This window comes from Pseudorasbora parva, chromosome 9 (assembly GCF_024679245.1).
Source record: "Pseudorasbora parva isolate DD20220531a chromosome 9, ASM2467924v1, whole genome shotgun sequence".
Taxonomy (NCBI): domain Eukaryota; kingdom Metazoa; phylum Chordata; class Actinopteri; order Cypriniformes; family Gobionidae; genus Pseudorasbora; species Pseudorasbora parva.
Window position 1 is genome coordinate 37,164,045 of NC_090180.1, and position 72,089 is coordinate 37,236,133.

A 72,089-nucleotide genomic window follows, 5' to 3' on the forward strand; every position below is an offset into this window, starting at 1 on the left:
AAATCATCATTGTGAAAAACATTTTACAGAAATAGAAGTATTTACACAGTGGTGTGTTTCTTGCCAATAAACAAAGGTTCTTTATTGGGATTGGCACATCCACAGAACCTTTCCACAGCAATGAAAAAAGTACTTTATTAAAACTGAAAGAGGCTACCATCAGTGAAACGCCATCGCGTGCAGGTATAGAAAGCTGATGCCAGTGTTCTCTTTTTACCATAATGCATGCTGCAAAAAGTTAGCCTGGCTCCGCCTTCCTACATACTTCCGCTCAATTTTCATTTTCCTTTAGTACTCCGTCTGGGACTGCGGTGTATTCTTAGATTTTCTCCCAAAAAATTTTACTGATCCAATCAGCGAACAGAGGGAGTGGCTGAGAAAGATGATGTTGATTTTGTGCGCTAGTTTGAGTTGTAGCTCAGTAATGGCGGCAGAGAAAAATGCGAACAAAACAATTCATTCTGTTGAGACAACACTTCCAAATATATAGAAGTTAAAGCCGGAGCAAGAACAATTTTTGCTGGGGTTTGTTGGTGGCCATGATATTGTGGCCCTCCTCCCCAACAGGGGGAATTCGGGAAAAGTTTGATTTTCCAGCTCGCTCCGTTAGTGGTGAAGGAGTTGGCTGAAGCCCTATTCAGACGGTAATTGTTCCTCGTGGGGTCAGAAGGTATTGCCATCATTTAAGTTACAGGGGCTAGTCAGTTATTTTATTGCCGTCCGTCTCCCACCACCCGCGTAAAAATCCCCGGCCGAGTTACCTACTGCTTTTGACAAACACCACGGTCGTGTGGTGATGTAATAGCTATCCGAATCCACATCTCTGTGTTTTCAAGAATATATCACTTCAAAATTCACGCTTTATAATCATTTTTGACCACTGCAGGGCACCGTACGGTTGCGCTTTGCTGTTATTTGGATGCATTTCTAGACTTGTATTTCTTTAAAATGCTGGCAAGAATTTACAAGAACAATATATTTCATCACCGCTCAAACAAATTAAAATAAAAGCAAAATATAAACATTTGAATTGGTCCGTTATTTATAGCAGCATTTATTATCATACCAAGCATATGACATTTTATTTACAGCATACAATCATGTTACGGACCACGTGAGCAGTGTGTTCCCGATCACAAAACTCTCCCGTCCACCGTGGCGGAATAAATCACAATCCGAATGCACGAGTTTTAGGATTTATCATTGAGATAACCTGCACATTTATGTTGTCAGATTTCCATGTGTGAAACAGGCGAAGGGCGCATGACATACGTCACGACCAAACGTTAGCGGTTGGTTATGGCAGATCCAATTTTAAACTTCAACAGAGTACCTCCTTCGCGGAAGTAAACGCTTGTAAATGGAGAGTGGCCAGACTTTATGTACAAATGAAATGTACAAGAGTCTGGTAAGACCAGGCTAGAAAAGAGTAGACATACTGTGCAATTTTCTGCAACAAACTTACTTTTACAATAACTGTTCTGTTAATAACCCTCTGTCGATCCGACTGTCCATGGGTGGAGATGCAAATGTGGAATGTAAGTTTGCATGAAAGCCTTGGAACGGTCAAAAATGTTAATGTTATGTATCATCCTGCTGACACTTGCTGACATAAATAAACATTAATGTATTTGTTCAAGAAGCATTTGTCCATTGGGGTCCAGTTCTCACTATTAATTAACTATTATATGAATTACTCCTTATTAATATTTAATAAGGTAATTCTTAAATTTAGGTATTAGATAGGATTAAGACAATTAAAATATTATGTTTATCTGCTTAACCCCAGGGCATCCAAGATGTAGGTGTTTTTGTTTCTTCAGTAGAACACAAATGAAGATTTTTAACTCCAACCATGAATGAGGTCAATGTACACAATATGGCGAAGAGATACACGATCACTTCCGCTGCTTGTATCTCATTGAGATACGTGTACATTGACCTCATTCACTGGAAGTGATCACACGTGGATGGACATTGATCGCATTCAAGGTAAAAAAAGAAAAAAGATATAATACTGTTCAGTTTCTCTGATGTCTTAAGACATCAATGTGTCATCACGAGCCGCAGGGTTTAATACAGATTTGTATTTGTATGTTGTTTTTTACTCTTATCTCTTGCCATTGACATTTACATTATATGACTGACAGACTGCAACGGCTGGAGTTAAAAGTCTTTATTTGTGTTCTACTGAAGAAGCAAAGACACCTACACCTTGGATGCTAATTCTTTTTGGGGTGAACTGTCCCTTTAAGGGATGTAGAATCGTTTCCACTAAAATATTAAGCAGCACAACTTTTTTCAACGTAGATAATAAGAAGAAATGTTTCTAAAGCACCAAATTAGCATTTAAGAATGATTTCTGAAGGATCATGTGACACTGAAGACTGGAATAAATTTCCATCACAGGAATAAATTACATAGGTTCTTTTAAATTGTAATAATAGTTTACAAATATATGTAACTGTATTTTTAATCCAATAAATGTTTCCTATGTAAGCATAATATATTTCTTTAAAATATATATTATCGACCCAAAACTTTTGAATGCTAATTCAGACAACTATTTGATGAAGACAGATGTTAGGTGTGGACAAGCTGTAGGTTACATAAGTATACAATTTATTTATAATTATTATTTGATGAATTATTTCATGTTTCAAAATCATTTTACTGTTCTTTTTATGCAAAGCTTGGGCTGTTCCATTGTGGCAACATGCCCTACTTCGTTTCCTGGTTAGTAACATGTTCAATAGCAGTGAAGTTTTAAGATATGTGCTTATACAGAAGTTGACTACCCTGAGAAACATTCACTGGAGAAAAACAAGTGACAATTAGCCTCAAACTCTCCTACAGTAAATATTTGGGCCCTGTAAATCAATCGAATTAACTGTTTAATTAAGGTGAATCCTGTGCCTATCACAGCTGAAAATATGCTTTATTTCACTTTATTTGCCACTGTATGTCACATCCACTCTAATGCGGGGGAGACTACCATTGAGTATTCATAGAACAAGGGCTTTACCCTTCAGTTTGAGGTAAGAAACAAATGCATCTCCCTCATCTTTCAGCTCATGAATATACCGTTCCTCTGCGGCCTTCTTGGCAAACAAACGGAGAGTGATTGCTCAGACAAGCAACCTTTGTTACACACCTTCCTTTACAAGCTCAAGAGCCGTCGCCTTATTTTGTTCCACCGCACAAACTCGTTGTGAGATGTCAAAAGATCTCATTTGCATTAACACAAGGACATGAGCTAAGGTGTAGCAATTAACCTCTCACTGAACGACATGGACGCGGGGGCTGAGACATTGCTGGACTGGCCACACAGAAAGGGTCTCACACACAACACAGAGTAATGCGAGATGCTCAATAAGCCATGAAGCCCCTAATAGTTCCGTCTAATTAATGTAGAAGAGCTCTTGTTCTGGCACTTTTATGTCGGTAATAGTCCCTCTTTGCATGTTGGTATCTCTGCAAAGGTTAGGCAAAAATGGGCAGTGAATTATGTTCAGTCCTTAGAGAGATAGCTCACCACTCGAAATAAAAATGCTGTCATAATTTGCTCACCCTTATATCGTTCCAAACAAGTATGCATTTTTGTTCGACACAAAAGAAGATATTGAAGGATGTTTCAGATTTGTTTTTGCTCGCGCAATTAAAGTTAATGCAGTCCAAAACAACACTGAACTCAATTGACATTCATTGTATGGAAAAAAACACAACAAAAGTTTAAACATTCCTCAAAATATCTTCTTTTGTGTTCCGCAGAAGAAAGTCATCTAGTTTTGGAACAATAACAGGGTAATGAGCGAATTGTAATTTTTTTTAACAAAGGAGGTCTGGGACCCAGTTGCAAAAGCTGTATCTGTCCGTCTCTGAAATCATTATTTTCCTTGTGATCAAATGCCAGTCTCAGAGCCCTGAGTGTCCCCTGGTGACCAACATAATGCATTACAAAAAAATTTGCAAGGACTCGACCTTCTTATTTTTTTCAGGCAGCCCACCCAGCTATGTTCAGATTGTGCCTTCTTTTTTACACCCTTAAAAATAAAGGTGCCAGGAAGAACCAAAAATGACGTTTTACAGTGTTGCCATAAAGAACCATTTTTGGTTCCCCAATGAAATGTTTTGTGAAAAGTTCTTTAAAGAACCATTTTTGCAAACCATTTTATAGTCTAACGAACCTTTCATTAAGCTCTGCAGTGATAGACAAATATTGAAAAATTGAATGTATCTAATCTAATACATAAATAGAGACAAAACCTATAAACTGTACATGACATTTATATAGCGAGACGAATAAGATTATGAACATTAATAATAAGAAATGTTTCTTCAGCACTAAATCAGCATTTTAGAATGATGTCTAACGGATCATGTGACACTGAAGACTGGAGTATTCAGTGATGCTGAAAATACATACAGCCATTACATTGAATAAATTACCTTTTAAAGGTGTCATGAACTGTCTTTTAAAAAAAAAAAATTAAAGGTCAACTAATGACGTTCCTGTGGTTTTTACATCCAAAAACATCATAACTAATAAGTAATAGGCTATTTTCTACACTGCTTTTGAAGTTCTCTTCAAAACCGCTGGGTTTTGATGGGCGTGCCACAGGAGACTTGGAAGTAAACGCCCACGGCTAGGATTGGATAATATTTGCATATTTAATGAGCTTCAGCTCCTGTCCAACACAGTCTCACCCCTACTCGTCAAATGTTGCCGAACGGTCAAGGGACCCTGACGTCAGCTGTTGACGCACAGGGTACCCCTAAATCGCCATTTTTCGACGTACTGGGTAATCCACTGATTTCAATGAGAAACCTAGGACGTCATAAACAGACGTGTTGGGCATGTGCATGTTATCGTCATGATGGAATTTATTGGGTTATAATTTTTCCATTATGACATGTTGGAGTGTGATTCTCAATTTAATCAGCCAGCACAATTGTATTTACATTTATTTACGCTATGATACACGTTTGAAACAGTAGTCAAACCCCACCCCGCCCTAAACCTACCCATTTGCGTATTATATGATATAAAACACAGTCTGTAACAGACAACAGGCACACTTTATTGAAAAAGTCCAACTATTCCGAGGCCAAACGATTGAATTGTGCGAAGAAAAGACCCAAAAGCAATCACCGTCTCTATCCGCGGCGCGCGGCGCGCGGCCCGCGCCCGTGCGTCACACTGAAGACGCCACAGGTAGACCCCTCGGCGTCACGCGATGGACGAACTGGGAACCCAATTGCTTTCAGTGGGAAACCTTTGGCGTCAACATTAGACGGCAATTCTATCGGTATGAAATCGCGCTGAAGAAGTCTCATTCAGAACACATCGCGATGTTTGGCATCAGATCACGTGTGCCACATGTTGGTGAGTAGTCATACATATTATGTCCTAATATTTGATATAAAGTATTTTCTGCTTGTCGTTATCGATCATGTTCAGTCACTGCATTGTATCTGTCATCATCTCCACTGAGGCTTTGCATTTCTTTCCTTTCTAAATAAACACACCTTGATAATAGGGTAATTTAACACTGTCACGTGACGTGCTATAGACCTTTAAACAGTTGTTAATATTTAATAATAATTACTAGTGTAGTTCCAACGTGGCATTTGTAGTAGAAGCACAATAAAAATAAAATAAAACAACACTTGCCATGCGTTTACCACAGTATTGGTAGTTTTAATGTGATATTTGTTGTAAATAAACAGTAGCCACAACAATTACCATGCTTTAAATGCATTTTAATGTAAAATCCAAATATTGTTATTTAAATAGTATACTTTATAATGCTATATATTATATATTATGACTTTTTTCTCTCTTTCTTTTTTTTTTTTTTTTTTTACCTGAAAAGACCAAAAGAGCCTCTCGGACTCAGTCAACCCATTCTTGTTTGTGGAGAAGTAACGGAGAAAACCGAAAGCTGCAACAGCAAATATTTGTAATGGTATGTATGAGTTGGTTTGAACCCTTTATCAAACATTTTATTTAGCATTTGTTGTTACTTATTCTTACAAATCCTATAGCTCAATCAGTAAGAACATATTCCCAAAGTCTTAATAATTCACAAGATTTAACAAGTTGTCAAATTCGTATGATTCTCGTACATATAGCTCTGAAAAAAATTAAGAGACCACTTAACATGGATTTCTAAATGTTAAGTGGTCTCTTGATTTTTTTTTCTTTTCCAGAGCTGTATTTGTATATGATGAGTTCAGATGCAAAAGCCTCAAAAAGCCACTTCGGTCACATGACATCAGATATTCGATTATTTTTTCTTAATCAGATCAGTTGCAATGTTTATAACGTCCCGTTTGCATGTAAATAATTTATGTGATCACAAAATCAAGTGAGTTATCTACATTTTCAAACAAATTCATATGATATAGCTTGCTATTATATACTTTTAATAATGGGAATGCACACATATCTGTGAACTTACTAAATAAATGTATTTAACATTTAATTATGCAACGTTTTTTACAGAAATAAATCCTACAGTTATGTATAAACTGACAACATCATCATCATGTCCTGTCCTGGGCACATTGGACAACATGTGTCCTCCAACATATTCGATCTGTGGCCACGTTTTCACATCTTCTCATGGAACACCGGCATTGAGGTCTTCGTGAAACATCTGTCTCATATCTTCCTTGGTTTTCCCTGTCTCGTGCGTCCTCCTGGTGGTGTCCACTTCATAAGTGTTTTTGGGTGTTGTTGTTTGGGCATACATGGGACATGTCCAGTGAAGTGCACCCTTTGCTCTGTCACAGTGTCTCAAAGTCTTCACGTGGAGTCTTATGATCTCTTTGATATATGCAGAACCAATATTCATAAACTGTTCTTGATGTCTGCCTATGCCTTTATCATCAGGAGTTTTAGTGAAGGACATATCTATTGCCATCCACTAGTTCTAGTCATGCATTGACTTCATGATGCCATAGTCCAATGTATATTTCTGCATTTGTTGTTTGTTTGAACAAATGAAGATAGTGAGAGTTAATACCTTTTGAAATCAATAATTATTCATTAAAACTTTTATTACAATGGTCACTAAAGTACATGTCCACCATAACTACCTCTATCATTATTTCACTATCATTATATCACTACCTTGTTAATGTAACTGTAACATGAATGTACTTTATAGAAGTATTTTCTTACTGAAAATGGTTAACATTTACAATAATCATCAACTATTTTAATTGGCATTTAATTTAGTTACAATAAAAGTGAACAATAATCGCAAATATATAGTATTAAAGTTTAGAATGTAAAATGTTCTTTTTTTGCCTATATATATATATATATATATATATATATATATATATATATATATATATATATATATATATATATATGGGCACTACATTTGTATTTAAACTGTTTGACATTAAATATTGGAATATGCTTACAAAATTGTGTGCATTCATTGTGCTTTTGTTATATTTGTTTTAATTCCAAGAGTTCAGATTGTAAAGGATGGCTTAAAGAAGTTTATGCTTGTAGACCATTGCATAGAAAAAGGTTTCTCTTTCAAATATATTTATTATGCATCAGTTTAACCACACAAAGAAGACTTTCGTTTTAAAATGTGAGTTTTATTATTTAATTAGAATAAATAAATATTTAGCAGCCTAAATATTAAATATTTAAGGAATCTACCCCTTCAGTTGAACCGGATGAGATGTGATATAATTTACCATAAATGGACAAGGAAGTGTGACGCCTCTGTTCAGCTGGGTTGTCATTGGCTGTGACTTTATCGCAGAACGCGCTGTGATTGGACTATCTGTTTTAACCATATAAAACGGCGTTTCATTTTACAAAGTATGTTTTGGTGTTATTATTACGTCAGTTATACGTTAAGCTAACTATAAAGTGTCGCTATGTTGTGAGAAATGACTCCTTTACTGAGAACCCAACCCTAACCCTAAGCATTTCAGCACACTTCTATGAACTACAGCGCCATGTTTCCCATTGCATTGATACAATGACAGATATATGGGTAATGTAGTTTAAAAGGTTTCATAATGAAACAATAAATGTTAAGTAAATTACATATTTAATGGACAACTGGATATTAAAATATGTTCATTGTGTAAACCTTTATGACATATATGAGGGCCAAGCTGAAATTGTATATTTTACTGTGAGCACTTTTAAATAAACCTTTATGGCAGCTTTCCATATATGTCTGAAAACTGTGGCCAACATTATTTAGTAAACATTACATATGCAGTTGTCCTGCCAATTTTCTCTGTGATACGCTAACCAGACTTTGAGTTAAAGCCATTTGAAATATGCTTTTTTTTTGCTCTTCCAGGGGCCACTACTGGGTCCCTGGAGGTGTAAGGGCAGTACAACATACACAGATCTATTCTCCTCATCACGTACAACAAACTTTGAGTCACGTTTAAATATCAGAGTATTTTGTCTTTTCTATTCTAACGTCATGCTTGTGTACAGGTTTTGATATTGTAAGACCATCTGATGAAATACAGAAATATTTGAAAGAAATGTTTTAAAATAATAATTATTAAGTTTTCTTTTCTTTTATGGATAAACACTAATAAATATAATGGATGAACCTGCAACAACTTGCCATTATCCACTTTCCAGAGTAAACAAAAACTATTTATATTATTTACACTTCATTATTACTATTAAATATAGGACCATGCACCATTAAGTAAAATAACAAGAGACATTGTCACAATTTCATCTACACCCTCTTCACGTACCTGGCATCGAAAATGTGCATGCTTTAATTTGTATTGTAGTAGTAGATGTACCAGAATGATCAACATGGATCATCTTCAGTTAAGCTTGAAGTGTTTGTAATCCTTCCCTTTATTTCACTGAAAACTGACATACTTGTCACAGCATGCAAGTATATACAACTTTTTGGAGCATTGTACCAAATATAATATAACCAGATAAAAAATGTTTACTTCTCAAGTAAAATATTCTTGGTAATTAATAAGATAACCTAAATAAACTGGTTGAATGTGTATTTACTGTACCAAACACCATACACAATACTCACCATACTTTATCACTCAACACTTTATTGGAGGATACAGTATACAGTTAATAAAGTAGAATAAAGTCAAATAAGATTCAAGATAAATAAAAATGGGTTTTAAAAAACACATTAACATCATATTAATCCATTCACAGCTGCTGAAGCCACACAAATGAGTGCCACATAATCCCATCCAGTCAACTATGATACAGAAAACAGATTTGATATAGTGTTGGAAAATAATGATTCATTATTACAACTAGACTGGTTTCTGTCTTTTCCCTCTATCATGTTCCTGTTCTTCTTCTTCTAAACAGTTCGCCCACTTGTACCCTACAGTATAATCAATGTACAGATGATGTGATCACTGATGTTGTGTAGCCTTATTTCAACCAGAGGAAGAAGTCGTATAATCCGGCGTTCTCCAGTCCTGGTCTAAAAGTAAAACAACAAACACAATTCAGATTAAGTTTAATGTACAGTCAGCTTAACCTATGTTCTTCAGTAAACTCTCCACCTCAAAATGGGCAGAAATGCCAATTCCTGATTTAAATTTACAAAGCAGCAGTCAGTACATAAAATAATATACACATTGAAGCATTATGTATAATATTTAAGCCCATAATATTAGCCAAGTACTGAACAAAAACTAATTTACCCATATCAACAGCAACCTTTTAAACAGTAGATCTTTTAAAAGATCTTTTAGAAAGGCATGGTCTCTTCTGAGCCTTTGTCAGTGATGCTAGATTTCTTTAGTTACTTGTTTCAAGAGCATCACTTGTGATAGCCTTTACAATATAAAATTGTTCAAATACTGCAATACAACTTTCATTGACAGAATTAAGAAATAGGTACCCAGGCACCAGACTTACCATGCTTATGAAGCACCCATGGCCATGTATAGTTCTCAGAGAGCAGAGTTTTTGCCTCTTGTATTCCTCCTTGGCAGCACATCTTTTTCCTGTAGAATTTGTGCCTTCTCTTGCTATCCATCTTAAAACACAAATGCAATGTGTTTAGTCTGTGGAGTATAAGGCCTTGTTTCAAGCCAAAGAACTAACCAGATATTACACATAATTCAAAGAACATTTACTATTTGATTCCTAATATGTCCCAACTCATTATCTTCTAAAGCTACCCAGAACCATCCATGGTCTACAAAACAATGGAGAAATACATGGAGTTTATAACAACTAAATGCTTTTTCCCACACTTGTCTGCTTTTATCTAAGACAAACAGACAGTGCAGTTTTTAAGAACTGAAGGCCAAAAGTGTAATAATAATTGTATCAAAAAGGGAAAACAAATATTTACCATTTTAAATAAATCCAAGATACAGAACCTCATTTGCTTATTTTAGGAGTTATTAAAAGATTTAGACATGAATAATGGTACGTATTTTATCAGAGTAGAAAGAATGATCACTGTTGAAATGAATAGTCCTTTGAGAGATCAACATCAAATTTTGTACTACATATTACAGCATTGCTTCAATACAAGACATACCAATGGACTTGCGCACTTTTCTGTCTTCTTCGGGCACAAGATGTCCATCTTCCTTCCTCAACCTAAACAAATGACTTATTTTCTTAGCTTGCTTCGATATAAGGTCTGGTCTTTCTTCTCTTCTGTAAAACAAGAAAGTCTCACTTACTCTGTGCAAATACTATTGTTTTTAAAACATATAAATTAAGACAGTTACAATAAAGTTAATTTACCATAAGATTAAGGTGAGCATTTGATGATTATATATACTAAAAACTGTATATACTTTAGTATACTGATACTGATAATATTCAACTTTACCTGTGAAGGGCTGATTACGGCAAGATTCGCTGAGAATCACTAGAAGCTCTTGTGAGGGTTGACTCTTAAAAGAGCTGTTGAGTTTGATATTGTAGAGATCTTTTAAACAAAAATAAATAAATAAAAGTAATCTGCAAGTAATCCTGCAAGACAGAAAGAAAGAGGAAATTGTATTACATTGCATGCAAGTTGTGAGTTCATACATAACTGTTTCTTGCTGTAAAAAAACGTTGCATAATTAAATGTTAAATACATTTATTTAGTAAGTTCACAGATATGTGTGCATTCCCATTATTAAAAGTATATAATAGCAAGCTATATCATATGAATTTGTTTGAAAATGTAGATAACTCACTTGATTTTGTGATCACATAAATTATTTACATGCAAACGGGACGTTATAAACATTGCAACTGATCTGATTAAGAAAAAATAATCGAATATCTGATGTCATGTGACCGAAGTGGCTTTTTGAGGCTTTTGCATCTGAACTCATCATATACAAATACAGCTCTGGAAAAAAAAAATCAAGAGACCACTTAACATTTAGAAATCCATGTTAAGTGGTCTCTTAATTTTTTTCAGAGCTATATGTACGAGAATCATACGAATTTGACAACTTGTTAAATCTTGTGAATTATTAAGACTTTGGGAATATGTTCTTACTGATTGAGCTATGGGATTTGTAAGAATAAGTAACAACAAATGCTAAATAAAATGTTTGATAAAGGGTTCAAACCAACTCATACATACCATTACAAATATTTGCTGTTGCAGCTTTCGGTTTTCTCCGTTACTTCTCCACAAACAAGAATGGGTTGACTGAGTCCGAGAGGCTCTTTTGGTCTTTTCAGGTAAAAAAAAAAAAAAAAAGAAAGAGAGAAAAAAGTCATAATATATAATATATAGCATTATAAAGTATACTATTTAAATAACAATATTTGGATTTTACATTAAAATGCATTTAAAGCATGGTAATTGTTGTGGCTACTGTTTATTTACAACAAATATCACATTAAAACTACCAATACTGTGGTAAACGCATGGCAAGTGTTGTTTTTTTTATTTTTATTGTGCTTCTACTACAAATGCCACGTTGGAACTACACTAGTAATTATTATTAAATATTAACAAATGTTTAAAGGTCTATAGCACGTCACGTGACAGTGTTAAATTACCCTATTAGCAAGGTGTGTTTATTTAGAAAGCAAAGAAATGCAAAGCCTCAGTGGAGATGATGACAGATACAATGCAGTGACTGAACATGATCAATAACGACAAGCAGAAAATACTTTATATCAAATATTAGGACATAATATGTATGACTACTCACCAACATGTGGCACACGTGATCTGATGCCAAACATCGCGATGTGTTCTGAATGAGACTTCTTCAGCGCGATTTCATACCGATAGAATTGCCGTCTAATGTTGACGCCAAAGGTTTCCCACTGAAAGCAATTGGGTTCCCAGTTCGTCCATCGCGTGACGCCGAGGGGTCTACCTGTGGCGTCTTCAGTGTGACGCACGGGCGCGGGCCGCGCGCCGCGCGCCGCGGATAGAGACGGTGATTGCTTTTGGGTCTTTTCTTCGCACAATTCAATCGTTTGGCCTCGGAATAGTTGGACTTTTTCAATAAAGTGTGCCTGTTGTCTGTTACAGCCTGTGTTTTATATCATATAATACGCAAATGGGTAGGTTTAGGGCGGGGTGGGGTTTGACTACTGTTTCAAACGTGTATCATAGCGTAAATAAATGTAAATACAATTGTGCTGGCTGATTACATTGAGAATCACACTCCAACATGTCATAATGGAAATATTATAACCCAATAAATTCCATCATGACGATAACATGCACATGCCCAACACGTCTGTTTATGACGTCCTAGGTTTCTCATTGAAATCAGTGGATTACCCAGTACGTCGAAAAATGGCGATTTAGGGGTACCCTGTGCGTCAACAGCTGACGACAGGGTCCCTTGACCGTTCGGCAACATTTGACGAGTAGGGGTGAGACTGTGTTGTCCTGTCATATCTCTGCCCCTGTCAGTTCAGTCCACATGAGGAAGGGGTTGTTTTGAAAGCGGCAACCCGAATGATTCAAATACATCTTCATCAAACAAACATAATGATTTATTTCTCATCCACCTGCGATTGATTGGACTATTATTTTTGTATTACATAGCCTGCACAATCGTTCGATATAAGCACGAACCACATGCACACACACGGTAACACTTTACTTGAAGGGGTGTGCATAAGACTGACATGACACCTTCATAATCATGACATGACATATGTCATGAATATGAAGGAGTTTTTATGCATGTTTATGACAACTGTCATTAAGTGTCATTCGCTTAATTATGTCATTTTTAATGCAATGATGACATTTCGGAGTTGTCTTTGTTATGACAACTTGACATAAACCAATACATCATAACCTGTCAGTGTCTTTGTCATGACAACTTGACATTACCAAGACAACATAACCTGTCATAAACATGACAGCAGATTATCAAATTTAAGAAACTTACTTAGCTTATAGGGTTAACCTTAAACTGTCATGTGGTTGGTTTTGATGTTGACTGAGGCCATTATAATGTCATACATTTTTTTCAGTGGCACAAGTTTAATTTGTCATTAAAATGTAATTAGGTGTTAATACGCTGTCAAATTATTTTTTAATAACACAATCATTAATATTTTTCAGTTCATAATGTTTTATTTTATTTTTTAAGTTTCCTCCACCAGCTTCAACAGAAGGTTAGATAATAGACAATTTCAAATGTCTTAAAAATATGAAAAGGAGTTCGAGAAATAAAATCAATCATTTAATTTGTAAGACCTGTCCTCTCACAGAACTGACTCTTAAAAACACAAGGCATGAATTTACACACAGGTGACCAGCACCAATTAACGCAAAAAGGGGAAAACACATACACAAATAATGGCCATTACACAAAATAAACACATATATCAACATCATATACACACATAAACAAACACAGAAAAATAACACTTTGTCAAATGACTTCACTTTATAAATTATCTTCCGATGTATAAAAATAAGAGGAATAGTCTTTAGAGCCCCACCCGGGCTGAACAAGGAATGTTTGCCGGATCCTAGGCCGGAACATTATATATTTGGCCAACGTTTCCGCCCGAACCCCTTTTGACAGTGCACCAGCACACGGGACTCCGCCATAACAAACAGACAAACAAAGAAATGGTAAGAATAAACTCAAACTATTCGTTAAAGAGTGAGCGAAAGTTTAAATAAAGTATATTAAACCCAAAATAACGTTGTTGTGAATTGTTTTTACTTACTGGAAACTAAATTGACATTAAACACCTAAACAAACTAACCTGACTGAGGCTCTGCCAACAACTGTTACAGCGTACACATAACCAGTGGTGCCACCATAGACATCATCATATAGGTGTATATGTCTATGCCACTATATCATTTTGAGTTATATTAATAGTTTTTAATGACTCTGTGCGATTTCCTCTATGATGCCATATTTCAGGTCAAGCTAAATATTCATGACACTGTTATAAAATAATTTGACAGATTATTGACACTTAATGACATGTTAATGACAAATTCAACTTGTACCACTAGTTTAGGTCAAGAAATATATTCATGACAATGTTATGAAATAATTTGACGCAGTATTGACACTTAATGACATGTTAATGACAAATTCAACTTGTACCACTGTAGTTTAGGTCAAGAAATATATTCATGACAATGTTATGAAATAATTTGACACAGTATTGACACTTAATGACATGTTAATGACAAATTCAACTTGTACCACTGTAGTTTAGGTCAAGAAATATATTCATGACAATGTTATGAAATAATTTGACAGAGTATTGACACTTAATGACATGTAAATGACAAATTCAACTTGTACCACTGTAGTTTAGGTCAAGAAATATATTCATGACAATGTAATAAAATAATTTGACAGAGTATTGACACTTAATGACATGTAAATGACAAATTAAATTTATAAAAAAATCATGACATTATAATAGCCTAATGACAGCCAACGTCAAAACCAACCACATGACAGTTTAATAATAATAATAATAATACATTTTATTTATAATGCACTTTTCATTCCGAAGAATCTCAAAGTGCAACAAAGGGAAAAAATAACAATACATGAATAACAAGTAAAAATGACATCTCAACATCATGCCGGACGCTGATGACGCTAGCCTGGTGCAAACTTCAGCCACCATGCAGTTCAAGCCCGAGGGAGACCAGCAGTGAGCAGCCGACACCCAGAAGAGAGAGCAGCCACAGCGAGCAACATCAAATGTGCTTCAAACCAAAACCAACCACAAATTCAAACAAAAACAGAAGAAGCGGTGAAAAAACGGCAAACAACGTCCTCTCAGTGGCTGCCAGCAATCAGCAACAGACCCAATTGTAGCTCTGACTGTTAGACTAGTCACAAACATAAGAAAATAAAATAAAATCTAAATTTAATAGTAAAGTTAACATGATTTGTGGGTGGAGAAGCGGCTAACCATGCCAGCGTCCTCTCCCCCACGTTGCCTAGCAACTAATGTAATGTAAACCCAAAAAGCTAAGTAGTTTCTTAAATTTGATAATTAATCTGCTGTCATTTCATGTCTGTTTATGACAGGTTATGTTGTCTTGGTAATGTCAAGTTGTCATGACAAAGACACTGACAGGTTATGATGTATTGGTTTATGTCAAGTTGTCATAACAAAGACAACTCCGAAATGTCATCATTGCATTAAAAATGGCATAATTAAGCAAATGACACTTAATGACAGTTGTTATAAACATGCATAAAAACTCCTTCATATTCATGACACGTGTCATGTCATGATTATGAAGGTGTCATGTCAGTCTTATGCACACCCCTTCAAGTAAAGTGTTACCCATTGGGCTTTGCGAGCCCTGGCCCATATATGTCTGAGTCCAGCGTGCTAAAGGTATGTTCTGCTAGACACGTACACATAAGCAAAACGATCTATAACAATGCAATACTACTACATATAAAAAAACACATTTACTCACGTAAGTGTGTTGCACCATTCCTCCTGTTGAATCCAATATAGAAGAATAGCATTGTGAGATTTGTTTACAAATGATCCTGCGGTCAAATTAAGTGAACACAGCAAAGTCTTCCCCACATCAGCTGGAACTTCATTTAAAAAAAAACACACACATTCCTAATATTAGGATCCGAAGTAAGCTTATGTAGCGACTGTGTTCTTCCCATAGACTGTAAGACTGTAGGTTCTTCCATAACCAGGAATAGCACAATATCTTGCTATCTTCTTCAGCAGAAAAAAAAAAAACTCTTTCCTCCTCTATTTCTCTTTTCTTCTTCCCTTTTCTGGTTTTTGCTACTCTGAGCAGTATACAAATCTTGGTATTTGGGGCACTTTTTGTGATCCCTTGACGGATCGCTTCCTGTTCTCCTGAGTTGTAAGTCGCTTTGGATAAAAGCGTCTGCTAAATGCATAAATGTAAATGTAAAATGTAGCATGTTTATTGATCCGATGAGTTGATGGGCGGGGCTACTGAATTACACATGCTTATTATTCTGTAGAGGCGGTGTTTCATCAGTCGATGACGTCAAGATGTGAACACAATCATTTTCTGGGCCTGGTGTCTATAAAAGCTTTTCTTTGACTAACAAGGAAGTTTTCAGCTCTAAAATTTACAGAATAATCTTATATTACCATGACCTCTTATATATCAAAAGCTCAATGGAAACTTAATTTCTCAATTCATCACCCCTTTAAAATATTAAAGCAGACCTATTATGCTCCTTTACAAAGTTTAAAAGTTAAAGGTCTACTAGAATAGTTTTGCATGCTTGCATATTCCAAAAATAAAAATGTTCCACATATTGTACTTGTGTTTTCTAAAGAACCCAATTTGGTACTGACATTTTAAAAAATGTGTAGCTTGGAGCACCTCTGAATGGCCATTGTGTTCACACACTCATCGTATGTGTTTGCGATTGGCTACAATGATCAACACGGTAGCATTTGAAAGCACACAGGAGTGTTTGAAAATGTTTTCAAAAAGTTTTGCTTGGATTCTTTGAAACGCTTCCGTGTGTACCAAGCGCTTGGTGAAGAGCTGATCATTTGTAGCCATTTTAGTTTATCAATCGTTAATACGCATTTTTTTTTATCAGTAGCCTATATAAAGTTATTACAAATAAACTTTAAAATCAATAAATAAACCTATAAAAATTACTACATGTGATCTTAAACGTTCAGTTCTCTCTATATCTATATCCACTAAACTAACTTCATAACTTTTACCCTCATTGTCCTCTTCCATAGACTGCTCTATTCTTCTTGCTGTGTAAATTTGTATTTACATTATATTCTTGATATTTTTCAATCATGTAATATTCTGCAGAGAGAAGTGAATCTCAGTTCCACTGATCCAGAGCATATGATTGGCTGTTCACTAGGGTGATATATACATATATTACTATTATATATTGTGATACATTTGCGATATTTCAATAATTCCGATATATTTATTGGAATTATTGAAATATTAAAAATGTATATATCACAATATGCATATCACGACGGCATGCAATATCTGAAAGATTAATAGGGTACTTTAACATTGTGAAAAAGTGTATGTTTTAGGTCGAAGCTACGAGGTATTTAGCAGAGAATACACTGGACACACGAGTGTTACTTATGTGACTTGCTTGACATTAAAAAGAGTTATCAAACGTAATAACTCGCAAAAAACAACTTGCAGTCTTACGCTGTCTGCTGTCTGACACACACCAAAACGTGCGCATAATCCGCCTCTCAGAAAGCATATGATCCCTTCAGTTAAGTTTCGTGTCTGCTTTACATTTTTTGTTAGTTTACTTTAATGTTAAAATGATCTTATCAGATGTGTGACATTATTTTTTACTAAAACACTTTTGGACACTTTCAGAAGTTGTAGCGATACTTTTCTTTCCCAGAAAGAATGTGAAACAGATAAATGGTATCATTCTCAGATTTTTTTTTTTTTTTTTAATGTAATTTAAAAAGATTTTACACACTAATAGCAATAACGCATTGAATATTGCATTATTTAACAAGGTATTGCATATTGCATTTTTCTTTAATATTGCACAGCCCTACTGTTCACTGATGTCGCAGCTAAACTCAAGATCAAAGCCTGAGTTGACAGAGAAAAGGTGAGGCCTGTTGCATGAAGCTAGCTGAACAAAGTTTTTAAATCGCAGCTTATATTCATATAAGCTTGTAACATGTAGCCTCGGACTTGACTGCTATTTTATGTGCAATTATGTTGTTACTTTCTGTTGTCCATTGCTGTTTTTACTGGAAAGTGCCTTGTGCTCCTTTTGGTTGCCGTAAGGCGCTATATAAATAAAATTTGATTGATTGATTGAACAAACTCTGAGTTTCAGAGTAGGTTTAGAGTTGACAAATCCAGATAAGACAAGTTAAAATATCTCTCAAAGCTTGGTATAAACGCTCTCTGCCAACTCAGGTTTAATCCAGTTTGCGATTAAACGTACTGCAAACAGCCAATCACAGTGTACATTTGATTCACTTCTCTCAAGAGAGATGGCACAATTCCCTTCTCTTCTAAAAAAGTAAACATTGTTTTGCAAATGATCATGCAAAGATAAGCATTTACAAAGTAGGAATAAACGCTGCTGCCGCATAAGTTTGAGAAGGCAGCTGAAAGATTTGCCTATACCTATATAATAATTATAATAATAATAATTTGTTCGGCCCTGCTTAGCTTCAAAACCAGTCTTGGACTACAGGGTGATATGGCTGCTGGCAATATCTGTTATATCTGCTATATCTATATATCAATGCATGATGTGAATTAAAGAAACATGCCTAATAAATATAGGTTCACAAAGAGCTCAAACGAATACACGTTATTTAATATAATTATGAATGCATGAGTTGTATTTATATTAATATTTGTCTACTTGTCAATTAATATAATTATGTGAATATATTAAATCAAAGTAGTTATAATCCATACAGTATAAATATAATAAATAATTACCACCAACAGATGAGCAATTTTGTCTCTAAAATGTTTTTTTAATCTCTAAACTGCTTTAATTTGGAATGCAAGATACAGGGGGTGTGGCTTATGCATCTTTGCTTGCAGCTGATTGGTCTAGTTTGGGTTTGCGATTTCAAAATCCAGATTAAAACCTGCTCCAGAGCAGGTTAGCCATGTAGTGTAACCTGAAGAACACTGCTAAAAAATCAATCCACCTTCTTGAGGCCGAAAAAACAGAGTTTGCTCAAACTAATCTCGAACTTACCTGGGTAACAACTGAAACCAGCTTTGTGCAACAGGCCACAGATGATCAGCCTCATGGGATGCTGCATTCTGAATAGACTGTTTTTTGTTGTTTTTTTTAACTTGAAAATCCTGTAACCCTGCGTTTGTTAAACTACCATCATGGTACAGGCCCCAGGCCTCACCCCGTTTTTGTGTATGCCTTGGACGGAATTTTATTTGAGTGAGGGGTATGTGACATCAACACACTTTAAAAAAAAAGTTGAAATTGTAAGAGTGCCCCCTTTAAAATAAAAAAAAAATTGTAAATTGTAATAATTTTTCACAATATTACTAATTTCATTATATTTTCATTTAAATACATACATGGAGCCTTGGTAAGGATAAGTGACTTCTTTCAAAAACATTTAAAAAAAAATACTTGAATGATTGCAAATTATTGCTCAGTAGTGTAGCGTGTGACTATTAAAAGTGCCCTAGAATGAAAAATTTAATAAACTTTGTCATAGTGAAATAATAAGAGTTCAGTACATGGACATCACATACTGTGAGTCTCAAACACCATTGCCTCCTCTTTCTTATGTAAATCGCATGCATGAAAAAAACCACGGAAAAATAGGCCAATCTCAACATAACACCAACTGTGACGCAATCGCTGGGATCATTAATATGTCCCCCCAAATGTTGGGATCACCAACATTTGCATGTCAGCCCTTGTCAGGCAGAACTGCGCAGCCGAATCATCAGGTAAACAAGCGTCAGGCGGGGATAGCGAAAATGGCAGATCAAGGACACAAATGTCATGTACCAGACTGTGGAGGGGACGTGAGGACTTTTCATACCCTTCGTTTGCTTGCTCAGCCAATTTCACCGCAAACAGTTTTTCTAACCTGGGACAATATCAAGCAAGCTTCGCTCACCGTCTAAAACTGAAGAAAAGGGGTAATTCCAGCTATATTCCTGCAAGCAGTAAGTAGTGATTTATCCACTTATTGACTGTCTAAAAAAATTCTGATTAAATTGAAAGAGGCTGCATTGTCTAGATATCGCAAGATGCTAGTACAGTAACAATAGGAAACTCATACAAAACTAAATAGTGTGTCTAATGACAAAGGTTAATATTATGTTGTATTACAAAATAAAACCGATACGTTAGCTTAGTTGCTTACAGATCGCACACTCGATGCTTCTAGCTAATGTCACCTTCTCCACCATATAAGTTAAAACAATAGTCATTTAACAAGGTTTCTATTCATTTTGAAAAAAAAATATATATTTATATTTTTGAGAACTGAAGTATTATGTTTTTGCACGCTTGTATATCAGAGTACATAATAGTCACTGCGTAGCCTACATTGTGACTAACGTTATATAAACATGCAATATCTTTGACGAAAAAAGACAAGTCTAAAATGTAGGGTTAATGAATAAAAACTTGAAAAGCACTGGTTTTGTGTTTGTGCATTTGAGTGGTTGTGCTTGCGGTTGCCAGATTTCAGTAACTGAATTCCCCCAATCAAAGCTTTTCTGTGAAGAGCACGTATACTATCTGGTGTTTTACCTAAACATATGCAATCTGGCAACCATATGCATGTGAGCTCTCTCTCTCGCACGCGCTGAAAACATCAATAAACAAGTAGGCTGCATTTTATCAATCTCCATTTGAGATGTTCTGCTTAAAGTGTCATTCATTCAGTGTGTGTTCTGTCAGGACGGTCAGGACTCACGAACTGCTTCGCTGAACAACTGAACTTGTGTGAGCTGCTGAAATAAGCCAATGAGAACAGAGCTCAACATTAATATTCATGACCCTTCCAAATAATGCAAAAACAGAGCATTACATCCTAGGGACAATTTCTAGGGTTGTAAATGGACCTGTAAAATTGTATATGGACCATGATTTTTGCCATTAAAGGGGCACTTCAGCGCTGCATGGGAAATATGAATCTGTATTTAAACTGTCATTAATGTAGTAAAAATGTTAAATTATTTTTGAATTCGGTGCCTTCTAGATTGAGAAAAGACAGAAAATTTATTTTTGTCTCATGGGGATGAAAGACAACAGTTCCCAGAATGCTTCGCTGCCCTGTGAGGCCACTCCCAAAGTGCTCAAAGTGACGCTACTGAAAGTGACGCCAAAGTGACGCTACTGAATCACTGATCACTTTCCCGCCACCGCGTTCATCTTCATAAAATCAGTTCAGTTAGAGAACAGACTGTGAGAGTCACAAACGCAGCAGGAGTAAGATTACACATAGTGATGAATGAGCTGAGGTAAGAGCTCTCGTGATGAGAACTGAGGTAAACGTGTCCATGCTCGCAGCACTTTTCAGTGCGTGTTCAGTCTGGCGAGTTTACAGTTCATGCCTTTAGAAGCTTAACTTTTAATAGGAATTAATTTGAAAAGTTAAAACACTTACTTTTCCCCGCCAGCCGATCCGTTTACATGAATGCCTACAGCTGCGAGCTGAGCTGTGAGTGCGATCCCACTCCCCATGTGCGGGTTGAAAACAAGTGGAAATGGCTCCCTCTGCTGGCTGTAGTCTTTAGCCTATGGCCAACATTTTTACAGATGATGCAAATTGGCGACATTTGCCTCACCGGAGTAATTTTTCCAGAAATAAAATGCATAAATCTCTCGTCTCAGGGGGATATGAGAGGGGGGAGCACGATCATTCGAATATACTCCAGGGATTCTACTGATAGAAAGTCATATGCTAATCGCTGAAGTAACCCTTTAAATAAGCCGCATACCCTCTATGTAAATATCAGAGAACAAGTAAACATCTTGTTTCAACTCATTCTTGGGCACCTTTAAAGAATATAGCTTTTTTAAAATGAATAAGCATAAGAACATCTTACATTGTTAGGGCAAAAAACCTGATTTCTGACGAAAAAAAACTCTCTCTCTCTCACTCACACACTCACAATGTATAACACTAATGAATCCAATGAAAGTAGTTGTAACTGAGCTGATTGTTAAAGTACCAATTATGCCCTTTTACAAAGTCTTGATTTTGTTTTTGGGGTAGGCCTAGAATATGATTGACTGTTCATATAAAAAAAAAAAAAAAAAACATTGCTTTGCAATTTTTAGATTACAGCAACTTTCTCCCCATGCAGTCTCGAATGTTGCATTTAGTTCCTCTTTCAGTGATGCCTCTCCTTTCCGAAATGCTAAATGTTCTGGTTGGCTGTCCCAGCGGTGTGATTGGCACCACTAAGCCTTTGTTCGAGAAAAGTCAGGCCACGATCATAACCGCAAGCTCTACTCAGATGTAAATATTAAGGATGGTGTCTATTTCGAACCAATTTCAGCCTGATTCAGACTTAAGAATGTTAATGAGCGGAGCTTTGACAAAGAACAGATTTTCCTGACAAAGTGAGAACTGCTCCATTTCTGAAGGTTTTAGCCCTAGGTTCTGTTCTGCATAAAATGTGCTGCACAGATAAACTTTGGGGTTATAATGTTCAGGAAATGTGTTTAAAATTAATTGTATCCACTTTAAGTTTGTCAGCCATAGGAAGGTCAAACAAATGAGTTTTGGGAAAAGTGTCTCTTTGACATACAGTCTTCTCTAGCACAGCTCAGCAGGCCTCCGCCTTTTTTTCTTTTTGCATATTCCATAGGTTTTATTAAATGAGTAACATTGTGAACACTTTCCGGAAAAAATGTGTTGTATCCCAAACAAGTCGTTCTTTGTAGTTCTTGGAAAGTGTTCTGTTCAATAAAATAGAACTTTGTAACCTTGCAGATCTTTTTATGCACAACATTAACACACCAACTAAAGTTGAAAAAGCCTAAAAGGACCCCTTTTAAGAAATAACTCTATTTCTATGATTGTGTGAAGAGAGCAACTGATATGATAGCAATTGATGTTTATTAGCTTAGCATTGAGTAACTTCATTTAGAAAAGGAAAAAAAATGAGTGTAACCCTGTAATTAATAAATTAATTGATAAAAATAAATAATGAATTTGTCTGTTAGAATAATAAACTATCTAGAAATAAAAGTAAGAAAAAAGTGAACTCAAAGTGAAATGCAGGTCAGTGTGATGATTGACATCTTTGATTGTCCAGTTATGTGAGGTTTATGTTGAAGGCCTGCCCCACCATGCTAGTTGCTGGATGGGGGAAGCCATTTTCTTTTCTGTGCGACTGACGAGCAGCATAAGTTTAAAAATGTGCAGAGACCAAGGGGGTAATCTAGCACTCGGAAAGCGTACCACCCATAGGTTGCATATAGGTACCCACCATGCATTGCTAACCAAGCCATCACCTGCTGTTAGCATCCCATTGACTCCCATTCATTTTTGCGCCACTTTGATAGTGAATAACTTTACATCTGAGGCGTTTAAAGACTCCATTTGTCCATTGTTTATTTCTAAAGAAACACAACAATGTATAGAAGGCTCCATTACCTGTTATCTTACACTATCGCCCCGTAGAACCTGTTTTGTAAAAATAGGCGAATGTAACGATTGCGTCATAACCAATGCGACTTTGTCGCACATAAGAGAAATTACCGTATAGACAGGAGGAGACGCTGGCAGGCTGTGCCATCCAACACAGTAGGTGGCGATAATGCTCTTTATGAGTTAATCGCTATTAAACAAGAAGAGGAAGAAGAAGAAGAAGAAGAAGAAGAAGAAGAAGAAGAAGGAAAATGTGCAGAGAGGATTAGAAGAGAGGCTTTTATGTTCGATTTTCTTTGGATTTGGTGAGTACACATGTTTGTCCAACTGATTTTTATTCTTTGTCAGAATGAAATGCTGATAAGATCTGATGTTTAACAAGGTAAGTAAAGTTAAAAGAGATGTAACGTTAATGGTTAAAAGACAGTGTGATAGTTATATGAGTTCCTAATGTTCATATTTTGCTGTTGGTGGTGATGAATGAGTGGATTTATATGTTTGATAAGCAGAGTTATGATACCTAGCCTGTCGAATTACGATGGAAATATAATTGTTAAACAAGGTAACAAATGCTACTATGTACTGTTCATAGACTAGAAGCAATGAATTGTCACACAATGTGTGTTGTGAACTAAACTGCCTGTTGCACATGCAGGTCAGGTTTTTGTCCAGTGCTAGAATTGTTAAATTCAGCGTGTTGTGAGATTTGAGTTTCAAACCAACACCTGAGGAATTGTTGGAAAGATCTGATTGCCTGGTTTTTCTTTTTTGAGCTTTGTTTTTGAGAGACTGCTCAACAAGTATTTTTGTTTTTGCTCAAACAGATTTTTCTCTTGAACTATTGAATCAGTTTCTGCGACTCTATGGATTCCCGGAACTGAATCTTTGAACTGAATATTTAAATGGAATCTTTAAACCGAATTTTGAACTGATTCTTTCAAATGGACTTTTTGAACTGAACCCTTTGAACTTTTCAACTGGTCCTTTCAAAAGAGTCTTTTGAGCTGCGTTATTAAAAAGTTCTTCTAAACCATTATTTTTGCCTTGTGTTTAATACCAAGGATTTATTTTTGAATGTGAACTGTCCACATTTACAATTGTAAATATTTGTATTGTTTTTAAAGGTGTGTGATTCTAGAAAAAGTTACATAGCCTAGAATGCACCCAATTTAACATATTGAATAAAAAGTGTGACATAATTTGAATTATAATTTTATTTTCCTTTAAAAAGTAACAATAACTAAATATTTAATAATTTTCACTAAAGATTTACTTTATTAATTCACCATTGTTGTCTTTATTACACCTTCATAGTCAAACCTACTGGCCTATGATTAATACCAGAGCTGTTGAAAAACAGATTTACGACACTCCCATAGACTGACATAGGAACTGAGGAATGCAGAAGTAAAGCGTGTCATAAAGCGACTAATAGTTCCAAAAAAACAATGGTTCCAGCATTGAACCCTATTTATTTCAGTGTATCTCAAGCATAGCCTGGCTCTGCACTCCTACGTACTTCCGCTTAATTTTCCTTCAGTACTACGTCTGGGACTGCAGTGTATTCTTAGGTTTTCTTCGAACTAATTTTTACCGGTCCAATCAGCGAACAGAGGGAGTGGCTGAGAACGATGTTGCTGATGTCGTGCGCTAGTTTGAGTTGTAGTTCAGTAATGGCGGCAGAGAAAGATGCGAACGAAATCATTCATTCAGTTGAGACAGCGCTGCCGAATATCCAGAAGTTAAAGCCGGAGCAAGAACAATCTTTGCTGGGGTTTGTTAGTGGCCATGATGTTGTGGCCTGCCTCCCCAACATCGGGAATTCGGGAATATTTTTTTCCCCCACGTCGCTCTGTTAGTGGTGAAGGAGTTGCTGAAGCCCTATTAAGACGGTAATTGTTTCCCCTGGGATCGGAAGGTATTGCAATCATTTACAGGGGCAGTTATTTTATTGCTGGTCAGTTATTTTATTACCCTCCGTCTCCCACCACCCGCGTAAAACTCCCCGGCCGAGTTACCTACTGCTTTTGCCAAACACCACGGTCGTGTGGTGATGTAATAGCTGTCTGAATCCACATCTCTGAGCTTTCAAGATTATATCACTTCAAATTCACGGTTTATAATCATTATTGACCACTGCAGGCCACCGTACGGTTGTGCTTTGCTGTAATTTGGATGCATTTCTAGACTTGTACTTCTTTAAAATGCTGGCAAGTATTTACAAGAGCAATATATTTCATCACCGCTCAAACAAATTAAAATAAAAGCACATAAACATTTGAATTGGTCTGTTATTTATAGCAGCATTTATTATCATACCAAGCATATGACATTTTATTTACAGCATACAATCATGTTACGGACCACGTGAGCAGTGTGTTCCCGATCACAAAACTCTCCCGTCCACCGTGGCGGAATAAATCACAATCCGAATGCACGAGTTTTAGGTTTTATCCTATGGTTTTAACACTAAGGTGGCCTGCACTTTTATTTTGACGGATTTCCATGTGTGAAACAGGCGAAGGGCGCATGACATACGTCACGACCAAAAGTTAGCGGTTGGTTATGGCAGATCCAGAGTGGCTCAGGGCAGATCCAATAGTTTTAAACTTCAACAGAGTATCTGCCTTCGCGGAAGTAAACGCTTGTCAATGGAGAGTGGCCAGACCCTATGTACAAATTAAATGTATGAGAGTTTGGTAAGACCAGGCTAGCACACTCGCTGGCAAATTGATGAAATTACCGCATAATTTGAGATTTCTATGGCCAATTTTCTCAGGAAAATTGATAGATGGATTTTATGAACCACGTTAGAGTTAATGTTTATTGTTATAAAAAAAATAGATCGCTATAGACTCTAACTGCAGCTAGATGTGCACTAAAATTCATTCAGCGTTTTGAGACTGTATAAAACTTTTCATCGAGGCCTACTGATAGGATTCTCATTCCCGGAAAATTAAACATGAGATCAGTCATCATTTTCAACAGAAATGCCTGTGATTGGCTACAATACTCAACACTGTAAAATCATGCAGTCACATGACCCAAATGAAATAACCAGATCACTCAAGAAAAACATTAACTTTGTCTCTTCTTTATCTTTCCCTTGATTAAAATGCTATTGGGAAGTCTAGTTGAAGTTGATGCACATATTGTGTTAATATTTGCCAGAAATATATGCAAATACAGTGAAACTGCTGTCTATCCTGCTTAATCCCAACAGCAAGGAGTTGTTTGGAACTATTGGGCGCTCTATGAACCGCGTGACCACATGGCGGCGAGATCAAAGAGTGTCGCAGCTCTTTTTCTATGGCTCTGATTAATACTAGCAGCGAGTGCAACATTTGATACGTGTGCTACATGAGCAAATCTACGTATTGTCAGAATAATTAATAAATAACACAGAGCCGTGCCCACCTAGATAATTCATTGTAGCTAAGCTAACTAAGTTGCTTGCAGTGCCCTTGGTTTCCCTGAGCATGCACATATTGTGTTAGTCTATGGTTTGTTGCCATTGTAGAAAAGTCTTTCTGCAGTCATCTAATGTATATTCAAATGTATGCTCTTGTCTCGAGCTCACCAGCAAGTTCAAAATATAATTACATGGTGTGTGACCCTGCAAACAATGCACAATCTAAAGATTTTCCATCTCAGCATATTACTGGCTTAAAGCAAGGCTAGGGCCAAGGTAGTCAGCTTTAATACATGAGCTAAGCGGTATTCCCAGGCACTGGGTGTATAATATGGAGACAACACTTTATTCAATTTGCACCCATAAATGAAAATTCTGTGAGAAATATTTGCATCAATATAATTCAAAAGAACGCGTATGCAAAAGATCTTATATTGAATATTGAATGAGATCTTTTTATAGCCACAGTATGTGTCAGGTTAAACTTTAAAGTAATGGCATGTTTTCTCAGCGTTCAGCTTCATAATGTCACTTCCAAAATGAAATCTTGAGCCCAAAACGAAATAAACCAAGTGTAACGTCTCCAGAGTTAGCCATTGATTTTCCCGTAATGAAAAACACAATTAGCATTTCTTAATTATGATTCACAAGCACTGATGTGTTTTCCTGCTTTTTCATCATTCTCCCATGACTGCAACATATGGGGTGAGTTAATCAAGCTAATGATCTAATTCAGTGACTTCATTATTTCATGTAATTCATTTTCCAGGAGGGACTCCTGTTTTCTGCCGGAAAAAAAAAAGACGTGTGGAAAAAATATAAATAAACAAACACCATACAAGTAATCAGCCATCTCTGATTCACAAAAGCACACAGGCTTAGAGAGGATTTTTTGAGGAAAATAAATGGAACTCAATTTAAATGGAAAGCACATGTTGCACCACAGACACAAGAACAGATAAGCTATCTGTTTTAGCGGAATGCTTTACTTTACTCGCTGTATAAATAAAAACACTAAATAATAATAATAATGTACTGTATATAACTGTAAATATTAGCAAACATGTCAGCATTAATTAGCCATATGGCCTGAAAGCATTTTTGAATCAGTGAATCGTCACTTATGGTTGGCTCACTTTAATCAATGTCCAAGCGAACTGATTCATGAACAAATCTGACTTTCCATATGAGAATCCTTTAGTGTGGACCGTTTACTTATATATATATATTTGACTTGACAACACTACATATGAAAGAGACACATCCGTTTATAATGTAATTATTCAATAAAAATAAACTTGTCTATCCACCTTTTTTGTTTTTTATAGCGAGACCAGCCATTTGTAGCTTGTATCGAGGCTCCAGCTCTTATCTGCTTCCAGCTATTTTAGCTGTACAAAAACTGTCCATTATGCATACTGTTATATTATTTTAATATATTATCATAAAGACGTTTAGTTGAGCTAATTTTACCATTTGCTGTATTTTGTTATTGACTAGTTTATTTACCTTTAGCGACTAGTTGTATACATTCACAGAAAATAGATTACTTTTGTGTTGCGAAAAAGGTGGATAACATGGCAAAGAGAACCAATTTACCATGAATCATTCTTTCCCTTTGAAAGAGTTGCTATCACAATATGAGAGCCTTTTTTGCTTTTTTTCAAGACAAGTAACAGCTTAAAAAAGTGGAGTAATACTGATGCATTTTACGTCGTAGTAAAAAACGTGAAGGTGCCTGGACCTCATTTCAGCCATTTATCTAAATACCCATCCAAAAAAAACATTGACTTTTGGGATGATGGAACCGGAAGTGCAAAAATGCTTTTTGGCCTACAAATTTACGTCATCTGCACCACTCAGAAGAACACTTTTATTGATGGTACATTTGTTGAAATTAATTATATTTGAATTAATTTAGCTTAAAACTAACCACAACTAATAATAAAGTTGCATGTACAAAATATAAAGGAATTTACCATTACGAAAGAATATATAATGATGCAATTTATAGCACCATCATAAATTGAGGAAAAACTTAAAAAGCAAAAACACATCGGCTCTGACTAAAGGTACTTGAACACACCTGATGCTGTAATTACCATACACAGTAAAAGAAATGGACAGAGCGTTCCCATAGACTTCAACGGCGGAAAAATTAGGTAAATCAGAGGCACTCACTTCCTGATGGCTGAGTGAACTGCGCAGGCTCAGACTGAGCTTGATGACGTAAGCAACCTGTCTGACAGTTGTAGGTCTTCTAGTAGTTGTGGAAAGTGATATCTGAATCACGTTGTTTAAATATTTTCTCCCGTTGCTTTTGGCTCACTATCGGCTTCTCCCCATTCTTCTCCCCTTACCTTTATCGGACTTTATGTTTCCACTTTTCCCCGACTGCCTCATAGACAGTAAAAGATTGTTTCTGAGCGTCTCCTCCTGTCTATACGGTAATTTCTCAACTGTGCGACAGTGTCGCGTTGGTTATGATGCAATCGTTAGCCTATTTTTACAAAAACATCTTCTACGGGGCGATAGTGTAAGATATAAGGTAATGGAGTGTTGTGTTTCTTTATAAAGAAACAATGGAAAAATGGAGTCTTTAAATGCCTCAGATATAAAGTTATTCACTGTCAAAGTGACTCAAAAATGAATGGGAGTCAATGGGATGCTAACGGCAGGTGATGGTTTGGTTAGCAATGGCGGCCCCTAAGGGTGGAACGCTTTCCGAGTGCTAGATTACCCCCTTGGTAATTACGTAGCCTGGATGCCAGCCGAACATAGCCCCGCCCACAACATTTTTAGGTCGGGCTGTTCGGTCTGGACTTGATCCATAGAGGAGCAATTATCCCCGAACAGAAAAAGTTTGGACCAATGAAATCATCAGGGCAGGCGGGGGTGGGGGGGGGGTGTTCTCCAGAAAAATTATTATATATATATGTTATTTTGGCACATTTTGTGGTTGTAACATGGTTGCCTGCTAAAATTCTTATTCATGGGTCTATATATCACATAATAGTCGCTATTCTGATTAGAATTGAGTATGACCACGTCAGGCTAGTAATTACGACGTGCCAGCTGGTAAATACAACTTCCCATTTGTGGGTGAATGTATTTGATAACTATTAGTGATATATAGGTGAGTGCATTTGATAACTGCTTTGTATTCCACAAATCGGCTCTATTTGGGCTCAGGTAAGCAAGCTGAATTGATGCCAGGGTCATTGGTGTGAGATCGCTCTGGGGTGTGTTTCCCAAAAGCATTGTTAGCCAACTACGATTGCAAGTTCCATTGAACTCTATTGGTGACAAGGAAACTTGTGACCATAGTAGCTTTGGGAAACACATCCCTGATTGGCTGTTAAGTTTCACACACAAATGAAGATCTGTTTCGAGGAGGCACAGTTGTGCCAGCACTGAACTGTGATGGGCAAAATTACGACTATGATGAGAAAAAACAGGTATGCTTGAGCATTCTGTCCTTTTTAGGGTCTCATCTTGTGACATTATGGCCCCGTTCACACTGCAGGCAAAAGTGGCCCAAATCTGATTTTTTGGGGGGTCAAGTGACCAGGTCAGACTTCTTCAGAGGTAGTGTGAACACTCAAATCTAGCCCAAATCAGATTTAGACCACATACATATGTGGTCCTGAATCAGACCCAGATCAGATTTTTTTCAATGTGGCCGCACCAAGGAGGATTTGATGTGACTTTTACATCAATCTATGTCGACATTTGTCAAAATTTTGCACCGGCGAAATAGCCCTAGACACAACAGACACAGACAGTAACGTTAAAAACGTTTCTAGATATGCAGAACAGCGATGGAGCGAGTGAAATACTTAAATTCAAGCTAAACTCGAAGGATCCTACCATAACCGCTCTGTTTTTGAAAGCACGCAAAATGGAAGAACAGGGACACAGAAAAACGGGGCTTCAGTGTCAAAGGAAAGTGACAAAAAGCCAAAAATAAACAATTTTGCTCTCTTTCTTTTCGTTCTACTCCTCTTCAGCACCTGCTCATTAATGTCATGGCTTCCATTACACAAACATTTTGAAATAAAAGCGAAAATGCTTACTTCCTCTTTAACCTCCCTAACTTTAGTGCCACAGCGTGCTGCGTCTGATGTCATTGATATTGTTCTTTTGCACATGCGGGTTAGTTATAGGCCACATTTTAAAAGGTAATGTGAACCGCCAAACAAAAAAAATCAGATCAGAGCAAAAAATCTGAATTGAGCATTAAGACTTGCAGTGTGAACTATGTCCTGTTATTGGTTCGTTTACATCTCTTTGGTCTGTTTTCCATTCACATTAATTTCAACCTACACCAGAACTCATTTGGAGGCGGTCTCAGGTTTGGATAGCAGCGTTCACACTTATTGAAATGAACCGCCGCACTAACAGAGCAATTGAAATGAAATTCGTTTTTTAATCAAACCAAACCTGCCAAGTGTGAACATACCCTAATTTAGTTAGTCCCCGTCACCACCTTGCTTGGTTTTGGAATGATAGAAAGGGATTGCTTGCTGCTTTGATTTCTTTCACTTAGACAGTTTTACAGTTCCTGATAAAAGCACAGTAAACACGCTTTCTAGCCATCATACCTCAGGTATTTGGGTGGCCACACGTTTCAGTGATGTAGCTAACTGCAATTTGAATAAAGCCTACAAAATGTATTTTGGGCATACTTGAATTCTACATGCACCTGGAGAGCATGTGAACATTCAGGGGATGAGAAAGAAATGCATTTGTCAGGGGACTTCGGTCCTGCTTAAAGTAAACATGCACTTAAAGGAAGTGAAATTAATTTAGCAAAAAGAGGACTCTCAGAAGAGGCATTAGCCATGGCAGAGAAATGATCCCCTTCATGTTCAATCTCCCACCGTGTGGCTGAGAAATGGGATTTTTCACTTCGGCATTCAGTGACGTTCTAGCCATCGCTGCTCTGAATATCTGAGAGAGATAAATGCTTAGAAAACGAGAGGTAAAGAAAAATGAAGCAGTCTCTCCTTATGCTTGCTACAAGAGTTAACCGTGCAAAAAATGGGAGAATGAGTTATGTACACCAATACTCAAACAATGCTTCCTTAATGGAACAGTTGTCCAAATATGAATATTGTAATTATTTACTCACCCACTTGATTTCCTAAACCATTTTCTTCTTCATCGAACCACAAAAATGAGAACTTGCTCAATGTTGAGGTTAAAAAAGATACAATGAAAATACAGTTTTGAAATCACATGAAGGGGCACCTTCATGTGGTTTCAAAACAATTTTCTTTGTAAATACTCTTAGAAGGAAATTTACTCAGCGATCAGCGATATGTATTTGGAAATACATATCGCTGTATCGCTGTACACCCCCAAAAAGGTTCACTGCAAAAAAATGCTTTTCTTAATTAGTATTTTTGTCTTGTTTCTAGTCCAAACATCTAAAAATTCTTAAAACGAGAAGTATTTACTAGACAAGCTAAAGTAATTGTTTTGTTTTGCGAAAAAATAACTCAATTAAAGGACAACTCCGGTGAGAAATGACCCTAGGGGTAATTAACAGATGGTTACCGAGTCGATCGTTCTCTGGGATGCATTTTCATGAAAATCAAATGTAAAGAGTTTTATCTCTAAAAACAGTTCAGCTTATAACGTTTGTCTATAGGGCAGAGGGTAGGTGAAATTAAATCACTAGTTAATACTAACAAGGCTCAAAATAGCCTCACATTAACACGGTAGCATAATGAGGGTCCCTACATGCAAATTGAAGCATTGAGAACTTTGTAAGTGTACAAACAGTTTAATAAGAAGATACTTTATAAACACAGCACATTACACATTTACGGACAGGTGCTATCTTGGAAAACAGTCTCGACCAGTCAAGCCACGAACGCTGTGCTAAGTGATGAACTGTGACTTGGAATCTCCTTTGGTCCGTTGTTTCCGGAAGAAAGTACTGAATGCAACAGAGAAAATAAATAAATAAAAATAAAAATGTCCATGCTATTAGATTTCAGAAACTTAATTCCTGTCGAACAGCTCACTTAGCACAGCGCTCGAGGCTCGACTCATCGTTTTCCAAGATGGCGCCTGCACAGTAAATGCGTAATGCTGTCTTCATAAAGTATCTTCTTATTAAACTTGTACACTTACAAAGTTCTCAATCCTTCGGTTTGCATATAGGGACCCTCATTATGCTACCGTGTTAGTGTGAGGCTATTTTGAGCCTTGCTAGTTGTATTAACTAGTGATTTAATTTCACTTATTCCATGTCCCATAGACAAGCATATAAACTAATCTGTTTTTAGAGATAAAACTCTTTACATTCGATTTTCATGAAAACGCATCACAAAGATCTACTCGGTAACCATCTGTTAATTACCCCTAGGTTCATTTCTCACTGGAGTTGTCCTTTAAGAGAGTTGTTGCTTAAAATAAGCAAAATAATCTGCCAATGGGGTAAATAAAATAATCTTAAACCAACATTATTTTACCCCATTGTCAGATTATTTTGTTTAAGCAACAACTCTCTTAATTTTAAATTATTGTTTCCCAAAACAACACCATAATGTTTACTTGTCTAGTAATTGTTTCTTAAAGGGGGGGAGGGGTGGGGGGTGAAACACTCAGTTTCAGTCAATCTCATGTCAATCTTGAGTACCTATAGAGTAGTATTGCATCCTTCATATCTCCGAAAAGTCTTTAGTTTTATTATATTTATAAAAGAAATATGGGCTGTACCGAGTCTTTCCGGAAAAAAACGAGCGCCTGGAAGCGACTGGATCTGCACCTGAGTGTTTATGGGCGTGCATTTCCTCTCTTGCTCTAGTCACGCGCGCGCGCACCCTACCGGGAGAAGAGCCCGTTCAAGGACCTTCCCGATCTATTAACGTCAAGTCGTGCCATACTCGGAAAAAAAACTCTCAGAAACTTGTGAGAAACCGGAAGTATTAATTTTAACACAGAAATACTCCATCAAACGTCAAACATTAGTTTTTGAAACTTTGTCTATGTTTAGGATGGGAATCCAAGTCTTTAACACTGTAAAAAGCTCAGTATGCATGAAACAGCATCCCCCCCCCCCTTAATGTAGGAATTGTTAGGTATTTAGACTAGAAATAAGACAAAAATACAACATAAGAAATAAAAATTTTTGCAGTGTTCTATATAGAACCCTTTTAAGTGCTCAAATCCAAAGAACGTTTTATCCTAAAAAGGTTCTATAATGACAAGAACGAACCCTTTTGGCACTTAAAAAGAGTTCTATATAGAACCTTTTAGGGGTTCCAAATACGTAGCGCCGATAGAACCTTTTCTTCTAAGAGTGTAAATGGTACAGAAGGTGCCATTGTACAGCTAAACCGTCGCTTAATTGTTTATCCAGAAAATGTTCAGCATAATGTGGCATAAACCTGTGCTCGGGAATAAAAACACAGCCAATAAGCAGCGTGTGAAAAGCCAGATTATTTGCTTTGATTACATACATTAGTAAACTTGATTTAATTAATGGAAAAACCTTTCTAAACTTCACAGACCTAAACCAAATAAGCCACACTGGAAGAACATGACCCAGGATAGTGCCTGCATCAGATAGTTCAGTAATAATAAAACATGCTAAATAAGCTGTTACCTCATTATGAGAGTAAACAAAGTATTCAATGGGGAGCAGATGTCTGAATCATTTCACGACCACAGCTGTTGTTATTATCACCACATTGCACTAGTCCAGACTTTTTTTACAATGACTCATCATGATTCATCATTTCTGTCATCATCATTACTCTTGAATTCCTCTTCATCAGCACATACCGAATCCCATTCTTTCCATCCCCGTTTCTGTGTCGGTCTCCTGAAAGTTGCATAAATCACAAAAAGGGAATCGTACGTTGTTTTACAAACCATTTAGAAGCGGCATGAGGCAGTTTAATGTTCCATTGCTAATGTCCCTACCCAGTCATATTCAGTAATGATATAAAATTACTGCCGTCAGCCTGATGATGTTTGCTTTAGGCGCACTTAGAAGGCAGTGCTTACACTGTAATTATGGGAACAGCACCTCCACCAGGAGGCTGAGATGAGAGGAGAGAAGCTCCTGACCTTTCCTGTCCACTCTGGACTCCGGTGGCGAATGTTCTTCCCTCCACCGCATGTTCAAAACACAGCTGTACAGTTACCTCAGTATATGATCTGGAAACAAAGACATTCCCCATGGAAACTGTTTGGTTATCCATATTCTTCAAAATATCATATTTTGTGTTCAGCAGAATAATTAATTCATACAGGTTTGAAACAACTTGACGGTGAATAAATGACACCATTTTCATTTTTTTGGGTGAAATATTGCTTTAAATGTTCAAAAGCATCCAAATTAAACACTGTATATAGCGGATTTAGCTTGCCAGATGCTCACTACAGAAACTGCCATAGGAGCCTATAGAGGGCAAGTTACAGTTTCCATGGGGAATGTCTCTGTTTCCAGACTATATACTGAGGTACTGTACAGCAGTGTTTTGAACATAAGTTGGAGGGAAGAACATTCACCACCGGAGTCCAGCGTGGGCAGGAAAGGTCAGGAGCTCCACTCCTCTCATTTCATCCTCCTGTAGAGGAGCTGTTCCTATAAGTTTGTTGGCTCATTTTAAAAATGAATATGTTAGCTTTACTGTTATCTAGATGGTGTGCTCCAAAACAATGATAGTGCATATTTAGAAGATATCAACTTTTAAAACTTCTAGTCTCTCACTTCCCCAATATCGATCAATGATTTTGATGAAAACACCTTGCACTTCAGTTTCTCATCAGATTGTCTGTCCAACAGGGCCGGCCCTGACCAATTTGCTGCCCAAGGCAAGATTTTACTTGGTGCCCTTTGTATCAAGGTTTTTATATGTTGGTTGTGTTTTTATCATTTAAAAATAAATAAAACGCACGCACGCACACACACACACACACACACAAAAATGCATGTGTATCTACGTATGTATATATCCTCCACTATGCATGTTTGTTTTCACCATGAATGAAACTTAAGAAATTTTTATATTTAGTGTGGATTTTATAAAAAAATGTTTAGCTGTTTTAGATAAACCTGTATGTTAATATCATTACTAATTTCAGAAAATACATTTTAAAAACGCCATATCTCCTTAAAGCTACACTGTGTAACTTTTTTTTTTGTTTATTCTTAGCTAAAACACTTAGTTCTTTCAAAAAAAATATGTGCTCAATAATGTGTATTTACTTCTTTCGAGTAATAAAGTATTCTCCTAAGTTTATAATATGCCATTGAAAATACATACGGGTGAGGGGTTCGAATGCCGGTCGCCATGTTGGCCCTCCATCTTGAAAGTACATTAGCCAAAGAGGGACATACCCGTAAATTCAAGCTTCGCCTTTCGCGTTTTAACACTCGATGGCACCGTGTCGAATGTGAAGAGGGGGATTGCCATGTTAATCTTGGACTAAATCGGCCACCGTAGGAGTTAAAACGAAATCAGTATTAAGAGGAACAGAAACTATTATTACTGGATGGTCATATACCTTTACACTTCTAGATGGGGGAAAATATCACACAGTGTAGCTTTAAAATTGCACAACTGAGTAAAAACATTAGGCTATTAAAAAAATAATGTGTTTATAAAAAATTGGCATGATTTTTTTTTTTTTTTTTTTACAGATTCTGATCACCCAGAACAGCTGCTTACATAAAGTTTAAGGTAAAAATAACTGGAGTTAATTAGCAAACATTCATATTTAGATAATGCAATTAGATAAACTGTTCATTCATTTCATCACTTTATATCCCCTTACTCCTTATCTTCCCTGTATCAGAGGGCTTTGGTCTTTTTGACACATTGGCCATCCGTCATAAATAATTAGGCAACTTTCACTGTCTGGCGTGAGAGAACAAGCAAATTGAAAACGAAAGCAATCCTGTCTGTTAGATGCGCAAGAGGCGACGCGACAACAAATTCCCAATGTTAAACTGATCGAGCGTTCAATATCGGATACACTAAAGCACTCGCTGGGCAGGGGGAGATTGATGCAGTGGTCTGGGAAGAGTGGGGATTTAGTTTTTTTGGGTAATATTTAGAATTAATATTAACAAAAAGTAGCAGTAATAAAACCGGAAAAAATTACTCATTTCGGCACCTCTATGGACGAGTGGCGCCTATAGACAGTAAAAGAAATGGAAACAGCGACCCCATAGACTTCAACGGCGAATTGTGAAGTAATTTAGAAGCACTCACTTCCTGATGGCTGAGCGAACTGCGCAGGCTCAGACTGAGCTTGATGACGTAGATGTGACGTAAGCAACCTGTCTGACAGTTGTAGGTCTTCTAGTAGTTGTGGAAAGTGAAATCTGAATCACGTTGTTTAAAATGTTTTGTCCCGTTGCTTTTGGCTCACTATGAGCTTCTCCCCTTGACTTTATCGTACTTTGTTTCCACGTCCCCCCGACTGCCTCATAGACAGTAAAAGATTGCCTGCGAGCGTCTCCTCCTGTCTATACATTAATTTCTCAACTGTGCGACAGAGTCGCGTTGGTTATGACTAGGGGTGTCCATGGTTAACCGATTGACCGATTAACCGTTAAAAATTGCGTAACCGAGTGAAACATTTTGCTCGGTTAAGTGGCGTCAATGACGTCCCTTGAATTTAGTTGTAATATATGTTTGCACCCCTAGAGACCGCCAGAGCGCTCCCAGACATTTGTAGTATCCATAGGGTTAGGGTAGTATCCACAAGAAGAAGTCATGACCAGCTTTCTAAGCGGGCAAAGACAGCGTGGGAGCACTTTAAAAATGAGAGTGACGGCGAAATGCAAGTATTGCAATGCAGTGCTTACCGCATTTTTCAGGCTATAAATTGCTCCGGAGTATGAGTCGCATCAGTCAAAATATGCGTCATGAAGAGGAAAATAACATACGTCGCACTGGACTAAAAGTCGCATTAGGGCAGAAGCAGAGCGGGAGCCGCGCGCGCTGTGCATAACGGATGTGCATAACGAGTCCACAGATGCTTGAACTCTCTGCCGGGAGAGGCCCATCAGCTGCGCGAGTCAAACGCTGTGTCTGTGTGAATCATTCTCGGCTGCATATTTTACTAACGTTACATGCTCTAATCATGCAGGCGCCCTCGCGGCCACTCGCATTGCTCGTGAACTGGAGCGCATCTCATCCTAATTTAACGAAACTCAGCGTACGCCTCGCAGACATGAAATAGATCTTAAGAAACTTGAAATGTCTTTTAACAATTTAAAACGAAAAGAAATAGGCTATCTCTGATTATGTAATCCATGATGTGCATTTCTCTCTATAGGCGCGTTCACTACGGAGATGGTGGTCGTCAAATTAATAAGCTAAAAATAACCCTGACGCACACTATGGTTAACCGAGTATTAACCGCTAAGGGCCTCGGTTAACGGTTAATGAAAAACTAGAAAACGTGCATCCCTAGTTATGACGCAATCGTTAGCCTATTTTTACAAAAACAGCTTCTACGGAGCGATAGTGTATAGTGTAAGATACAAGGTAAGGGAGACCTTTATACATTGTCATGTTTCTTTATAAATAAACAATGGACAAATGGAGTCTTTAAACGCCTCAGATGTAAAGTTATTCACTGTCAAAGTGACGCAAAAATGAATGGGAGTCAATGGGATGCTAGCCCCTAGCATTTACCTATTCTGCTTATGCCACGGGCTGGCCCTGCTGTCCAATCAAATACTCTTTACGGCCGTTTCATACATACTCGGTCTGCTGTGCAGTGCATGTTGCGTTGCCTATGCGGTGCAGGAGCCGCACGCCCTGTTGTGCTTTCACGTATGCTGCGTTTGCAGTCCGCAACTGATCCGCTGTTACACAGACACAGCATTTATTCATTATTTTTTTACATTTAAAATCCAAAAGTTGTTACTGAACATCTCGTCAGAATTGCAATTCTCTTTGTTTACCCTTTCATAGATGTCAGGTTTTAACGTACTACATTTAAACATTTTATTCCATTCATTAATTCATATTTATATAACCTAGCACTTTAGATTTAGCTCACACAAGTGGCAAAACATTTAAACATAGGTTATAACCTAAAATCACAAACTTTTTAAATTACAAACTTACAGTATAGGCTATTCTAGCAGCCGACTCTCATCTTTTCTTTCTTTTTTAAACCCTTTTAAAATAAATCCTGCAGGTCATACAGAACTTTGTTTTCCACCTACAAGAAAAGACGAGTGCTATATATTATGGCACACTTTTACCTAAGTGCCAGGTGTCTTTTCCTTGCTTTACCCGAGAATGTATTATTTATTTTTTTTACTTTGAAACAAGAGTATATTTTAAATTATATGCATATGTGGTGAAATTACACCGCATACACACTGCAGACGGATTATGTGCGAAACGGGCGTTAGGATCTGGTCGCTGCCGCTTCACAGTGAGTGGCTTGCACTAACGGCAAATCCCTTTCACCGTTCGTATTTTGATTTCGGCAAATCAGTTTGGGCGGATGCAAGTCATGAGTCCAACATTCAGCCATGCAAAAAAGAGCACTCTCTCTGAGGGAAGACATGATTAAAAAGGGAAGTTTTCTTTCACTATTTTAAGTTAATGCAATTAAATGGAAAAAACGTTTTATATTTAAAGGGTTAGTTCACCCCAAAATTTAAATTGTCAATAATTACTCACTCTGTCGTTCGACACCCTTAAGACCTTCATTCATCTTCGGGACACAATTGAATTTATTTTTTATTTTTTTTAATCCAATGTCTTAAAAAGACCTTCATTGACACCAAAGTGATTTAGTCTCTCAGGACCCATAAAAGGCACTAAGACGTTTTAAAGCTACTAAACTAAATAACAAATTATATAGTGATGGGCCAATTTAAACGGTTATGAATCAGCATATCGATTCGGATTGCGTGTCAAACTGCTGAAATCACGTGATATAGGCTGAATCATGAATCGATACACTGATTCATAACCCTTCAAATCTTTTTGTTTTGAAATGAGTTTTTTCTCTGTCACCGTTGACAAAAAAAAAAATGCAACAAAGTTTGCTAAAGTCAACCAATTTACCTAGACCAGCCAATTTCTGTGTCAAAATAAAATGATGCTGCTGCCATCTTTCTAAAGCCCTTTTTACACCCCTGTGAAAATTGTCACTCTCATCCCCACTACAAAATATTTAATTACTCAGTAAATATACATCCATCACATTTACTGTAATATTTTGTCTTTTTTTTCCTTAATTTGTTTGTCTTTCTTCGGAAGCAAAATTAACACAATCCGGGAAAGTTTCTGAAATTTGGGTGATTTTGATATAGAATGACCCAAATGTGTTTGTCTGAGAACTTTTTGTACCATACATAACTGCAGATACTGAAATGACACACTCTGTGAGGTACAGTACAAATATTGTTTGTCCCTTTTTATATAAAGAACCACAATTGTCCCTCATTTTCTTTTCCAGATTTTGGCAACCCTAAGCCTCCCACCCCCTGCATTATAAATGGATGCTGAAGCTGTGGCTAAAATCGGTTACTTGTTCACACATTTATTATTTTCTACATGGTGAATGGACTATATAGGGGATAGGGAACGATTCAGACTTTCCATTTGGGTGAATGAAGTCGTGTTAGTGTCATGTCAACCCTGCAGCTCTGGTCCAGAGACACGATAGTAGAGAGTAGATCGTACGCGCAAGTTGCCACAGACCACAAAACGTGTCGGACCCATTTGAATTCTGCACAGATTGCTATATTTTAAAGTGATAATGGAGGATAGAGAAGAAGAAACCATTAGAGATTAGGAGGAACTGATTATTATGCCCCGATATGCCTGTCAATACATTAAATAATGCTGCACGTTTCAAGGCACTTCAGTGGGCCTTTGTCATACAGTATCTAACATGAATTTCATTGCAGATAAACCAAGTGGAATATGATAAACCGAGTGGATTTTTTCTTTTCAGAACTTCACTTGTGTACAGTGGGCCAAAAAAGTATTTAGTCAGCCACCAGTTGTGCAAGTTGTCCCACTTAAAAAGATGAGAGAGGCCTGCAATTTTCATCATAGGTACACTTCAACTATGAGAGATAGAATAAGAAAAAAAAATCCAGAAAATCACATTGTCTGATTTTTTTTTTTTTAAAGAATTTGCAATTAATGATGGTTTAATTTAAATTAATTTGCAAATTATGGTGGAAAATAAGTATTTGGTCAATAACAAGTTATCTCAATACTTTGTTATATACCCGTTGTTGGCAATGACAGAGGTCAAGTGTTTTCTGTAAGTTGCCACGAGGTTTTTACACACTGTTGCTGGTAGTGTGGCCCATTCCTCCATGCAGATCTCCTCTAGAGCAGTGATGTTTTGGGGCTGTCGCTGGGCAACACAGATTTTCAAGATTTTCTATTGGGTTGAGATAAGGAGACTCCAGGGACCTCATTTATAAAGCTTTGCGTAGGGTTTGCATCAGAAGTGGCGTACGGATGATGTGTGCACGCACAGAAATATTCGGATTTATAAAACCGTGCACATACATCCTACGCAGCTTTCCCTTAATAAATCACAATCAATTCTAAATGTAGTGTAGCTTTTGGGGCTTCATGCCACGCCCATAATTGCCCATAAATAGTCCGTGAAACGCCCACATGTTAATATTCATTTATTGCGAAATTATGGCAAACACAGAGGAAATAAAAAAAATGTAACTTCACTCAATGTGGAGTAGAAGTTATCCTTGGCGAAGTGGAAAAGAGGAGAAAACTGTTGTTTAGAGGGCACAGTGTGGGCATTACAAATGCTAAAAAGGCACTTGAGTGGCAAAAGGTTGCAGACGCTGTAAGTGCTGTAGCCTCACAACCTTGGACCATGGCTGAAAAAAAAAAAAAAAAAAAAAATGGTTGGAAATTAAAGTTGAGGCAAAAAAGCGTCTAGTGCTCCATCACCACGATGGTGTGCCACGGGTGGGGGAAAGTGAACACCGGAGATGACCCCTCTTGAGGAGAATTTCTTATTTTCTTTCTGAATGTTTGAGACATACATAATATGATATTTTATCAAAAATAAAACAAACTAAAGGCATAAGCATGAATACCATGATTCCGTAGCTGATGAAGAATTTTTTACTATGAAAACAAATTACATACATGCATACACAGGTCCTTCTCAAAAAATTAGCATATTGTGATAAAGTTCATTATTTTCCATAATGTAATGATAAAAAATAAACTTTCATATATTTTAGATTCATTGCAGTACTGAAATATTTCAGGTCTTTTATTGTTTTAATACTGATGATTTTGGCAAAAAATTAGCATATCATAAGAAGATTCTCTAAACGAGCTATTAACCTAATCATCTGAATCAACTAATTAACTCTAAACACCTGCAAAAGATTCCTGAGGCTTTTAAAAACTCCCAGCCTGGTTCATTACTCAAAACCGCAATCATGGATAAGGCTGCCGACCTGACTGCTGTCCAGAAGGCCATCATTGACACCCTCAAGCGAGAGGGTAAGACACAGAAAGAAATTTCTGAACGTATAGGCTGTTCCCAGAGTGCTGTATCAAGGCACCTCAGTGGGAAGTCTGTGTAAGGGAAAAAGTGTTGCAAAAAACGCTGCACAACGAGAAGAGGTGACCGATCCCTGAGGAAGATTGTGGAGAAGGACTGATTCCAGACCTTGGGGGGCCTGCGGAAGCAGTGGACTGAGTCTGGAGTAGAAACACTTTTGGGCTACAGAGAAGCAGCACTGGACTGTTGCTCAGTGGTCCAAAGTACTTTTTTCGGATGAAAGCAAATTTTGCATGTCATTCAGAAATCAAGGTGCCATAGTCTAGAAGAAGTCGGGGGAGAAGGAAATGCCAAAATGCCTGAAGTCCAGTGTCAAGTACCCACAGTCAGTGATGGTCTGGGGTGCCATGTCAGCTGCTGGTGTTGGTCCACTGTGTTTTATCAAGGGGAGGGTCAATGCAGCTAGCTATCAGGAGATTTTGGAGCACTTCATGCTTCCATCTGATGAAAAGCTTTATGGAGATGTGGTTTTTCAGCACGACCTGGCACCTGCTCACAGTGCCAAAACCACTGGTAAATGGTTTACTGACCATGGTATTACTGTGCTCAACTGGCCAACTCTCCTGACCTGAACCCCATAGAGAATCTGTGGGATATTGTGAAGAGAAAGTTGAGAGACTCAAGACCCAACACTCTGGATGAGCTTAAGGCCGCTAGCGAAGCATCCTGGGCCTCCATAACACCTCAGCAGTGCCACAGGCTGATCGCCTCCATGCCACGCCGCATTGAAGCAGTCATTTCTGCAAAAGGATTCCCGACCAAGTATTGAGTGCATAACTGAACATAATTGCTTGAAGGTTGACTTTTTTGTATTAAAAACACTTTTCTTTTATTAGTCGGATGAAATATGCTAATTTTTTGAGATTCATGGGTTTTCATGAGCTGTATGCTAAAATCATCAGTATTAAAACAATAAAAGACCTGAAATATTTCAGGTGGTGTGCAATGAATCTAAAATATATGAAAATTTAATTTTTATCATTACATTATGGAAAATAATGAACTTTATCACAATATGCTAATTTTTTTGAGAAGGACCTGTATGTATGTGTGTATATGTCTGTCTGTCTGTCTATCTATCTATCTCCCTAAAAAAATCAGACAATGTGATTTTCCGAATTCTTTTTTCTCATTCTGTCTCATAGTTGAAGTGTACCTATAATACAAATTACAGGCCTGTCTCATCTTTAAGTGGAAGATCTTGTACAATTGGTGGCTGACTAAATACTTTTTTTGGCCCATTGTATTGTTGTATCTAACTGATGATACAGTGATTTTTAGTAAAGTCAAGTTCACACAGGTGTAGTTTCATCACATTAACAATTAAAATGTTCCACCAACATTTGACATTGAGTTAAAATATGTATTTTTTTTTCTGAATTAGTATCCTGATTTTAGACAGTTAAAATAAACACCACTTGGTTTGATGTTTTGATTTAATGCAAAAACATTAATATATTAAGTGTGTGCCCAAATACTTTTCAGGGCTTATGTGTATTACACCAGTGTGCCAATGTAAGCTTCAACTCAAAGACTCAAAAACTGTACACTGAAAGAGACCTAATGAGAACATCTATAGTTTCTGTGATAATCAATCCATTTTTAATAATTTAATATCTTCAGCTATCGTTCTGTTTTCAAACAATCCGTTGCTGGTCGTCTTTCCTCTGTACAGTTTCTTTCATCACACTGCGTTTCCAGATCAGGTGGCTTCTATATACGATAGCTTCCTGCCAACTCAAAAAAAGAAAGAAAAATCATTAAAGTAGCGCAATACCCCAAAGAGAGCTGCAGTGCTTTGATGTGACAATAGTCTGAAAAGTGTCCTTTAAAGTCTATCTTTCATGACAGCTGCAGTGGAACGCTTTCATTCTGCAGCCAGAGCCTCCCCATAAACTCGGATAAAACTTTGACTCCGTTTCTAAAGAGCAAGAGAGCGTTTTACTCTTTTAAAGACCTCTTTTTCTTACAACATGGAATACATTTCACATGACCGTGGATTGTAAAATGACCGATGTACTTGTTTAATTTGTAAAAAAAAAAAAAAAAAACTTCTCTCATTCAAATATAACCCCTTTCATAAAAGGAACTTTTTAGTGGGAACAGTTAAATGACTATGTCCCTTTGCCCCCTTAAAAGCTATTTAAGATCTCTTCCTGAGTGATAGGCCTATAGCTAGCATTTTATGTAGAAACATATTTTTATTGTTTAGCTTGTAAAGAAGGTCCTATTTTCATTTTGAACATTTCAAGGTTTTTATCCTTTGGTAAGGAAAAGGCAATTACCCTTTAAAGGTCAAGCTGGCAATAATAGAACTTCCTCTGCTTCCAATGTTTTAATGATACAGATTTTTTTTTTTAAATGTCCAAAGAGCAAGCGTGATGGGACTGCTTTCATGTATGGCCTGACTAATTTAGCATTGTGCAGTACGGTTGAGATCTGCTCAAATACCAGTATCTGAACATTTGTCTTATGCTGATTTTGTTCAGCGTTAAACGAAGTAGACAAATGGAATTATTAGGTTACACTTAATTTCGGTGGTTCACTTTAGACACTCTACTACAGGGGTGCCCACACTTTTTCCTATGAAGGGCTAAGAGCCGTTGGCCGAAAGTAATTTTTTATTAAATCATAAATCAAACTTTATTACATTAAAGTTGCTATGGGTTTATTTATTGCATAATGTTTAAAATAAATATAAAACAACTTTAATCTGATTAACTAATGCAGTTTTATTTGTAAAGTGTAATTTTAATGAACAATTAAATTAAATTCAAATAAATTAAATTAGTGTTCAATGTAAAATACAGTTCAATGCCAAATACATGATACAGATTCATAATGACGACGGATATTGTACTCTTTTAAAAAAGGAACAGACTGTTTGCAAACTAGACACACTGCCTTTGATTGGACTTCTGTGAATAAAAACTCATCTTGCCAAGCTTTTTTAAAATTGCTCTTGTCTGTGTTTCCCTGCCTTGATTTCTGCATTGTTGCATTTAAAGGTCCACTGAAATCAAAATGTAAGTTTTTTAGTTTTTAGTATGACTGTTAGCCTTAAAAGTTATGAATAAGCTGGTATGTTCCAAAACTATGACAAAATTTGCATTTAGGCATAAGCATTCAAAATTTACAGTCTCTCACTTCCATTAAAATGAATCTCAGATTTTAGTGACATCATCGCAGACTTCACTTTCTCGTCAAATCTTCTGTCCAATCAAAATGCTCTCTAGAATCTAAAGCCTGCCCCCTTACACTGCTGAAGCGGTGGCTGAAATAGGTCAGTTGTTAACACACATTTACTAATTTCGACATTGTGAAAGGCACACTATGCACACTATGTTAGTTTGACACACCGCAGCAGCGCACACACCCCAAAAAAAAGCGGTATGGAGGAGATTATAATTATATACAGTGTTAGAGGAAACTGGCTTTACCAAACAGAAAGGTCCGCTCTTGCGCTCAAGTCAAACTGTATATTAAAGAAACGCTATTCACTGTTTCAAAAAAGGGGAGGCGCTGCTAACAGCTGAAGCCGTTTCAGGGGAAATCACGTCAACACTGAATAATGCGGCGCGTTTCAAGGCACTTCAGTGGGCATTTAATTTGTTGATGTTTATTGACGTCGTGTCGCAAAGCACGCATTGCTGCACCTTGAATTGCGCATTTACAATATATATATATATTGTAATTAATTAAAAAAATAAAATAATTTTTAAACATTTAATTTCAGTTTACTCTGTTGTAGTTTAACAATAAAACAAACAAAATTATGTCAAATTAGAAATGACAATCTGTGTTGAAGGTCTCTCTCTCTCTCTCTCTCTCTCTCTCTCTCTCTCTCTCTCTCTCTCTCTCTCTCTCTCTCTCTCTCTCTCCTCAGACGATACACTGGGCCAAATCAAAGGTTTCCACGGGCCAACTTTGGCCCGCGGGCCCTAGTTTGGGCATCTCTGCTCTACTATATATAACTTTGCAACTACCGGTATATTTTAACTAAGTGTTCGATTCTCTTGGTTCTTTACGTCTAGACCAAAAAAAAAAAGGAAAATAATAAATGTGAAATATTTGTGTCAAATTATTAACTTTTCTAGTTCCAGATCAAGATCAATTTTGTACATTTCCTTACGTACATGTATTTTTAAAAAAAATTATTAGTAGTAGTAATATGCATTGCTAAGGACTTCATTTGGACAACTTTAAAACATACTTTTAAAAAAAGTGCACCCTTAGAGTCCAGATTTTCAAATAGTAGTTTCACGGCCAAATATTGTTCTATCCTAGCAAACCATACTTCAGTGGAAAGCTTTATTTATTCATGTTGTATAAATTTCAATTTTAAAATTTACCCTTAAGACTGGTTTCGTACTCCAGGGTCACAAATGTAGTCCTGATTCGCTTAGCGTTCACACTGTCATTTGTAAGAAAGTACCCCAAAAAAGACAAAATGACGACGGAACTTAATAAACATCCAAACCAATGCTGTGTGCTGGACTGAATGTGCTTGTTGAAGGAATTCTCCTAAATAAAGAGATGCTGCAAGGAGATGGCCTTTTCTGATGCCTGTACTGAACTGTATTGGTGAAAGGGTACAAAAAGGTATGCCTCAGCATTCTGTCCTTTTCAGGGTTGCATCAGGTTTGATATGCGCTTTCGGTTCATTTAGATGTCTGGTCCATGTTGCATTCATATTTCTGTTGAACCGCACCAGAGTTTGTTTGGAAGAACCTTTTCAGGGGTTTCGGTCCGCTTGTTTGGTGCATTCCATGGTTATGGATGGTACAGATTACACTTGATAAAACGAATCGCACAGAACAATCGCACCAGAGTTGTATTAATAGACAGGTTAGGGTTAGACACTAGGTTTCAGGTTAGTAGAATAAGTCATTTACATCAATTTATTCACATACATTTACAAATTTGTTGTTGATTATAGTTAGTAGAATGTCTAAAGTGGACCATCGAAATAAGGTGTTACCAATTATTACAACGGAAATGTTGACACTACCACAGTTAGGCTGCATTTACACTGCAGGTCTTGATGCAAAATTCCGTTTTGGTGACTATATCCGATTTTTTGACGACCTGCTTACATTATTTCAAAAGCGACCCGTATCCAATATTTGCATTTACACTGTACACTGGCAAAACAACCCAAGACGTTCTTAACCGGCGAAAGGAAGTAAAACGGCGCGATATGCAATGGACGCAGACAAAATGATTGCACAATGTTTTGCCGTCTGCACTGTTCCACACATCTTTAAAGTCGGCAAAACATTTCTCTCGTAAGGCGGAGAAAAAGAGGGGAGCCCTTGACGGGGTTGCCAGGTTTTCACAACAAAACCCGCCCAATTGCAACTCAAAACTGTGTTAAAGTAGCCCAATTCCGCATGAAAACCGCGGACTTGGCAACACTGGATTGCAGTTTGTGTCCACCTGGGTTGACGTCATTCGCCTCAGTCCTTTTTTCAATGACGTACGACTCGCATTTACCGGGGAATATCCGATCTGACCGCTTACATGGCAGACGCTAATGCACACATCCGATTCATATCGGATTTATTACCACATACGAGTGAGGCCTGAATCCGATCTGAGGATATCGGAATTCATGCGTTTTTTTTACTGCTTACACGTTCACATGTTATATCCGATCTGTGCCACATGAGAGGAAAAAATCGGAATTGGGTCACTTGAGCCATGCAGTGTAAATGGGGCCTTAGTCTTTTCACACCAAGTGCAAATAGCGTGCCTTGTTGGCAAGTGCTATTCATGCAAGCTCCACCTAACAATGTCAATGTCAATGCCAAACAAGATAAAATAATTTTTAAAAACCTGCACATATTTCAATGCTTCAGTAGTGCATTCAGCAAAGTGTAAAGCTTAAGGATATTGGTTTTGACACGATCGACCTGGGTTCGAATCCACCTTTTGCAGAGCTGGCTCTTATTAATAAATAGAATCATCAATCTTGTTAATGTACAACAATACTGAGGTGCAAAAAGTCAAAACAAAATATAAATTGAATGTAATTACTATATACACATATTGAAAAGAACTGCTACTTTTATATGGTGTAAATAGAACATATATCGCTATTTTCACTCAGTAAATGGCATCTACTACAGCTATTTACACTTAATGCAAATAGCCACTGCCTAATTATTAATACTATGAATTGTGCAGTAAAAACAATTTAATTTAGCCTAAATGCCTATACGCCTACTACTGTTAAAATGTACAAGCAGAGCACACAATGTGAGAATCCATCCCACAATGCAACGCACTCAACCTCACCTTTCATTCTTAGCTTTAAGACTAAAGCGAAAACTAAAGGCCCATTCATCAGACCAAGAATTACTAATGCTAAAGATTTAATATTGAAATCATTCTCAATACTTTAGTGTAGCAGAGTTCACACCATAGCTATAAGAATAAAGGGACAAAAACAATATTGTTGGAATCACTAAAAATGTCATGTTGTAACAAACTTGCGGCAGACAAAACCCGCGCTTGGAATAAACAGAACAATATTGTCCACAGTTATCTTTAAAGTTATTGTTCTTGGTGTTAAAAGGCCTTAACACTAATATGCACGCAGCATAGTTTGTAAAATCAATGTGGAATACTATTTAAAACCTGTATGGTTAGATAGTGGCACTGCTGGTATCCATCCCGGCAAATAAGACCTCTACGGTTGTGGAGTGTGAAACAGGTTTACAGTCCCTGACAAAAGTCTTGTCGCCTGTGTACAAATTGACCTAAAGTGCCGCTGAAATATATATAATCAAGATTTTTTTTACAAGAAATGGCTCATTTTAATCCCACCAGCTTTTGTGATAATGTTTCAGTGAAAAACTAAACTTTCAAAAAGTATTCTAATATTCACAGCTTGGTAAAGCCCATTGAGTCAATTTTTGCAAAGACATAAGTGTTGTCACCTTGTCATATGAGCTTCCCCTGTGACTAATAATGGATCAATTAGGTCTCAAGTGTATATAAAAAGAACCCCAGTACACTAGACCTTCACATCAACTGCAACTAGACCTCTGCAAACATGCCTAAGATTCACCCAGAGACGAAAGTTTTGATTATCAAGAGGCTGAAGACCAGATCCACTGCTGATGTGGCAGACACCTTCAATGTGTCTCAGCGTCAAGTACAGAGGATAAAAAAAATATTTGAAGAGACTGGAGACGTTTTTGACAAGCCCAGGTCAGGCAGACCCCACAAGACAACTGCTTAAGAGGACCGTTTGTTGGCTCGAAAATCCAAGGCCAGCCCATTTTCCACTGCAGCAGAGCTCCACGAGACCTGGTCACCTGAAGTCCCTGTGTCAACCAGAACAGTTTGTCGGATTCTGTCTCGAAATGGCCTCCATGGTCGAATCAGTGCCCAGAAGCCAGCACTAAACAAAAGACAATTGAAAAACCGTGTGGCATTTGCCAAGGCCCACAGCCTGCTAAAAGGATGGACGCTGGAAAAGTGGCAGAAGGTGGATTTTTCAGATGAATCTTCTGTTGAATTACACCACAGTCGCCGCAAATATTGCATGAGACCTACTGGAGCCAGAATGGATCCGAGATTCACCCAGAAAACAGTGAAGTTTGGTGGCAGAAAAATCATGGTTACATCCAGTATGGGGGTGTGCGAGAGATCTGCAGGGTGGAAGGCAACATCAGTAGTCTAAAATACCAAGAAATCTTAGCTACCTCTTATTCCCAACCCTAAAAGAGGCCAAATTCTGCAGCAGGACGGTGCTCCATCGCATACCTCCATCTCCACATCAAAGTTCCTCAAGGCGAAGAAGATCAAGATGCTCCAGGATTGGCCAGCCCAGTCACCAGACATGAACATCATTGAGCATATGTGGGGTAGGATGAAAGAGGACGCATGGAAGACGAAACCAAAGAATATTGATGAACACTGGGAGGCATGCAAGACTGCTTTCTTAGCTATTCCTGATGACTTCATCAATAAATTGTATGAATCCTTGCCAAACCGCATGGATGCAGTCCTTCAAGCTCATGGAAGTCATACAAGATATTACGTTTGGATCTCACAGCACCACAACTTAATTTGCTGACATATTTTTGTATTTGCAGTAAATTTGTTCAATTTCTGTATAGGCGACAAAACTTTTGTCTTGCCAAAATTTGACCTTTCTGTCTTGATAAATATTTTTTCTCTGAAAATTATTTATTTCAGTGCATTAAACATCATTTGAGAGGGTCTTAGCTTTTCATATGAGCTATTTCTAACACCAATTAATTAATTAAAAGTCAGATTAATATCAGGTATTTCTAGAAAATAGATAAGCGACAAGACTTTTGTCAGGGACTGTAGTGTTGTGCAACTGTGTTACCGTTGTTGAGGTGTATTGCATTTTTATGCTTCCACTGTGCCAATTGTTGCTATCTGGAATAGAACAAAAGGTGTTTGAAGTTATAGTAATAAATACTGCTGCATGTTAATAGGCAGTATATGCTGTGCAATACACAATGAACAGCCTTTGCAAGCGTTTCATTGCAGGAATATCCAAAACTATTACAATTGACACATTCAAGGTCACTAGAAACATAGCAAAGACGTTATAATGGATAGCAATCTGGCCTGTTGTTTTTGAATGCAGTGAAAGCACCTCTGTTTCTGTGAGGGTGAAGGGCCAGCCAGGCTTTGGGATGAGAGACAGAACTCGCCACTTCAGCGCAACACCTGCTAAGAGCACAATTAGAGGCAATTAGCCGGGCATGAAAAGGCCATAGCTGGATTTCCAGGCTCAGCTCTAAAATTAATGATGCCTGGCAAAGTGTTTATGCACGTGTATGTGTGTGTTTCCGTTAAGTGTGACACTGAGTGTGGCTGGAGGCGTGCCGCTAATTTCAGGCCTTTGTGATCCTCATTCATGGCACTGAGAGATTAATGCCATCATCACGCAAGAGCGAGGGATCACCATGACAGCGGGGGCCAGACAGCACAACGTCCAGCTACATCTGTTCAAATGACACATTAGCAGCATTGAGAAGCCGCTGATAGTGCAGAGATGTGAATCTCACAGATACATGTAATGTTCAGTCACTCAGTCCATCCTTAAACAAGTAATTACAATTCGTGAAACATTTTGAATCATGTATTCTACATTCAATTAGCTCTAATGGTCTTCTAGTAGCATGCGACATACTGAACATACAGGTTTGGAACAACGTAATGGTGAGGAAATAACATTATTTAAGGCCCCGTTTACCCTAGTGCGTTTTAGTTTTAAAACGCATCACTTTTGCTACGGCTACACCTGTCGTCTATACTACGCCGGCATTTTCAAACCTCAAAAACGGAGATTTTTTAAAATGCCGCATACTCCGTTTTAGCTTAAACTCAAGCGCTTGCGTGCGTTTCAGTGTTAATGGATCAAAACGGATACTTTTAAAAGCGATGCCGTGGCTGCCCCACGTTACGCTAACGGAACACAACAATAACCGACCATGGCTGAGTTTCCTAAAAGGTCCTTTTTAGCAGCCGTTGTGCAGTTAAATGCAGCTGTCTACATGCTTGAGGCAGCTGAACGGTCATGTGACATGTTTTTAGTCAGTCAGTGTAGATGGAGATCGTTTCTGAAACGCAATGGAAACGGCAGTATTGAGGATCGTTTTCATTTTAAAAATCAGTTTTAAAACTAAAAAACACTAGTGTAAACGGGGCCTAAGTGAATTCACGTGCTTGGGAGTGAACTTAAAGGTGCACTATGTAGTATTTTTTCAGTAAAATATCCAAAAACCACTAGGGTTTATATATATAAGCAATTTTCTCACAATTTTAGCAATTTTCTCACAATTTACAAATAGTTGGAAACATTTGGGATATTGTAAGTGCTCAACTAAACTAATATATATATAATGTATATATGTATATTGTGAGAAAATTGCTATTTTAACTAAGGACCGGGACGTTTCAGCATAGCGTTTGAGGAAGTTGCCTGTCAATTCCACCATATCTGCGTTACCCTCGGTTTTATTCTGCAGAAGCGCTTTCCTCTTAGCAGTGCGAACGTCACAGCAGCGCCGAGCAAACGCACTGAGTAACGTCATAACATCATTTTAAACACTTAAATGTATCATATGCATTTATCATATCCAAGATATATCATATCCAAGATGCTGCGCTCAAACTTGGCATCATCAAACTACACCTTTGTTTTGAATAGGGGCCCTCCAGTGGACGGAAAGTTGCACACGGCTCATAATATGCATTGTGGTTCGACATGAAAATCGAAATTGACCTTCTTTAATTTCTAATGCATGTTCCTGGCCATATTCTATATGATTTTTTTTTTTTTTTTTACAAAATCTGTCATTGTAATATTTAATACAAATAAATTAATCAATTTCCAAATAATAAAATCAAATCTATATATTTATCCTACTGGAGAACTCATAAAAAAAAAAAATATATATATATATATATATATATATATATATATATATATATATATATATATATATATATATATATATATATATATATATATATATATATATATATATATATATATAGTACATTGGATTTCATACAGCAATTCCTTTTGAATTTAAATTTTTTCACTTAATCACTGTTTTTAAAAAGATTTTTCATATTGTAACATTATATGCCTTACTGCTACTTTTTGTCAATTTAATGCATCCTTGCTGAATGTAGTATTAATTTATTTTCTTTTTTTTAAACTGACCCCAAACTTTTGAAAGGCATGTGTGCAAACTCAGTGTCAAGAGTTTGAAGCAAGAAAAGTACTTTATAAAGTGACAAATCTCATCGGTTGTAAACGAACTAAAGAGACCAAGTCATTTTGATTTAAAGAAATGAAAGAGCCACCTGGGCCCCCACAGTCCCTCCCTGTCTATCATCATTAGTCGTCACGGCAGATTCATGAGGCTGAAGAGGTTGCGATGCTGTAATCAGAGGGTCCTCTACTACTCGCTGCCTGCGGAGCGCGTGTGAGACTGTGAGGGGGAGTCTGCTTTCAGCCTTGCAGGCCCAACACAGGACGCCCAAACCTCCAGCCCTGATGAGGGGAAAGAATGTCAAAGCATTCTGATTACCAGAGCTCTTCAATCAAAGCTCTATATCCGTCTCCGAACCAGAGAAGTGATTGGAGAGCTCTGGCTTGCCAGAGATTCTCGCTGATTGTGATTGTGGAATGAAGTGAGCCTTGTGTGGCATGGCTGCAGCTGCAAATGGGAAATGTGTGGCCGAAAAGCCATTTGGGAAATTACTGGTTGTGAATTTGTGCCTCGAGTTAGCAAAACAAGCTGCTTTAAAAGCGTTTTCAAATGAAATAGGTGTGATAGATTGAGAATTTGGATTGGTGTTAGGTGGTGCAGTGATCTAACTTTGATGACCTTGCTGGAAAATCTGGTCAAAACCAGCTGAATAGTTGGTTTGATGGATTTTATCAGCCAAATTTGGTCTAGATAAGGGATCTTCTTGATCTTAATGCCATCTAACACAAAAACGGGACAGGGAACGTCAGTTACTGGTCGATAAGATGGACAACCAGCTGGCGTGACAGAGGTAGATCACGTCATCCTATAGTTGTATGACATTCTTTCAAATGAATACAACTGGAGTTATATTACTATATATATAAATAAAATTAAAAATGTCCAAGCTTTATAATGGCAGTGAATGGCTGTTTCTGTTTTGAAGTCCATAAGTCCATCTATTATCATAAAAGTAATCCACACGACTCCGGGGGGTTAATAAAAGGCCTTATGCGTTTGTGTGAGAAAAATATCCATATTTAAAACTTTATAAACTAAAACAACTAGCTTCCGACAGATGCTGTACGCATTGAATTACGGCAAAAGTGTAACCCCTGACATGATGCCCGACATTGAATTGCATAGGATGCAGCAAAACAAAACACCATGAATCATGAATCAGAAGTCTAAAACGAGAATTTTTTAAAAAGAGAATTGCTGGAGGATTTCGATATAAGGAAAGACAGGATGGATAGATGCACTTTTATGGACTTCAAAACAGATCAAACATTCACTGCCATTATAACGTTTTGGGGTAATTTTCATTTTTGGGTGAACTATCCCTTTAAGTTTTTCTGGTTGGAAGACCACATTAGACCAGCACTAAAGGAGCTATCATGTTCTAAAAACTACTAGACCTGATTTTTTCCAACAGGGAAGACCATGAATGCTAAGCACATTGGTACAAAGCTGGTGATCACCAACCAGAAATCCATTTAGCTGCAGGTAATCGGCTTATACTTACAGTGACTCCCATGACAATGAGGTGTCTATGAGTTGAGACAGAAAGACACAGAGTTCCCATATTAACTGTCCCGGCGATACCTGCAAATAATGAAGAAAGCGCACAACATCCAGACCTCCCAGACTATTGCACCATGAGAACTTCATGGTAAACGATTGGATGTAAAGCAAGGTATACTTTTAGAAAATGAAAAAGCACTCTCTCTTACAGACACATACACTCAGCCCATTATATGAATTTGAATAGAATATGTAATCTCTGCTCATTTTGTGTGGAATAAATGACGGTATAAATCAACAGCCAGGTTGTCTGCAGCATGATGAATGGATGGGTAGGAAATACTGGCTATACTTAATGGGCGACTCAATAATATAGGCTATATTAAAGTTTGTTAGATCATTAGAGCCCATTCTTTAAAATAATTTACGGCTTGGATGCCTTTCTTGCTAGTTCTTCAAGCTAAATAAGACGTGTGCACATGAAAAGAATATATCCCTGTCTGCAAAGCCGGAGAAACAGAATAAAAAAGAGACAAAAGCCTTGCTATTCATTGTGCATGACACGGTTCCTGAAAAGGTGTTTTAAATACATACTGTTAATGGAGTTCCATTTGGTCTCTGTTGTGTCCGAAGGAGAGATGCATTACAGAATGATAGAAAGGATACCCATAACTTCAATAAAGGGATAATGAATTGATTAGAGTCGTCGTTACGCACCTTCAGAGGTCTTTGAGTATATCGCAAACTTTCCAAAAGCTTGGTGCCTTCCTCTCCCTCTCGGCAGCTGACTCGCATCCATTTCTCTCTGGCCAGCTGAGCCTTTCCATTAATACTGAGGGGAAAATTGCCAGAATGTGACATCTGCTTAAGGGCTCTGGAGAGGAAACATGAAATTTCAGCCTTGTTCATCAGTCACTCTCAGACTGTGACTTCGGCAATCAGAGCTCCTCAGCTTGGTTCTTCACGCCGAGAATCAAGCGTGATTATGCAAAAATGCATTAGACGATATGAGTGTGTGTTTGAAGGAAGGATTTTAATCGTATAATTGAGACGAGTTTGTTTGTGAGACTGCAAAACTGAGTAATTCCTTCAAGTATGAGGCACTTTGTACCATTTGTTTTGCTCTTCGAGTAACTTGAATGGCAGGTGAGTAAAAGGGCGGTTTGTTTTACTATCCTCAACCTAAGATGGTTTGCTAAGCTGGTTTCCCATCTTGTTTTAAAGTTGTTTTGGACGCCTGTAAACTAGGACTTTTTATTTAACAAATATGGTGGAACGTAAAAAAGAGAAGGTATAGGATCAGGAAACATTGTAGGCTGGATGCAGTCCTACTTTACCTGCATGGGTTGACAACTGTACCACAGCCCAACAATCTTCTTTGAGGTTTTTCCCCCCGCATCCTGGAGTAGGAGGACAACAGCACACACACTCAATTATCAAAGTGAGATGACCACAATTACAGAAGATGGATAGCGAGATGCTTCGGTGGCCACCTGCCTCTGTAGCATTACCTTTCATTTCCTCGCATGCGGCACACACACACACAGCAGGTCAAGGCCCCGACATGTGCATCCACACTTGCCGTGGAAGGTGTGCAAGGTGTTACAGAGCTCAGTAATTGATAGTGACTGGACAGATAGTGGTGAAGCGGCCGGGGGGAGGATGCTGTCAGACACGAAGACAAGAACTCTGCTGAGGAGAGCAATACTTCACTTGACTCGCCCTCCCACTCTCATCTCATTCATTCGCAGCCACCTGATAGAAGGCCACTGATCGATCCACCGGGCTTCCTCTACACAGAACCAGAGGGGAAAAAAACACTCTTTCATTTCATATGAGCAAAGGAAAAGGGACCTTTGGATCAAACAATGAGATAAATTGTATAGTGGGTTTCAAACCTTTTGAGACCACATTTATTTATTTAAATCTTTAATTTTAAGTTAAGATTTTGAACTATTTAAAATAAAATATGACGAGAAGAACACTGAGCTTTTTTCTTCAAATCATACTAGAACATGGTCATCTGGCGCAAACTTGTGCAGCTCCAGTGCTAGCTAACTAACTAAATAAACAAATAAAACCAAATAAATAAAATAAAAAGAATAGAACAAAATATATTAAAAAAAGAATAAAACACTAAAATAAAATAAAACAATTAAATAAATAATAAAATGAAACCATAGAATTAAAGTAAAATAAACAATTCAAAAAAAATTTGCCTTATGAAGACCTTTGTATCAAATACTGTGTGTGTATGTATATGTATATATATGTATGTATATGTATGTATATATATGTATGTATATATATGTATGCACACACACACACAGGTCCTTCTAAAAAAATTAGCATATTGTGATAAAAGTTCATTAATTTCCATAATGTAATGATAAAAATTAAACTTTCATATATTTTAGATTCATTGCACACCAACTGAAATATTTCAGGTCTTTTATTGTATTAATACTGATGATTTTGGCATACAGCTCATGAAAACGCAAAATCTCAAAAAAATAGCATATTTCATCCGACCAATAAAAGAAAAGTGTTTTTAATACAAAAATAGCCAACCTTGAAATAATATGTTAAGTTATGCACTCAATACTTGGTCGGGAATCCTTTTGCAGAAATGACTGCTTCAATGCGGCGTGGCATGGAGGCGATCAGCCTGTGGCACTGCTGAGGTGTTATGGAGGCCCAGGATGCTTAGATAGCGGCCTTAAGCTCATCCAGAGTGTTGGGTCTTGCGTCTCTCTACTTTCTCTTCACAATATCCCACCGATTCTCTAAGGGGTTCAGGTCAGGAGAGTTGGCCAGTTGAGCACAGTTATACCATGGTCAGTAAACCATTTACCAGTGGTTTTGGCACTGTGAGCAGGTGCCAGGTCGTGCTGAAAAACAAAATCTTCATCTCCATAAAGCTTTTCATCAGATGGAAACATGAAGTGCTCCAAAATCTCCTGATAGCTAGCTGCAGTGACCCTGCCCTTGATAAAACACAGTGGACCAACACCAGCAGCTGACATGGCACCCCAGACCATCACTGACTGTGGGTACTTGACACTGGACTTGGCAACAGTCCAGTGCTGCTTCTCTGTAGCCCAAGTCAGGCGCTTCTGTCGCTGTTTCTGGTTTAAAAGTGTCTTGACCTGGGGAATGCGGCACCTGTAGCCCATTTCCTGCACACGCCTGTGCACGGTGGCTCTGGATGTTTCTACTCCAGACTCAGTCCACTGCTTCCGCAGGTCCCCCAAGGTCTGGAATCGGTCCATCTCCACAATCTTCCTCAGGGTCCGGTCACCTCTTCTCGTTGTGCAGCGTTTTTTGCCACACTTTTTCCCTCCCACAGACTTCCCACTGAGGTGCCTTGATACAGCACTCTGGGAACAGCCTATTCATTCAGAAATGTCTTTCTGTGTCTTACCCTCTCGCTTGAGGGTGTAAATGATGGCCTTCTGGACAGGGTCGGGTCGGCAGTCTTACCCATGATTGCGGTTTTGAGTAATGAACCAGGCTGGGAGTTTTTAAAAGCCTCAGGAATCTTTAGCAGGTGTTTAGAGTTAATTAGTTGATTCAGATGATTAGGTTAATAGCTCGTTTAGAGAACCTTTTCATGATATGCTAATTTTTTGAGATTTTCTTGAGTTGTATGCCAAAATCATCAGTATTAAAACAATAAAAGACCTGAAATATTTCAGTTGGTGTGCAATGAATCTAAAATATATGAAAGTTTAATTTTTATCATTACATTATGGAAAATAATGAACTTTATTACAATATGCTATTTTTTTATTATTTTTTATTTTATATATATATATATATATATATATATATATATATATATATATATATATATATATATATATATATATATATATATATATATATATATAATGTGTGTATGTATATAATATATAATACATTCATATACATAAGCTGAAAAAAATGTAATCTTAGATGACCAATTTAAGTGGGATTAAAACTGTAACAAAAATGGTAACACTTTAGTTTAGGATCCAATTCTCACTATTAACTAGTTGCTTATTAGCATGCATATTAGGATATTGGCAGTTTATTAATACTTCTAAAGCACATGATGCCTTATTCTGCATGACCATATCCTACATCCCTAATCTTACCCAATACCTAAATTTAACAACTACCTTACTAGCTACTAATAAGCTGTAATTAGGAGTTTAATGAGGCAAACATTTTAGTTAATATTGAGAATTAGACCCTTAACTAAAGTGTGACTAAAAAACAAAAACAATTATATCAAATTTAATACTGAAAATATTCAAATAAAATCCTCCTCAAAATATTAACAAACTAATAGCATATTTAAAAGAAATACTAGAACTGCTAGCACTGGATCTCATATGTTTAGAGCCTTCAGTATGTGCTGTGGATGTAACAAATTTGGAACAAAAATAATAAAAGTCCATTTCAGTCCTTAGCAAATGAAAAAATTGCCTGGCATGGTCCTATCTTGGGTGATGTACATTACTATGGCTGTATAGTAGTGGGCGAGAGAGAAAGGCCCATGAGGGGTTTCCATCAGGGGGAAATTACACTGATAGAACATGGGACAGAGAACAGGAAGAAACAGGTCACAGTGCCTGGGGTCATAATGGAAAGCAGAACAGGCGAGAGGAGCATTAGTAACCCCAAAACCTAATGGTCTGCGCAGAGCTTGCTGCAGGCTAGAGAGAACAAGAGATAAAGAGCAAAAACAGAGGGCATTGTCGGGACAGTCTGTTTCCGCTGCAGGCTTTAACAAGTGCTAAGATCTAAGCGTCAGTGGTTTGCTGTGATGCATGCGAGGTGTTTAAACACAGAGTTTGCTGGGAATTAGAAAGGAGAGTTGACAGAAGCAGAGCTCATTTGGTTGGTTCTACCTGACTGGGTCCGTTTCAGAAATCACAGAAGGAAAACAGTGGCACAATGCTGAAGGCAATGCACACTGTACCTTTGTCGTCAGGGGTGATTAACGATGGTTCATCTTCTATGGAAGCCAGAGCATATGGAGACGTCAAGCTTCTGAGTGACACGCAATACAGCATGATCTCAGCCAAATGCCTTAGAATGCAAATGAGTGTCAGTCGTGTCAAGTGTCTTAGAATGTATGAGCCTCAGTATCAGTTAGTTGGCCAGCAAGCTAACAAATACCAACATTAACTAACTGGCACTAACAAACTAACTTGTACTTTACACTGAAATGCTGTTTCATGCATACTGAGCTTTTTACACTGTTAAAGACTTGGATTCCCATCCTAAACATAGACAAAGTTTCAAAAACTAATGTTGGACGTTTGATGGAGTATTTATGTGTCAAAAATACTCCTTCCGGTTTCGCACAAGTTTCTGAGAGTTTTTTTCTGAGTATGGGTCGGCTTGACGTCGATAGTGGAAGGTCCTTGTATGGGCCGTACAGGCTCTTCTCCCGGTAGGGTGCGCGCGCATGACTCGGTACAGCCTATATTTCTTTTATAAATATAATAAAACTAAAGATTGACTGAAACTGAGTGTCCCCCCCCCCCCCCCCCCCTCTTAACTTATACACGCATTTACATTCAAAGACCTGACACAATTAAATAACTTTTACTGAAATTAATTTACTTGGCACCATTAAATTGCTGTCTTACTAACTTATGCTGGGATTCATTTAAGTTTCAAGACACTTGACACATCTATCTAATGAACTAATTTGCTGTATACTAATGCTCATTTACATTCTAAGATACTTGGCACAACTAAACAAACTTTTTAACTAACTAATGAAATGCATTTACAAACAATTGACACTATTATCTAATTAACTATGTTCCCACCGCCAGCGTTTTTGATCATTTTCACAAAAAAGTCATGGACCCCAGAAAATGTTTCAATCCAGACCCTCTGCTTCAAAAAAAACAAAAAAACATTTTACTCTAGATTCATTTCTTTTAGGACTTGTTGCCTCACTGCCTTATCGGGCAATGACTTGTAAGGTAAAGAAAGGGAGCTTTGGTGAGAAATAAAAATATTTAATGACTACGCTAGTAATTTCTCACTAGAAATTACATCAGAAGTGAAAAACTTTGGTCAAAAACGCACATTTAGACAAACTGACCAGCAACTGCAACTTTCAGACGCCATCTTTCTTTTTCTAGTTTAAAGCAAGCCTGCAGTCTCCCTCTCAGATACTGAAGCTTTCGTGCCTCGATCGCCCCCCGGTGACCGGTCCCAGTATAGCCGCCCCTCTGTGTTTTCTAATGGACGCAGGAAAACTAAACAATAAAATTACACTTCAAATATTTTTTCCCCAAAGTTAGTTTGTCATTGAAGCAGTTATCATCACGATGATTTCATTTCAAGTGTTTGTTTTCAAAATAAGTTTAGTTTTAGTTAGTTAATCAATGCTTTAAAAATGGGGGGTATGACGTCATGATTGACAGCTGAGATCGACGTCTTCTCTGAGTGAAGTTGTCACTGAGGCACTAACAGACTTTTTTCAGAATTTTTGGGAGCAGATTGGAGCTTTAGCTTTAATTTCTACATTTCCATAACCAACATAATTAATTGTTCTGCATCTGCGAGAGTGTGGGCAGGCTTTTGATATAGCAGCTGTACTTCCTGCTCTCTACTGCACAACTTCGGTCCCGAAATTGCTACTGTGCAGACTCTGTCCCAAGATGTCAGCACCGTGCGGGCTGCCTGAAAGCTTCAAATCTGGCAAGCGAAAACGGATGATGTCGAGTCCATATTTTTATACGGTCTATGGTTTAAAGCTACACTGTGTGATATTTTCCCCCATCTAGCGGTGAAAAGGTATATGACCATTCAGTGAATAATAGTTTCAGTTCCTCTCAATTCCGATTTCGTTTTAACTCCTACGGTGGCCGATTTAGTCCAAGATTAACATGGCAATCCCCCTCTTCACATTCGAGACTGTGCCATCGAGTGTTATAACGTGAAAGGCGAAGCTTGAATTTACGGGTATGTCCCTCTTTGGCTACTGTACTTTCAAGATGGAGGGCCAACATGGCGACCGGCATTCGAACCCCTCACCCGTATGTATTTTCAATGGCATATTATAAACTTACAAGAATACTTTATTAGGTGAAAGAAGTAAATATACATTAATGAGCACATATATTTTTGAAAGAACTAAGTGTTTTTAAACTAAATAAACTTAAAAAGTTACACAGTGTAGCTTTAACTGTCTAATGGAACTTCTAAGATTATGCGATATCAAATGAAGCGAAGGATACATCTATGCTGCCTTCAAAAACCAATCAGTTGAAGGTAGGCTGGAAGTGAAGCTAGCATAGGATTCGGACATGAAAAGGCAGCATATTCCAGTTTTTGGAGGCAACCGTTATATCACGTGTTTCTACTTCTTCTTCTTAGCGATTAGGTACTTTTTCAGAAGATGCATAATATAACTGTTGTTGTATAACATTGAAAACATGGCGCAACTAACAAATATATTACAATTATGACAAGATTAGAGGGTTATATCAATCACTAAAAGAGGAAACAAACATATATTAGGAGTATATTATCTTTTCAGACACACTGCGAGTTGATGCTTGAAACAGACGTGGAAATGAATGGGTTTTTATCATTGCTGAAGTGAATGATGATTCAATTGCAAATGTACAAAAGAGCAAACATGACGCGTGAGCATATTCGAGCAAAATCCAGCATATATTATAGGGATGCACGATATTGGATTTTTGCCGATATCCGATATGCCGATATTTTTCAGCTCATTTTGGCCGATGCCGATATATGTTTATTTTTTCCCTTTGTTTGGAAACAACACCATTTTGGGCAAAAACTATTTTTTTTTCATTCTGGTTTCAGATTTCTGAGGTCTCCTTAATAAAAGGATTCTTGTTGAAGATAAATACATTTTAATAAAGTTCTTTTTATGATAAGAGTATATTAAAAGGTCTGAAAATAACAATAATAAAGTCAGTAATTTTTCACCCCAGATGGAGCTGTAACCTAAATATTGTATTTTTGGATTTAACGTTTGTGCACATGAAGTGGGGGTGGCATGACATCCGTTGATGCTGTCTTTTAATTCTACAATTATTGTAGAGCTCCTTGGATTATTTTTCATCATCCATTTCGTAAAATTTTATTACAGATTAATACACTGTATATAAAAGTATTTAATTTACAAGTGTCATGCTTGTGATTTATGACATCATTACTGATTTGTTTATTCTGAACAAGAAGTAACTTCAATTTATTTGTGTATTCTACTTTTCATTGTATTAGTGTAACAACAGCGCACCCACTACATGTATAAATATATAGCGGTCTAGTGGGAGGGCACTAGGACCTGGAGGAGCTTCTGCTGCTGTGGAGGCTGCCGCACGCGCAAGAGAGTGGGGAGACGATTGGGCTTGTTTTGGGTTCGTTTTGTTTTGAAAACGTGGCAAATCTGCTGCTGACGGTCACGTCCTTCTGTACGTGCATTCAGAAATTCAAGGCAGCATTTAAAAACAGTCAATATAAATCACTGTACATGCCATGTATTTTCTTGTTTTCACTTGAAGAATGACTGCAGTGCTGACATGGTCTCATCTGTAGCACTCCTTGCACACGTGAGTTATTGCAGGCGCATATCAACACGTTATCATATCGGCAAGGCATATCGGCATAATGTTTTCATATCGGCCGATGCCGTTTTTTTTCATTTTAAGCGTTTATCGGCCAATTCCGATGTCGTGCCGATAATATCGTGCATCCCTAATATATTAGTTCTGTGAAACAAAACAAAACCAATGATACTCACCTATCGAGAAGAAATAAAGCAACCTCGACATTCGATTGCAGGTCTTAGCGCTCCTTGAGTTCTCTCCAGCGCTGGAAATCTGATATTTACACGGTTCGTACTTCTTGCCTGATCATAAGCCTTCTTTGTTCCACAGACAATTTCCGCTTTTGTTTTTTATCTGGCATCTCTCTCTTTCTGTCATCGCTTGGCTAAAATTCATCCTGTGTGCTGTGTCTTTTGAACAATGACATGCACCGAGCGCTCTCTTCTCCCCGTCTTTAGTAAACACGCCCCTTACTATTGATTGGCTACAAGTTTGTTTTAGTACTCGGCCCGAGACACTTTTCTAAAGCATTTTTGTAATGTAGCGTACCCCACCTTTAAGCAACCTCATTTAGCCTACATTGTAAGAATAAACTTCACACAACTGTCTAACTAACAAACTAAAAAGTCCTAATCTTGGATTCTCATCCTGCACATTTCAAAAGTACATTGTCTGAGCAGGTTAAAGGTCCATTGCTGATACCTTGAGACATTTGGTGCATTTTACAGCTGGTTGAGCCCCCCAAAAAAGAGACCAAGTCTTTTTGCTGGGCTGACTGGGCTCTGTACTAATCTGTGAATTCAGTCAACACAGATCTACACCAAACTTTATCTGCCTTACTATTTCCCTTTGCACCTCTCCATCCGTCTTTCCAGCCTCATTCTGTCGCGTGAAGTGACCCATTCCTCCTCTAGTCCATTCAATCACGCTGAGCCCACACAACAATAACTGCAATATTGGATTTTCACAAGCTCTATCCCTTAGGACAGAAGCTTCAGCATGAGTATAACACAAACCAGACCAGGTGGGAGGGCAACTGGCCACACACTAGCAAAAGTTATTGACTTGGCGAGGAGACTTCAGGGGACAGTGACATTCACTGAAAAATACAAACCGCAGGACCTGAACAGACAGAATGAAAGAGCGATAGATGTATTTAGGACTCCATCAATGTCACTGATGTGATTTCTAGATAGCAGCTTCACTGATTAGCTGTTATCATCAGAACATTCATGTGCTGGAGATCCTGATGTGGCTGTATTGTCATTGTGCCATTCACTGAAAGAGAACAAAAGAAAAATACATCTTATGGCATTAACATAGGAAATAGGATAGAATCTACACATAATCTTGTAATCTTTACATCTGCAGTCTCAGCAACATCACCACTAAAGATGAAGCACGTCAAGGTGAATGCATTAACATCAAGGCGCTAGTTTTGTTATGTGCATGCATGCATGGGTGATTATACACTTTAGATACTGGTTTTGTTGTGAGCTACTTCAAATGATTGTTGCCAGTTTCTAGGCAACAAGACACACTTACAAACATTTTCCGTCATCCAACAACCTATCGTTTATGACACCAAGACTTATGATACTCATAACTCACACTTTGTGAACAAAGCACCACAACATAAATAATACATTTTGTTTATGAAGAGAGAAAAAGAAAAAGAAAAACACCTGCTGAGAAACAATTCAATTTTGAGTTGTAGAACACAGAAAACAGGAGTTGGGAAAAATGGGAATTTTCTGTCAAGGCTTTGCTTGTATCATTGAAAAAAAATGATTCAATATGTTTTTCTGCCAATTGTTGTGAAGCTGGATAGTGAAGACGTCTTCTTTTTAGCTGGTTTAGCTAACTGGAAAATCCAGAGGAGATCATTCATGAACAACCTCCAATCCATTTTAACCAGGCAAAAACTGCACAGAAATAGTATTGCTTCATGAGTATTTTAAATTACCCTCATTATAGATTTTGATCGTTTCACTAAAATATTGCCACCTATGGAAAACAAAATAAAACAAAAAATGCATACATTGCAGAAGTTAAACAAATGGAAATAAATACACTATATTGACAAAAGTTTTGGGACGACTGCCTTTACATGCACATGAACAATGACATCCTATTCTTAAAGGTGGGAAAGTGTTATTTCAAAATCATTTTACAAAACGGACTCGGGCCGAGTCCAATAACAAACTTGTAACCAATCAGCAGCTAAGAGGCGTGTCTACTATTGATGGTGAGAAGAGAGGCTCAGTGCATGTCATTATTCAAAACACACGACACACAGAATGGACATTAGCCGATATTAAATATACACATATACACATATATATATATATATATATACATATATATATATATATATATATATATATATATATATATATATATATATATATATATATATATATATATATATATATATATATATATATATATATATAATATAATTTGCTTGAATATGCTCAAGTGTCATGTTCGCTTGTTTGTCCATTTGTGATTGTTTTGTGGCTCACTTCAGCGCTGATAAATACCCGTTAATTTCCACACCGCATGGAGCATCTAAATCTCCTCACGGTCTGTTTAAAAGGTTTAAAGATACTATACTCTATATGTTTGTTTCCTCTTTTAATTATCTATATAACCCTAATCCAGTCATAATTGTAGTATGTTGTTAGCTGGACTGTCACGCTCTTGTAGGCCACTATCAAGTTGTCATGAGAATGGATTGTGTTTTTGTGATCGCTAACTCTAATCTTGTTATAATTGTACTATGTTTGTTAGTTGGACATTTATGCTCGTGTACTATCGAGTTGTTTATGAGAACGGTTTGTTTTTGTGATGAAAGGGGTGACTTTTTCATTGAATATTGGACCTGGATTAGTAACACAGAGATTCTGCCATAATCGTTGCCAGGGTTACGTATGTGTGGGGCGCAGCTAGGGCTGAGACCCTTCTGGGGATAGGGGCGTGTTTGGTTTGGTGATTTTCAATATCAACAATGGTTACCAGAAAGCACATACCCCACCTTTAATCCGTAGGGTTTAATATGGAGTTGGCCCACCCTTTGCAGCTATAACAGTTTCAACTCTTCTGGGAAGGCTAATGGGAATTTCAATCAAGTTCCTCCACACCTTGCTTTGTGCACTGGTGCGCAGTCATGTTGGAACAGGAAGGGTTCATCCCCAAACTCTTCCCACAAAGTTGGGAGCATGAAATTGTCCAAAATTTTCTGGGATGCTAAAGCATTAAGAGTTCCTTTCACTGGAACTAAGAGGCCAAGACCAACCCCTGAAAAACAACCCCATACCATAATCCCCCTCCACCAAACATTAAACTTGGCACAGTGCACTCAATCCATCAGATTGCAGGACAGAAAAGCGTGATTCGTCGCTCCAGAGAACACGTCTCCACTGCTCTAGAGTTCAGTGGCGGTGTGCTTTACACCACTGCATCCAACACTTCTGCACACCATGCGCTGACTTGCATGGTGTGATGGAAATATTTGATATAATGGCCTCAGAAGTGGTAAAAGAGTTATTTAACATGAAACTACAGAAAACCACAGACTAAAGATGTTCAGGTCAAAGACCATCCAAAAAGGTGCTTAACACAAATAGAAGTCATATGATACTTTATAAACCAATCACCACAACCAAACACAGTGAAGGAAACTTGAGTGACACTGATTTTCACTCAAGCTGTATTGTTTAAATGTGCACGTTTCTTTCTGTTCAGGAGACTCATTTGGTTGTAGTGACCAGTGATCTCCTGGCCGTGAATAAAAGTTCATTTCAGCAAAAAGCAACTTGGGAGTGGTGTCAGTATGCTACGTAGCTGAGTATTAGAAGTACTAAAGATTCTGCGCTCAATAGATAACAGCAGAGACAGCGATAGTGTTGGAAGACTATAGAGACGTCCTCCAGGTGAAGCTGTAATACGAAAGTATTAAGGATCCTGCAGAGACCAGCGTACGCCTGAGAAGGACGGTGAGAGTGTATTGATGCTAAAGACCTGTGTGCTCGTGTGTTTGAGTAAACGCTAGTAATAGTAGCTTCTCAACGGGACGCCGTCACCTTACTTCGAGAGGCGAATTACCTCGACGTATTGAAATTGTGTTAGATGTATTCGAGAAGAAAATTACCTCGAGATACTTTAGTTTTATATTAACAACTGGAAGTTGTTTTGAATTGTCCGTGGTGAAGTCAGATATTCATACTGAGAATTTCCATGACAATGGCCTAACACTTCGTGACTGAGTTGCTGTTGTTCCCAAATGCTTTATTTTTGTTATGATGCCACTAACAGTTGACCGTGGAATATTTAGCAGTGAGGAAATTTCATGATTCCAATCGGAGGTGACCATCCTTATTCACTACTCACTCCAAAGAGCAGAACATGACCAAAATGATTAAGTTACTTACTTGAAGGGACTATTGCATGTTCGCTAATGGACCTGTGGAAGGGCCCTCCGTGAAGGGATTCAGTTGTTCACTTTCATTTGGAAAGCTCCTACAAATGGAGTCCTATTCCGGAAGTGCCCTTCAAGGGTGTAAAATTTGTTTGGAATTCGCCCTCTGAAGTGTGCATACAATGGACACTTTACTATCCGTTACTATATACTATACTATTTATGAATGGCGACGTAATTAACACTGGTAGGTCTAGGGTTGAAAAGTTTTCATAAACTTTACAGAAGTTTTGTAAACTTTCAAGGATTTTCTGAAAATTTTCCAGAAATTGTCAGCAACTTTTCAACCCTAGGTCAGGTATGTCCAAATTACATTCATAGCACATTCATACTATATAGAATATACTTTTTTAGTGGTCATGAAGTAATTCAAAATAAGTTTTGTTTTCATCTCATATTTTTTTTCATACCATTCCATTTTCTGCAGCATTCAATCTAAACACCTATGCTGCCACTCAGTGGATGTTACCGCAGCGACTCATGCCTAATGTGACATCGTGTGCATACTCTCTTTAATATATATATTAATATATATTATACTTTTACTATATTAATATATAGTATTACTTTTACAAATTCAATATTGTTTGAACCTAAGATGGTGTTTCAATAACTATAGAACATACAAAAATGGATATGTGCCAATACAAAACATTATTTTCGAATAAGTTCATCTTGATATCTATCAAAATGGTTGAAATGTCCCTGGAAAAACAGCCTAGTTTCCAGTGCAAGGTGAGTAATCTGAGGGTGTATGTGCATTTATGTGTGGCCGCTATCACAGAGGCCCTGTGGAGAGGACAGCAGTCGGGTTATGCTATTCCCCTCTGATGTGACGAAAAGGTCAGTACGCCCTTCCTTTGAAGCCAAGCCTACACACACACTCTCAGTAGGGTACAGTTCTGTCCACACATCCTCTATCCCATCTGATACCTTCAAAGACACGCACGTCCTGCCCTTTAATGCCCTACATGGGCCGTGAAAGGAGTTCTGCTTTGGACAGACAGGTACATGATAAGAACAAATAAAAACCAGCATGAGACAGCAGACTGGCATGCTCGCTCACAGGAGAACACGTGTAGAACGGTCATTTTGTCAAATCGTTAATGCTCACACGAGAGCGAGTAATGAATAATTATACCACGCTTTAAGAAATTGATTTAGCCTTGAACACTACTGTTAATGAAGAACTTAAAATATAGGATAGATAGTTCATCTGAAAAATCCCCAAATGAATGTGTCTGTGGAACACAAAAGGAATTATTTATTATTTTATAGTGTAAAGTGTTATCTTAGGGTCACCATCCTATTTTTTTGTATCCTGTTATATAGTATAACAAAATATGATGGTGAGCATGGGCTATCAAGTTCCTCAAAGGATAAGGAAAAGTGTACATGTGACTTATGCACCAGTATATTATTTCATCTCAAACAAACTGAGGGAAAAACAAAAATTCATTTAAAGGGTTACTTCACTTGATTTAGCATTAAGCTTTGTATTTAAACTGGGTCATTAATGTTGTAGAAATGTAAATTATTTTTGAATTTGGTGCCTTCTAGATTGAGAAAAGACTGGAAATGTATACTCATGGGGATGAAAAACAACAAGTCCCAGAATACACTTGCTTCGCTGCCCTACGAGGCCTATCCTAAAGCCACCGCTACTGGATTACTGGATCACTTTCCCACCGCATTCATTTTCAAAAAAACAGTTCAGTTAGAGAACAGACACTACAATAAAAAACTGAATGTGTCTGTTCAACAACGTGTGTGTGAGCCGGACGAGAGTCACGGCACAAACGCAGCAGGAGTCAGATTACTTTCATCACGATAGCTGAGGTAAGCATGTCCGCGGCATACATTCACAGTGTGTGTTCAGTATGGCACGTTTTCAGTTCATGCCTTTGGAAGCTTATCTTTCAAACAAATTAATTTGAACACTCACTTTGCTCCACACTACTCCGTTTACATGAATGCCCGCAGCTGCCCAAGCCGAGTACTGTGAGTGCGATCCCAACCCCCATGGACGGGTTGAAAACATGCGGAAATAGCTGCCTAAAAAAATCCTCTGATGCAAAATTACGTTATTTGCTTCATCTGAGAATTAAATGGAATGATTTCCAGAAATAAAATGAATAAATCTCTCATGTCAGGGGGATATGAGGGGGGAGGGGGCACGATCATTCAAATATACTCCCGGGTCTCTGCCATAGACAGTAAAAGAAATGGACACAGCGACCCCAGAGACTTCTGTGGCTAAAGTGAAGTAATTTAGAGGCACTCACTTCCTGATGGCTGAGCGTACTGAGCAGGCTCAGACTGAGCTTGATGACATTGATGTGACGTAAGCAACCTGTCTGACAGTTGTAGGTCTTCTAGTAGTTGTGGAAAGTGAAATCTGAATCACGTTGTTTTAAATGTTTTGTCCCGTTGCTTTTGGCTCACTATGAGCTTCTCCCCATTCTTCTCCCTTGACTTTATGTCTCCACGTGCCCCCGACTGCCTCATAGACAGTAAAAGATTGTTTCTGAGCGTCTCCTCCTGTCTATACGGTAATTTCTCTACTGTGCGACAGAGTCGCGTTGGTTATGACGCAATCGTTAGCCTATTTTGACAAAAACAGCTTCTATGAGGCAATAGTGTAAGATACAAGGTAATGGAGCCCTTTATACACTGTCGTGTTTCTTTAGAAATAAACAATGGACAAATGGAGTCTTTAAACGCCTCAGATGTAAAGTTATTCACTGTCAAAGTGACGCAAAAATGAATGGGAGTCAATGGGATGCTAACAGCAGGTGATGGCTTGGTTAGCAATGGCCGCCCCTATGGGTACGCTTTCCGAGTACTAGATTACCCCCTTGGTTTCTACTGATACAAAACCATGTGTTTTGAGAGTGTGTGTGTGTGTGTGTGTGTGTGTGTGTGTGTGTGTGTGTGTGTGTGTGTGTGTGTGTGTGTGTGTGTGTGTGTGTGTGTGTGTGTGTGTGTGTGTGTGTGTGTGTATGTGTGTGTGTGTGTGTGTGTGTATAAGAGAGCTAGCTTGGCCCTCCCTCATGCAGTATAATTGGTTGACACCACGTGATTGACAGGAACAGAGGCTGATCAGACAGTCGAAACGAATGTGGTCTAACAGCGTTCAGATGAACAATTAAATAAAAGTAGGCTGGGTTTACATTCTCTTTTGGACATGCAGACGAGCGTGTCAATCTATCGCGTAATGCCGTTGCGGAGAGAGACTAATATCTCCGGTGAAATCACAAAACTAAATCCACACAAAATGCAATGTGTCCATGCTCTTAATATACAATCAGGGATGAACATTTTTAATGAAGAAAAAAAACTATATGAGAGCAGATTAGAACTCTGAACGTTTGAGATGATTTAAAAAGTCAACTAAAAGTTTACTCTTCAATCAATGAGAAACTCAAATATAAGCAGATGTGTGTATTTATTCACTCATGCGAAGAATCTCGGGACTAATATATACTAACCTAGAATTTCGTTCACTGTTCCGTTTGACCTGGTTACGGTCTTGCTTGGAATTAGTCTATTATTTTAAATAAAAGTAAAAACATTTATTATTTCAGTATTACATAATGATTTAATTTCTATAGGCTATATTAAAAAAAACCAGAGCAGGTAAAATAAGCCTACCATATAAGACCCATTCATGTTCAGAAAGGAATGTTCAAAATCAGAGTAACAATTCATGTTAACAAAAAAATAAAAATCATTCATGTCGAAAACCTTAATAATAAGATTGGATCAGTTTTTTTTTTGTGGAATACTTGATATGGCCCAGCCTGATCCAGAGTCTACCTCCAGCGGCCCCCATGTAAATTGAGTTTGAGACCCCTGCTTTAAGGGATTATCCATTCACAGGATAGTATATTCATCATTTACTCACCTTCATGTCATTCCAAACCTGTATGCATTTCTTTCTTCTGTGGAACATGCACATACAAAAATATATACTGTATATATTTTGAAGAATGTTGGTAACCAAATTGTATTTTTATTTATTTTTTGGTCCATATAATATGAAGTCAGTGGAAAACTAAATGTTGTTTCTTATCATTCTTCAAAATATCTTTTTATGTTCCACAGACATGTGGAATGACATGATGGTGAG

General features: G+C 37.5%; 3 long non-coding RNA genes across 3 annotated transcripts; 1 reads left to right on the top strand and 2 right to left on the bottom strand.

The window, feature by feature from the left end:
• Nucleotides 1–4,721: 4,721 nt before the first annotated feature.
• LOC137089701 (uncharacterized) lies at nt 4,722–7,268 on the top strand. The gene is made up of 3 exons (XR_010907764.1): nt 4,722–5,386; nt 5,877–5,969; nt 6,509–7,268. It is a non-coding gene; the product is annotated as an uncharacterized lncRNA (long non-coding RNA).
• Nucleotides 7,269–9,107: 1,839 nt separating this feature from the next.
• On the bottom strand, nt 9,108–10,622 carry LOC137089703 (uncharacterized). Its single transcript, XR_010907766.1, has 3 exons — nt 10,563–10,622; nt 9,929–10,049; nt 9,108–9,488 (listed from the first exon to the last, which is right to left on the bottom strand). It is a non-coding gene; the product is annotated as an uncharacterized lncRNA (long non-coding RNA).
• On the bottom strand, nt 10,617–12,564 carry LOC137089702 (uncharacterized). The gene is made up of 4 exons (XR_010907765.1): nt 12,196–12,564; nt 11,616–11,708; nt 10,863–11,005; nt 10,617–10,684 (listed from the first exon to the last, which is right to left on the bottom strand). It is a non-coding gene; the product is annotated as an uncharacterized lncRNA (long non-coding RNA).
• Between the last annotated feature and the right edge of the window lie 59,525 nt (nt 12,565–72,089).